A 72,089-nucleotide genomic window follows, 5' to 3' on the forward strand; every position below is an offset into this window, starting at 1 on the left:
AGGGGTAAGGGGTAATTGTCCCAGTTTCTGAGCTCATAGGAAGAACAGTTTCTTTAATACATGGCCCCTCTGTGTAGCTGATTGGGGGTGGGCACCCCTACTACCAGCTCCCTGTCCTCATTTATTTTACAGCCGGTTGCTGTCACCAAGAGTGATGCCCCCAGCCCCCTTGCCACTCCACCACCCCATTCATGCTTATTTTTTTTCCTCAGATTTGCACTTTGCAATTTCCACTCAGGACAGGGCCCTTTACTTCTGGGCATGAATTTTCTTGGAAGTTTTTTTCTACCTGTGACGTCAGGTGAATTCTCTTGTCAGTTCTGATGGGTATGTAATTTATACAGAAATTGGGGTTTGGGATTTTCTCTGTCTCCTAGTTTTGCTAAAGACATAGCTTGTTACCCCCTTCTTTATTGATATATATGGTTTCCAGGGGAAGAGGGAGCTTTTAGCATTAAGATGCCCTGTATTTCTATAAGAACTGCAACTTCCACTGTCATTTGGAAAAACAAACACAACTGTTTGTAACCTCAGTGAAACAAAACACAGACAAAACAGTGTCAATAACATACTAGGTATTAGGGTTATGGGCAAATTGACTTTTGCTCTTTTTACTCCTCTGTAGTTCATGCCATCTAATTTTTAGCAATACAAGAAAAATCAAACATATGTAATTAAGAAAACATTATTTAAATTTAAAAAGTGGGTATAATCGTGGATGGTGGCTTTGCCCAGATTCTGAATGCTTGGGAGATGTGGTGTCTCAGAGTCAATGGTCTAGGCATCTGGAAAGGACAGTGTGGCACCAAGGAGAGCTGTCATTGCGAGCCTGGCAGCATCAGAAACTGAGCAGCGCTGAGGTAACCCATTCCTCAGGTCGCTTGGGATGAATGGCTCTCCCTAGTGACAGCTCTCACTGCACTAGGAAGCTCGATAAAAGAGGCCACTTCCCAGTCTGTTCATTTATCTGTGAAGTGCCTCCTTAAAGGCCCTGTTCATCTTTACAAGTCCATTGATTGTCCTATTTCACGTATTCTGGAAACTGTCTGGCATACTCTGTTTTTGTGTCTTTAATTTTGCAGCCTAAAAAGTGAGGCATACTCGTCCCCCTAAGAGCCACTGACCAACCATAAAGGCAAGAACCAATGATCTATGTTCTTGAACTTGTATGTTTGTGTCATTGTCAGTGGGATGATGTGAGACTTGCAGTAATTTGTTTATGGATTCCTAAGAAAATTGGATCTGCTCAACCAATCATAGATGCATAGTCATTCACTCATGACCTGGTGTTTATTCTTTATTTATATGTTAGCAGATATCAGTATTATGCAGTTGAGTTTATGGGCTTGGAGTGGGTGGCTAATTTTCCTTTCGTACTTGCACAATTAGTGGTAAATAAAACTCCACCAGTGTGCCTCAACTTTCCACTTACAGAGTTACTAAGAACAACACCTTTGAGATAAGGTAAGAATGTCCCCTCAGAAATCAACAAGGATAACAAAAAGTTAAATTTAGAAATATCTGCTTGTAATATCAAAGAGGTAATGTTGAACCATTCTTATCTCAAATGGATTGTATTATAATATTCCATTGTCAGAGTTAAATTGTGATAAGCAATCATCTGTGCCTCTTATAGCTATAGTGAAGTTTATAAAATAATGTAGAATTATATTTGATGAGATTACTGCTTTAAACTTTCTCCATTCTTTGTAAAATGATCCATATCAAATAATATGAAAAAAATACTCTGGAGAAGGCATTTCTGTTTACTCTCTGTCCCTCAGATGAAGTCAGTTCTTGGCCTGAGCTTTTTGGTCTGAACTGTACTTAAATTTCCATGATGGGAGAAACAAAGTCTGCCTTTGAGTCAAGCGTCTGACTTTCACCTGAGGGAGACTTACCCAGTCCTCCTGGCATGGGCCAAACCACCCCAGTCTCAGGAGCCTGCAGTTCCCCACTGCTCTTTGCAGCCACATTCCATGTTTCCTTGATCCTACTGGACACTGCCATAGGCCTTCCAGCACCTAGATCTCCAAATCCAGGTAAAAGTCTTACCAACTCTCCTCCTCTGGATACTGAGAAGGTCACACACACCCCGAAGTGCCCGGGGTCGCTCTGGACTTGACAGTGCATGGGTTTGAGGTATTGCTTCTGTCTCCCCCAGAGTCTGAGGACAGTGGGGGTCCACCTCCCAGAGCCGATCTGGGTGTCTGCATGGTGGACGCAGGGGACCAGAGGGCTGGAGAAACAAAGAGAGCCTGGCCCCTAAGCCTCTGCAGGCAGTGCCTGTTAGGAGAAACAGGCCTGAAGAGGGCAGGCACTTGTCCAAGGTCACTCTGGGTCCTAACAGGTGCTCTTTCCTCACCGAGTAGACAAACGTCCAAGGCTGGCTCAGAATCAAGCAAACAGGGAAATTTGGCACTTAGGTGAGCCGCTGTGAACGTTTCCTGTGAAAGGCACTTGCTCCGCCTGTGTGCGCAGGTTCTGACTGTCACAGGGTCCTCAGATGTCTCACAGAGAACCACCCTGGGCACCTAGCCCTCCATGGCGAGCGAGGGCCTCCTCTCAGTGTGTCTGCCTGCATTTCGTGCCCCCTCTCACTGTGTAGCCCAGCCCTGTGGCTGAGAAAGTGGCATTGGCACCCTTGCCCCAGATTTGGAACTTTGGAGGGTGTACATATTTAAATGACCCTGTCCCTCACTTCTTCTCCTTTATTTTTCCTGTTTCAGGGAATGTTGCTTTACTTGAATTGCACTTTCCAGGAAATCACATTACCTCTCCCACCAACCCAGAGTTTTATGCATTTGGGCCTCTCAGCTGAAGTCTATGAGCAGCAGGAATGCTGTTTGTGAGGAGATGAGATGCTCATTGTAACATTGCTGCAGGTGTGGTTTCCTTTCAATTGTGTTAAATGTTGATGAGAAGAACGGTGTGCAGGAAAGGAAGGAAAACGGTGAGGAGAGACCCGAAAATAGGTCCTTTGGTGTGGCTGATGCTGGAGCCTCAGGCAGTAGGACTCGGGCTGGGAGGGGCTGTCAGCCTGCTCACAGAGACGCCAGTGGTAGGAATGTCTGGGGCGTGAACCTGCAGCCATGATGCTGTGGGGAGCCCTGAATATTTCCCCGACAGGAGCTCTGCCTAGGGCTGGACCTGCCCTTGCAGTTATGATTGCAGGATGCACCTCAGTCCCAACTACAGGCAACTTTGAAAAAACTAGGTATTTCCTCCCTTTTTGTTATTGGCTATTCTAACAGGTGTGAAGTGATATGTCATTGTGGTTTGACTTTCATTTCCTGATCTTTAGAGCATCTTTTCATATACCTATTTTCCACCTATATGTCTTTGGGGTAGCATCTATTCAGATCATTAGCCCATTTTTAATGAGATTTTTTTTTTTTTGCTACTGAGTTGTGTGAGCTCTCTATATATTTTGGATATTAATCCCTTACCTGATATATGATTTACAAATAACCTGTCCCACTCAGTAGATTGCCTTTCATTGTGTTGATGGTTTCCACTGCTCCACTCTTTACTCTGACTTAACTGCACCTGAGCTCCAGGTATATGTGGGAAGTTGTTTGCTGAGAACTGTGCTCCACAAAGACTTTGCTTTAGAAGTGCTGGTTAGGAGCCTGGGGAGGTATCAGAAAGAAGACAAACAGACATCTTAAAGGCCAGAGAAGACAATTCTCCATCCTAGAACATGTGCTCAGATTTCTCTGCCCTTGAGATATGCCTATATAAGAGGGTAAATATTTTAACTGCTACCAAGTTATGGAGATTAACTGTCGGATAAAGAGATCAGATGAAGGAGGCGAGGAAAAACCTAACATATGAAGAGGAATGCTTCCCCTAGATGCAGGCTCCCTAAATCTACATACAGGAGTTACAGCTACAACACAGGAGAACCCCTGCTCAGTCACCGAAGCAATCCCCTGAAGGGGTATCTGGACGGAGCTGAAGAGGCAAGAGGGCCAAGCTCAACACAGGATTCTGCAGGCGTCTTTCTGTTAAGGGGACGCATCGTTGACACAAAAGCCCCTGCGCAGGGGGCTGAGTTTTGGGTACTGGCCGTGGTGCTGAATAGCAGGCGGTGAGGCGTGGCGCTGGCCGTGGTGCTGAACGCGTTCAGGCTCTGTGATGAATACTTCCATGCTCCGTAGGGTTTGCGGTGCAGTTGCTGGCTGGGGACCTGGCGGTGACACATAAGGGGAGACACAAGTACAAGAGCATAAATGGAGTGACGCTTGTCTGTGAATCATGACCGGGGCACACCAGCGCTGCACTTGTGGAGCTCACTTCCCAGAGGAAATGAGGTTAAGATGACAATGTGAAGGATGGTGTATTATTTTTTGCGGAGAAGAAGAGAGGTGCATGATATGAGGAAAGGAGTTCATACCACTTACAGGATTTCATCTCCAGTAATAAATGAAAAGAGAAGAGAACAAATCCAAAAGGACCTGAGAGGTTCACGGGAGGGTGGCTCCAGGCGGCTTAGTACTGGACTCATCAGGGAGTGGAGAGTACCTCCTTATGAAATTCATGCACATTTCTGGTTGGCCGAGGTCTAACTGTATTTATCTCCCAGAGTATAGTCTCTCCAGAGTAAAGTCAGAAAAATGAGTGAGAAAAACAACTGTAGGGTCCGAGAGAGCGGTGCATGTGCTTGGCCACGGCTGAGAAGTGCAGAGTCAACAAATCAGAGAACCCCACCCCCACCCCCGACCCCACCAAAGTGAAAGGATCAAGGTCATGTTTGAGCAGAGGGACTGATGAGGTTGAGGTCCATATAGAGACAGGCTCCTGTGCACCACAGAGGACCTGTGGTGGGCTCCAGCCAGGCAGCTAGCCAGAAGTAAATTACTGAGGCTTTCAGGACTGAATACCTCATGCCCATTTCTGTTGGAAGACCATGCATATGCGAAAGAGGGTAGGTGATTCTGTCAGTGACATGGAGAGATCACTACCAAATATCTTTGCGGGAAGAGCCAGTGAGTCAAAAGAAGTAAAGGACATAATCCCAGAAAAGATGCTCATGCCCTTGGAGGATGGTGAGTATTTTACTTCCTCATTACAGAAGTCTATGCTGCTTGGATTTTAAAAGAAATAGGCAGAAAAACTTGAAGCTATGTTCATTTGGGAGGAATAAAATGAAGAGAAGAGCATTATTGAAGACAAATAATATGTGTAGCTTCTGATGGCCTCCAGGGCTGAGCAGAGGCTATTGGGTCCAGAGTGATGGCTGTTTTAGCAGAGAGATTATAAGGACCTAGAGAAAATGGAAAATGAAAATAAGGTGATGATAATCCTTGCATCAATTGTATCGACCAATAGTAACAAATCCTTTCTTTCTAGTCAAACTATGGAGTAAGAAAGAAACTTCAATCTCTGTGAACTGATTGAAAGATCATGCACACAGCCATGAGTAACCAGACACTGGTGACAGAATTCATCCTGCGCGGTTTCTCAGCAGCGCCACAGCTCCGGGTGCTCTTCTTCATCCTCTTTCTCTCCCTCTACACCATGGCGCTCTGTGGAAATTCCCTCATTGTGGCAGCCATCGCCTTTACCTCCAGGCTCCACACCCCCATGTACTTTTTCTTGGTCAATTTGGCTGTTTTTGATGTTATCTGTGCCTGCACCGTGGTGCCCAAGCTGCTTGAGATCCTGGTGGCAGAGAAGAGAGGCATCTCTTACTGGGGCTGTGTGGTCCAGGTGTACTTCCTGACGTGGTCTCTAGCAGCAGAATTACTGCTCTTCACCACCATGGCTTATGACCGCTACCTGGCCATCTGCCAGCCTCTGCACTATGGATCCATGATGAGCCCCAGGGTGTGTGTGGTGCTGGCTGGGGCTGTTTGGGGCATCAGCGTGCTCGGTGCTGGAGTCAATGCCTGCCTGATTTTACGGTTGACCTTCTGTGGGCCCAACGTGATCGATCACTTCTTCTGTGAAATCCCCCCTCTGCTGCTGCTGTCCTGTTCCTCCACGTACTTGAATGACATCATGTCAATTATGGCTGACATCTTCTTTGCTGTGCTGAATTTCGTACTTACCATGGTGTCCTATGGCTTTATCATCTCCACCATCCTGAAGATGCGTACAGCCAAGGGGAAGAGGCGAGCCTTTTCCACCTGCTCCTCCCACCTCATCGCGGTCAGCATGTACTACTCCACCATCATCTACACCTACCTGAGCCCTGGTTCCAGCTACTCTCCTGGGACTGGCAAGGTGGTGGCTGTGCTTTATTCCACTGTGAGCCCCACATTGAACCCTCTCATTTACACTCTGAGGAACAAGGATGTCAAGGCAGCTCTCAAAAATGTCTTGATGCTCATGGTGGAAAAAGTGTCAATTGGCAGTCTCTAAAGTTTGTGTTCTTTGTTGCTTTCTCACATGATCCTTGTGAGATGTGTCCCACTTGTTATTAATATCTTATTTCTATGGGGTTGCTGCTGACATTTTCAATGCCCCCCATTGTGAAAACATTCCTTCATTGACTCACCATAGCATCTAAATTTGATGTGGAGTTCAACCCCCTTTTACTGAGAGTTTGGGGTTCCTAGAAATGAACACATAGTAACAAAGAACAGATTCATTACATCTCATACAGCTTGGACTTCCCACCAACCTAGAGTCTCTACCTACATCGTATAAACCTCCATTGGGAAGCTGTCAGTTCAATTCCATCAAAAGTGCCCCTGTAGAGCTACCCAAATTTCTGCCCAGGCTAAATGGATCATGGCCCCGAAATGCAGAATAAGTTTCTCCTGTGATGGTTAACTTTATGTATCAACTTGGCTGGTCTAAGGGATGCCCAGACAACTGGTAGAACATTATTTCTGGGTATGTCGGTGAAGGTGTCTCTGGAGAAGAGTAGCATTTGAATAGGTAAACTAGGTAAAGGAGGTTGTCCTCTCCTGTGGGAGTGGGCATCCCCCAAATTGTTGATGGCCTGAATAGAGCAAAAGAGGAAAGAAGGGTGAATTCATTCTCTTTGACATTCAGCTTCAGACTAGTACTTACACCACTGTCCCCAATTATCACACCTTCAGACTTTGACTGAATCACACCATCAGCTCCTCTGGGCCTTCAGCTTGCAGAAGGCAAGTTATGGGTCTTCTTGGCCTCCATGATCACATGAGCCAATTCTGATAATAAATCTCCATATCTATGTATAGATGTTTATGCACATGATATTGTAAAATACAGAATTATACATATAGTATATATACATATAGTATACATATAATTATACATATTGTGTACATATGTGTGCATTATATATGTGTGTATGTATACATATATATATATCAGCCATCACAAGTCTACATGTATGTATAGCTCCTGTTGGTTCTGTCTCTCTGAAGAACCCTGATGAAGACATGTCCCTTCCCATTCAGACTGCCATGGAATCCCTGGTCCAGAGATACACTAGGAACTGCATGACCCAAGACTACACCCTCTTTAAGTCTTGTGTAGACATTACTCCTTCTGTATGGAATGTGCTTTACTTGGTTGACTGACACTTATTTTACATCCTTGCTGCATGTTACATCCTGAATCTTCATTTACCAGACTGAGTTGGGTCCCTCCATCACCTGTTCTCCTAGAGTCTTCTTATTGCCTTCAGAGCTAATCATGCAACTGATTATTTGATTAATATCTCTGTGTTTCATGAGGAGAGGAGCTGCTGTTTCTGTCACCAATACAGCCTCAGCAGAACAGGACCTGGAACACAACAGGCAATGAATCATTGGAAAACAATCCGCCGTACTGTGCTGTTCTGCATATCAGTGCAGGAAGGAGATATACATACTGTACTGTTCAACAGTTTCATTGCTAGCTTTCCTTGTATATGTACACAAGGACACAGTTTCCAAGTTGTTTCTTGCATCTCTTTGTGGAGTAGCAAAAGTGGAAACCACCTACCTGCCAGATAGTGGGAAGTGGATAAGCAAGCCATGAATTCATTGCATGTGACATATCATCCTGAATCCATACACACTAATATGGACATACATTACACATGGAATATCATGTTGCAAGTGTCATATCAATGTGGATATACAGCAAAAGCAGATGTCAGTAGAAAAGCCAACCAAAAATTGATGTGCATAGTTGTAAGCATGTCATATTTATAAAAGCATTGAAAAAATAGGTCATCTTGTTTTATCAAAATAAATGTATACAAACACATATGGAAACAAGGCACTCAGTTTTCAGGATAGCGGTTATGTCAGGAATGCAAGGAGGGAAAAAATTAAAGGAGGAGTTGAGTTGTATCTGTATTTTTAAATTTCTTACTCAGAAGTAAAAAATAAATATGGCAAGACGTCAGCATCTTGACCTTTCACATGATTAAAAGTACTAAAAATAACAAAGGAATCACCTGGAATGCTCATTAAAGCCTGATGAATCAGAGTCTGCATTTTACAGGCTCCAGCTGTAATATGAGCACCCCTCATATTTACCCATATCAATTTACCCATATTACAGGGTAAAAGCAAGACTGTCTGCATCTCCCCCTGTGTACCCTCCATGGGGTCGGATGTGAGTTTTCCCTCAACACAGGGATCCCTCCACAAAATTCCTCTGTTTAGAAGGTAATTTAGGTTTTCACTCATCAGTATAGAATGCACATATCCTGTTTGTTTAAGGAAAAGTTGTCAATATCATATTCTGAGTTTTATTATTTATTATTTATTATTTGTATTATTATTTTTAATGGATTTTTAAATTTTGCTATCATTAATGTACAATTACATGAACAACATTATGTTTACTACTCTCCCCCTATTGTCAAGTCCCCCCCACATACCCCATTATAGTCACTGTCTATCAGCGTAGAAAGATGCTATAGAATCACTACTTGTCTTTTCTGTGTTATACTGCCTTTCACATGCCCTCCCACCCCAACATTATATGTGCGAATTGTAATGCCCCCTTTTCTCCCCTTATCCCTCCCTTCCCACCCATCCTCCTCAGTCCCTTTCCCTTTGGCAACTGTTAGTCCATTCTTGGGTTCTGTGAGTCTGCTGCTGTTTTGTTCCTTCAGTTTTTGCTTTGTTCTTATACTCCACTGATGACTGAAATCATTTGATACTTGTCTTTCTCCACCTGGCTTATTTCACTGAGCATAATACCCTCTAGTTCCATCCATGTTGTTGCAAATGGTAGGATTTATTTTCTTCTTATGACTGAATAGTATTCCATTGTGTATATGTAGCACATCTTGTTTATCTATTCATCTGCTGATGGACACTTAGGTTGCTTCCATTTCTTGGCTATTGTAAATAGTGCTGCGATAAACATAGGGGTGCATATGTCTTTTTCAAACTGGGCTGCTGCATTCTTAGGGTAAACTCCTAGGAGTGGAATTTAAGGGTCAAATGGCATTTCTATTTTTAGTTTTTTTGAGGAACCTCCATACTGCTTTCAACAATGCTTGAACTAGTTTACATTCCCACCAGCAGTGTAGGAGGAGTCCCCTTTCTCCACATCCTCACCAACATTTGTTGTTGTTTGTCTTTTGGATGTTGGCCATCCTAACTGGTGTGAGGTGATATCTCATTGTGGTTTTAATTTGCATTTCTCTGATGGTTAGGGATGTGGAGCATCTTTTCATGTGCCTGTTGGCCATCTGAATTTCTTCTCTGGAGAAGTGTCTGTTCAGCTCCTTTCCCCATTTTTTAATTGGCTTATTTGCCTTTTGTTTGTTGAGGTGCATGAGCTCTTTATATAATTTGGATGACAACCCCTTATCAGATATGTCATTTATGAATATATTCTCCCATACTGTAGGATGTATTTTTGTTCTACTGATGGTGTCCTTTGCTGTACAGAAGCTTTTCAGCTTGATATAGTCCCATTGTTCATTTTTGCTTTTGTTTCCCTTGCCTGGGAAGATATGTTCATGAAGAAGTTGCTCATGTTAATGTCCAAGAGATTTTTGCCTATATTTTTTTCTAAGAGTTTTATGGTTTCATGGCTTACATTCAGGTCTTTAATCCATTTTGAGTTTACTTTTGTGTATGGGGTTAGACAATGATCCAGGTTCATTCTCTTACATGTAGCTGTCCAGTTTTGCCAACACCAGCTGTTGAAGAGGCTGTCATTTCCCCATTGTATATCCATGGCTCCTTTATCGTATATTAATTGACCATATATGCTTGGGTTTATATCAGGGCTCTCTAGTCTGTTCCATTGGTCTATAGGTCTGTTCTTGTGTCAGTACCAAATTGTCTTGATTACTGTGGCTTTGTAGTAGAGCTTGATGTTGGGGAGCATAATCCCCCCAGCTTTCTTCTTCTTTCTCAGAATTGCTTTAGCTATTCGGGGTCTTTTGTGGTTCCATGTGAATTTCAGAATGATTTTCTCTAGTTCGTTGAAGAATGCTATTGGTATTTTGATAGGACTTGCATTGAATCTGTAGATTGCTTTTGGCAGGATGGCCATTTTGACAATATTAATTCTTCCTATCCATGAGCATGGGATGTGTTTCCATTTATTGGTATCTTCTTTAATTTCTCTCGTGAGTGTCTTATAGTTTTCAGGTTGCAGGTCTTTCACTTCCTTGGTTAGGTTTATTCCTATGTATTTTATTCTTTTTGATGCAATTGTGAACAGAATTGTTTTCCTGATATTCTGAGTTTTTAGAAGCACCCTTTTAGCAATTGTGTGAGGTCAACTGCTTAGGGAACCAGAACGCTCCCCCAGATCACCCTACTCTTTATGGTGTAGACAGATGGCAGTGCAAAACCATGTCACCATTGTAGTATTTCCATAGGCAGTTCCCAATGGCTCTGTGAAAGTTAAATTCTCATTATGTGGGAGTGATACCATGCAGCATGTGTCCTGCTGTGACCATCCCGGATGTAGGGTTGGCACATGGCTAAGCCACAGCAAGGTTGTAGAGATTCATCCTCCTTAAAGTTTTCCAAAAAGTAGAAGAGGAGGGAATACTCCCAAACTCATTCTACAAGGCCAACATCACTCTAATACCAAAACCAGGCAAAGGCATCACAAATAAAGAAAACTACAGACCAATAATCCCTGAGGAACATAGATGCAAAAATCTTCAATGAAATATTAGGAAAGAGAATTAAAAAATACATCAAAAAGATCATCCATCATGATCAAGTAGGATTTATTCCAGGCATGCAAGGGTGGTACAATATTGAAAATCCATCAACATCATATAGGACATCAACAAATAGAAGGACAAAAATCACATAATCATCTCCATAGATGCTGAAAAAGCATTCAACAAAATTCAATATCCATTCATGATAAAAACTCTCAACAATGGGTATAGAGGGCAAGTACCTCAACATAATAAAGGTCATGTATGACAAACCCACAGCCAATATCATACTCAACTGAAAAAAAAGCTGAAAGCTTTTTATGTAAGATTTGGAACAAGACAAGGATGCCCACTCTCCCCACTTTTATTCAACATAGTACTGGAGGTCCTATCCATGGCAATCAGACAACACAAAGAAATAAAAGGCATCCATATTGGTAAGGAAGAAGTTAAACTGTCACTATTTGCAGACGACATGATACTGTACATAAAAAACCCTAAAGACTCCACCCCAAAACTACTAGAACTGATATCGGAATACAGCAAAGTTGCAGGATACAAAATCAACACACAGAAATCTGTGGCTTTCCTATATACTAACAATGAACCAACAGAAAGAGAAATCAGGAAAACAACTCCATTCACAATTGCATCAAAAAAAATAAAATACCTAGGAATAAACCTAACCAAAGAAGTGAAAGACTTATACTCTGAAAACTACAAGTCACTCTTAAGAGAAATTAAAGGGGACACTAACAGATGGAAACTCATCCCATGCTCGTGGCTAGGAAGAATTAATATCGTCAAAATGGCCATCCTGCCCAAAGCAATATACAGATTTGATGCAATCCCTATGAAACTACCAGCAACATTCTTCAATGAACTGGAACAAATAATTCAAAAATTCATATGGAAACACCAAAGACCCCGAATAGCCAAAGCAATCCTGAGAAAGAAGAATAAAGTAGGGGGAATCTCACTCCCCAACTTCAAGCTCTATTATAAAGCCATAGTAATCAAGACAATTTGGTACTGGCACAAGAACAGAGCCACAGACCAATGGAACAGACTAGACAATCCAGACATTAGCCCAGACATATATGGTCAATTAATATTTGATAAAGGAGCCATGGACATACAATGGCGAAATGACAGTCTCTTCAACAGGTGGTGCTGGCAAAACTGGACAGCTACATGTAGGAGAATGAAACTGGACCATTGTCTAACCCCATATACAAAAGTAAACTCAAAATGGATCAAAGACCTGAATGTAAGTCACAGAACCATTAAACTCTTGCAAAAAAACATAGGCACAAACCTCTTAGACATAAACATGAGTGACCTCTTCTTGAACATATCTCCCTGGGCAAGGAAAACAACAGCAAAAATGAACAAGTGGGACTATATTAAGCTGAAAAGCTTCTGTACAGCAAAAGACACCATCAATAGAACAAAAAGGAACCCTACAGTATGGGAGAATATATTTGAAAATGACACATCCGATAAAGGCTTGACGTCCAGAATATATAAAGAGCTCACACGCCTCAACAAACAAAAAACAAATAACCCAATTAAGAAATGGGCAGAGGAACTGAACAGACGGTTCTCCAAAAAAGAAATACAGATGGCCAACAGACATGAAAAGATGCTCCACATCGCTAATTATCAGAGAAATGCAAATTAAAACTACAATGAGGTATCACCTCACACCAGTAAGGATGGCCAACATCCAAAAGACAAACAACAACAAATGTTGGCGAGGCTGTGGAGAAAGGGGAACCCTCCTACACTGCTGGTGGGAATGTAAGTTAGTTCAACCATTGTGGAAAGCAGTATGGAGGTACATCAAAATGCTCAAAACAGACTTACCATTTGACCCAGGAATTGCACTCCTAGGAATTTACCCTAAGAATGCAGCAATCAAGAATGAGAAAGATCAGTGCACCCCTATGTTTATCGCAGCACTATTTACAATAGCCAAGAATTGGAAGCAATCTAAATGTCCATCGATAGATGAATGGATAAAGAAGATGTGGTACATATACACAATGGAATACTACTCAGCCATAAGAAAAGGGCAAATCCAATCATTTGCAGCAACATGGATGGAGCTGGAGGGTATTATGCTCAGTGAAACAAGCCAAGCGGAGAAAGAGAAATACCAAATGATTTCACTTATCTGTGGAATATAAGAACAAAGGAAAAACTGAAGGAACAAAACAGCAGCAGAATCACAGAACTCAAGAATGGACTAACAGGTACCAAAGGGAAAGGGACTGGGGAGGATGGGTGGGTAGGGAGGGATAAGGTGGGGGGGAGAAGTAGGAGGGTATTAAGATTAACATACATGGGGGGTAGGAGAAAAGGGAGGGCTGTACAACACAGAGAAGGCAAGTAGTGATTCTACAACATTTTGCTATGCTGATGGACAGTGACTGTAAAGGGGTTTATAGGGGGGACCTGGTATAGGGGAGAGCCTAGTAAACATAATATTCGTCATGTAAGTGTAGATTAGTGATACCAAAAACAAAACAAAACAAAACAAAAAAAAGGGCAGTTCCTGTGTGGTAACCTCCAATGAGTTCTACACAAGGGTATAAAGGGCATATAAAAGTGTAGGCAAAGGGTCTGTTTGTGTTTATACAGAGGATCAAAGCCTAATTGGGCTACCCCGAAAATGAACTAAGATACGATATGAAAGAGAACTTCCAACATCAGCACTCTCTGGAAGACTCATGCCAGAAGATGATCATCAAAAACCCCAACAAAGATCCACGCACTGCTACAGCTGTAGATGCACTCATCCCACCAGCTCCTGGACTTGCCATGGGAATGAAGAAGGAGATATCTAAGCTGGCCTGTGCATACAGTAAAACAACAAATTTGACTGGATCTATACTGTTGGAACTCAACCAAGAATTAGGAGAAGTGCAAATTGTAGCGCTCCAAAATCTTACAACTACAGACTATTTACTGTTAAAAGAACATAAGGGATGTGAACATTCCCCAGGAATGGGTTGTTTTAATTTGTCTGATTTCTCTCAGACTGTTCAAGTTCAGTTGGACAATATCCACCATATCATAGATAAGTTTTCACAAATGCCTAAGGTGCCTAACTGGTTTTCTTGGTTTCACTGGAGATGGCTGGTAATTACAGATATGCTTTGGTTATGTAACTATACTCCTATTATGTTAATGTGTGTGCGCAATTTAAGTAGTAGCTTAAAACCTATACATGCTGAAGTTACTCTACAAGAAGATATGTCAAAGAAGTAATCAATCTTCCCATGTTTTCTTCTGCCTGCTACTTCTATAGCTTTTCTTCCTCCTTCCTAATTACAACCCTTAAATAGAATTCGTGCCTCATATCAAATTTACCAAGTATCATAATTCTTCCACGTGGTAAAGATACCTCAAGACAAATGCTGGGCATAGAAGCTACAGGGCATAACTATGCAAAGAAATAAAAAGCTAACCATTTCAAACAATAAGGCTTCCCTCTCACTTACCAACTTTACATTTCCCTGTATGGCCCCAGAAGATGACTGGTTAGCCAGAGACGGGTAAGATTCCTCAAGGGAGGAACAACCTAAGACAGTAACAGTCGCAGGGGGGCCATCAGGTGAGAAATTGGGGATCAACAGAGGTGAGGCTTAGAACCTCACCCCCCCTGTTCTGAGAGAAATCTTCTGCATACATGGATGTTTTATTGCCCTTGTCTAGCTTGGATTAACACATAGTCTACAGGCACACACCTGATCATCTACATTTGCTCTCTTACAACACTAAACTATGTTTTCTACCTTTGTCCTGTATCTACCTACCACTTCAGCATTTTATTAAAAATAATAATAATAAAGAGAGAAATGTGGTATCCACATATAAATCAAGTATAAAAATCAAATGAATATTCATATTTGAACTGTTTATAGTTCATAATGCATGAGCAAAACCGAAAGCTTCTGTGATGACTGCCCTTGTACTGTTCACCATGTAACTTATTCACTATGTAAGAATTTGTACTCCATGTAAGAACTTGTTCATTATGCTTCAGAAGATTGGAGACTGATGAAAATTAGGCTTGGGGTGGATTAATTAATTGTGCATTGAGCATTGACCCCCCCTATACAGAATATTATTATTGTTAACAACCATTTGATCAATAAATATGAGAGAGGCCCTCACACACAAAAAAAATATATATATATATACACTTCCAATTGTAAAATAAATAAGTAACTGGGATGTAATGTACAGCATAAGGAATATAGTCAAAATATTGTAACAACTTGGTATGGTGATAGCTGGTACCTAGAATTATCATGTACATAAATGTTGAATCACTGTGTTGTACACCTGAAACTAATGTAATACTGTGTGTCAACTACCCTTCAATAAAAAATAATTATCTAAAAAAAAATGAGCATTCTGGGACCACTCAACAAGTCTGCACCCCTAACCCTTTACCCTCATTCCTGAAAATCCTCAACCACGCATAAAACCCCTAGACAATGAGCCAACCACAGACTCTCTTGTCCCCTCCTAGTGTGAGCCGGGAGCTCTGTCCTCTCACTTTATCTCTAAATAAAAGCCTGTACCCTGAAAAAAAAAAAAGATTTGGAACAAGACAAGGATGCCCACTCTCCCCACTTTTATTCAACATAGTACCGGAGGTCCCATGGTAATCAGACAACACAAAGAAATAAAAGGCATTCAGATTGGTAAGGAAGAAGTTAAACTGTCCCTGTTTGCAGATGACATGGTGTTGTACATAAAAAACCCTAAAGAACCCACTCTAAAACTACTAGAACTAATACTGAATTCAGCAAATTTGTAGGATACAAAATTAATGCACAGAAATCTGTTGTATTCCTATATACTAACAATGAACAGGCAGAAAGAGAAATCAAGAAAACAGTTACATTTACAATTGCATCAAAAATAAAATACCTAGGAAGAAACCTAACCAAGGACATGAAAGACCTATATACTGAACACGACAAGATACTCATGAGAGAAATTAAAGAAGACACCAATAAATGGAAATACATCCCATGCTCATGGATAGGAAGAATTAATATTGTAAAAATGGCCATTCAGCCTAAAACAATCTACAGATTTAATGTAATCCCTATCAAAATTCCAAGAGAATTCTTCAACAAACTAGAACAAATAGTTCTAAAATTCATATGGAACCACAGAAGACCCCAAATAGTATAGCCAAAGCAATCCTGAGAAGGAAGAATAAAGCTGGGGGAATTACATTCCTCAACTTCAAGCTCTACTACAAAGCCACAGTAATCAAAACAATTTGGTACTGGCATAAGAACAGACCCACAGATCAATGAAACAGAAAAGAGATTCCTGATATAAACCCCAAAATATATGGCCAATTAATTTACAATAAAGGAGCCGTGGATATACAATGGGGAAAAGGACAGCCTCTTCAACAACTGGTGTTGGCAAAAATGGACAGCTACACATAAGAGAACAAAACTGGAGTGTTGTCTAACTCCATACACAAAAGTAAACTTGAAATGTATCAAAAACCTGAATGTAAGTCATGAAATCTTAATACTCTTAGGAGAAAACACAGGCAAAAATCTCTTGAATATAAACATGAGGAATTTTTTCCTGAACATATCTCCTTGGGCAAAGGAAACAAAAGCAAAAATGAACAAATGGGACTACATCCAACTAAAAAGCTTCTGTACAGCAAAAAACACCATCAGTAGAACAAAAAGGCATCCTATGGTATGGGAGAATATATTTGTAGATGACATATCTGATATGGGGTTAACAGCCAAAATATATAAAGAACTCACATGCCTCAATACCAAAAAAGCAAATAACCCTATTAAAAAATGGGCAGAGGATATGAACAGACACTTCTCCAAAGGAGAAATTCAGATGGCCAACAGGCACATGAAATGATGTTCCACATCTCTAATTATCAGGGAAATGCAAATAAAAACCACAATGAGATATCACCTCACACCAGTTAGGATGGCCAACATCCAAAAGACAAACAACAACAAATGTTGACGAGGATGTGGAGAAAGGGGAATCCTCCTACACTGCTGGTGGGAATGTAAATTAGTTCAACCATTGTGGAAAGCAATATGTAGGCTCCTCAAAAAACTAAAAATAGAAATACCATTTGACCTGGGAATTCCACTCCTAGGAATTCACCCAAAGAAAACAAGTTTTCAGATTCAAAAAGATGTATGCACCCCTATGTTTATTGCAGCACTATTTACAATAGCCAAGATATGGAAGCAGCCTAAGTGTCCATCAGTAGATGAATGGATAAAGAAGATGTGGTACACATACACAATGGAATACTATTCAGTCATAAGAAAGAAACAAATCCTACCATTTGCAACAACATGGATGGAGCTAGAGGGTATTATGCTCAGTGAAATAAGTCAGGCAGAGAAAGACAAATACCAAATGACTTCCCTCATTTGTGGAGTATAACAATGAAGCAAAACAGATGGAACAAAATAGCAGCAGACTCACAGACTCCAAGAAGGGACTAGCAGTTACCAAAGGGGAGGGGTGGGAGAGGGCAGGTGGGGAGGGAGGGAGAAGGGGATTGTGGGTATCATGATTAGTGCACATGGTGTGTGTGTGCGGTCATGGGGAAGACAGTGTAGCACAGAGAAGACAAGTAGGGACTCTGTGGCATCTTACTACACTGATGGACAGTGACTGCAATGGGGCATGGGGAGGGACCCAATAATAAGGGTGATTCCAGTAACCACTTTGTTTTTCTTGTGAAACCTTCATAAGAGTGTGTTTCAATGATACCTTAATAAAAAACAAAACAAAAAAAACCCATAAAAACAAAAAGACATATGCACCCCTATGTTTATTGCAGCACTATTTACAATAGCCAAGGTATGGAAGCAGCCTAAGTGTCCACCAGTAGATGAAGGAATAAAGAAGAGGTGGTACACATACACAATGGAATACTATTCAGTCATAAGAAAGAAACAAATCCTACCATTTGCAACAACAAGGATGGAGCCAGAGGGTATTATGCTCAGCGAATTAAGTCCTGCAGAGGAAGACAAGTACCAAATGATTTCCCTCATTTATGGAGTATAGCAACAAAGCAAAACTGAAGGAAAAAAACAGCAGCAGACTCACAGACTCCAAGAAGGGACTAGCGGTTACCAAAGGGAAGGGGGGTGGGAGGGTGAGTGAAAAGGGAGGGAGAAGGGGACTGAGAGGCATTATGTTCAGCACACATATTGTAGGGGGTCATGAGGAAGGCAGTATAGCAGAGCAGAGAAGACAAGTAGTGACTCTGTATCATCTTACTGTGCTGATGGACAGAGACTGCAATGGGGTGTGTGGGGTATTTGATAATATGGGTGAATGTAATAACCACAATGTTACTCATGCAAAACCTTTATAAGATTGTATATCAATGATACCTTAATAAAGAAAAGAGTAGAAACAATTTCAACAGATCCTTCTTCCTCCCTGAATCCACATCCCACCTACACACACACACCCCTTTCTATCTCCAGGGCAATCCCTACTGGTTATTTCTTTTATATTCTTCCAGAAAGGTTTTATTATGTCTTGTTAAATAAATGTTGGATATCAACATTTTTATAGATCTCTATAAATTTTTATTGTGTTAAGTCATTTTATTTAGCTCGGTATCTATCAATGGAGATTTAGATTATTTCATTTTTCTGTTATAAAAATGCTACATGGAATAGTCTTATAAATATTGGAGCACTCTGAATACTTATGCAGAAATAGTCTGGGAAGCGGGATTGATGACAGAAAGGATACATATGACAACAGCCAAATTTTGTACATTTTTTCACAAAATGCAAACAGTGTACAAATGTGTTAATTTCCTCATATCTTCACTAAAATTTCCAGTCTGAAAGTGAAACTTTTATTTCGTTGTTGTAATTTGCACTTCCCTGAATGCCAGTGATATTCCTTCCTTTTTAGGAATTCATTCATTCCTCTTCTATGTGTTTGACCAGCTGTATGATTTATAGACTTCCCATATTCAGTTGAGAGTCCAGAGGGCTATATATTGGGTGTGAGGCAGTTATACCCATAGAACAAAGGCCATTCTAGATAACCCTAAAGGCACCTAAATAACTTTCGAAGCAACAAACAAATCAGCAAATTGATTTCCTGCCAGAAAGAGCCAAACATTCTGTAAAGAGGAACTCCAGAAGCAAGCGGTGAGCAATGTAACATCACCACGTCAGTATCCAGGAAGTACCAGGCAAGTGAAAGAAGCAGAAAAGAGGTGGAGACATACGGGGGAGAAAGTCAGTCACCAGAAACAGGCTCAGAACTGACACAGATGATGAAACTAGTGAATAATGCCATGAAACAGCTATTGTGAATAAGTTCCATATGCTAAAGAAAAACATGAATATAATTGAGGAGAGAAACCAAAGACTTAATCAAGAATCAAATGGAATTCCTAGAAATGAAAAATGCTGTATCTAAAATGAAAAGTTCACCAAGTAACAACAGTTGGGAAGCTATGAAGGAAGAGGTCAGTGAATTTGAAGACTTAGCAATAGAATCTACTTAAAATTAAGCAAAGTATAATAGACTGAAAAGTGAACATCTCTAGTGATCTGAGACTATTAAGCAATCTAACATATTTGTAATTGGACCCCAAAAAGGGCTGGGGGTTAGAAACAAAAAAACTTTTGTTTAAAAAAATACAAAATTTTTCTACATATAAGAATCTCACACCCAAGCAGCATAAACATGCCCAAACCACATAAAGTTCATTATTATGGAATTTTTGACAATGAATAGAGGATCTTAAGAGAAATTTAAGGAGAGGGAAACTTAAGCATCAAGGAACAAAGAAAAAGAATTACAGCAGATTTCTCATCAGAAATTACTAAACCAGAAGACAAGAAAGTATCTTTAAAATACTAGAAGAAAAATATCTGCCTAGAAGTCGATATCTAGCTGCACTGTGGTCATGTAAGAGAATCTCCCTATCAGGAATCACACTAGCCACTGAGATAAGGCAGGTGTGCATGGAGGGTCTGGGAGTAAGGAGAGGGCTGTGGTGTACTTGACCTACCCTCAGTGGCTCCGAAGAAGATGAGTTGTGTGTGTGCATGCTCTCTACCAAACATTTAAGGAAGGGATGATACTAAGTCTATGAAACATCTTCCAGGGAAGGGAAAGACTAAAGAGCTCCTGAGTTATTTGACAAGGTTAGAGTTACCCTGACTCCCAAAACAGATGAAAAAGGCATTATCAGGAAAGAAAGCAACATATCAGAGCAAAATATTGCAAGTTTAACCTGATAGTATATAAAGGGTAGGCATCATGCCAATTGAAGCATACTCTAGGAATGCAAGTCTGGTTAAATATTTTAAAATTAATCAGTATGGTTCACATTACCAACAGACTTTAAAAAGCATATATTTACATCATGAGATGTAAAAAAATCATGTGACGAAACTCAACATGCATCAGTAATAAACTTCCCAGGGAAAATAAGAATTAAAGAAAACTGCCTTAAACTGACAAGGGGTATCTACAAAAACCCACAGCTCACACTATATTTTACAGTGAAAGATGGAATGCTTTCTCTCTTAGATCATAAGCAAAGCAAAAGCATCCAACCTCATCATTCCTATTTAACATCACACTGGAAGCAACAGCAAGGGAGATAAAGGCAAAGAAAGATAATAGTCAGCCAGGCATGCAGATCTGTGAGCAAGGAATAAACTATTTCACTGCACACACAGCATGATTGTCTAGGTAGGAAAACCCAGAGTCTACAAAAAGTCACTAAAATCAATAAGTTAGTTTAACAAGGTCACAGAATACAAGGTTACTATACAAAAATATCAAATATTTTTCTGTTAACAAGCAATGAAACGATTAGAAATTAAAAATTTTGAAGTGCCATTTCAATAGCATCAAAAAATAGGAATACTTACTTATAACTAAATATGTGCAAAATTTGTATGCTGAAAACTAAAACTTTGATAAAATAGAAAATGACCTAATAAAAGGACAAATATACTAGGTTAATGGAATGGAAAACTTGACAGGGAAAAGTAATCACAAAATACATTTCTGATAAAGGATTTGTGTCCAGACTATAGGAAGAACTTTCAAGATTCAACAACATAAAATAGACCCAGTGTTAAAAGTAACAGTGGACACTGTACCAGTGATGAAATACAGATGGCAAACAAACACATAAAAGCATGTCAACAACACTACTCACCAGGAAACTTCAAATCAAAACCTACTAGGGTGTCCAAAATTGGAAAGACCGGCAATAGCACGTGTAATGAAGATGTAGAGGAAGTGGGACTCCAGCACTGCCAACCAGAACATAAAATAGTGAAATAGTTTGGGAGGTTCTTACAAAGTTAGATATACACCTTCCATATGATTTGGCCATTTCATTCCTAGGTATTTACACAAGAGAAATGAAGACATATAACCATATGAAGACTTGTACACAAGTGTTCATAACAGCTTTATTTGTAATAGCTCCAAGATGAAAATAATCCAGTGGCCACCAACAGGCGAGTGCATAGACAAACCGTGATGCTGGTGCAGCCATACAATGCAGTCCTTCTTGTCATTAAAAGGGATAATTGATACATGGTACAATACAGATGGATCTCAAATTATTATACTGAGTGAAATAAGCCAGACCTAAAAGGAGTCTCTACTATTGGACTCCATTTTTATAAAATTATGAAAAGCAGACTCATCTATAGTGATAGAAAGCAGATCCATGGACTCTTGGGGCTGATGTGAGTGTCGCAGAGGGACAGGAGAAAGCCACAAGGAGCCATGAGGAGATCTGGGACTGATAGGCACATTCACCATCTGGACTACAGTTCACGGGATTATATTTATGTCAAGACTTGTCAAATGGCACACCTTAACTTTGTGCAATTCATTCAATGTTAGTTATGTCTCAACACAGCCATTTCAAAAAGAGATACTGGATCTCAACCATGGCCTGAAATTATAAATTTATACAATTTATAGAGAAAATTGTCACAATCTTGAGGTAAGCACAGATTTCTTAAGGCACAAAAAGCTCTTTCAAAAGTAATTTTCTAATTTTGTAAAAATTACAAAGGAGAAAATATAAAAGATAAATTGGATTCCATCACACTACCTGATTTCAAACTTACTACAAGGCTATTTAGAGTAAATATTGTGGTAATGGCATAGGATGGACACACCAATGGAATAGAATTAAGAGTCCATAGAAACTCATAAATATTTGATCAATTGATGCCTGACAAGGGTGTTAAGACAATTTAATAGAGGAAATAACAGTATCTTCAACAAATGGTGCTGGGACAACTGTATATTCACATGCAAAATAACTAAATTATAAGCCCTACCTCACACCATATACAAATATTAACGCAAAATGGATCAATGACCTAAAAATAAGTGCTAAAATCATAAAACTTTTAGAAGAAAACAGATAAATCTTCATACCTTGGATTTGATGATGGATTCTTAGATATGACCCCAAAGGCATGTAAAAATACAGAATAATTTAATTGAATATCATCAAAATTAAAAAATCTCTAATGAAGACCTAATACTCATCCTCCTTAAAGTTTTCCAAAAAGTAGAAGAGGAGGGAATACTCCCAAACTCATTATACAAGGTCAACATCACTCTAATACCAAAACCAGGCAGACACCACAAAGAAGAAAATTACAGACCAATATCCCTGATGAACATAGATGCAAGAATACTCAACAAAATATTAGCAAACTGAATACAAAAATACATCAAAAAGATCATCCATCATGATCAAGTGAGATTCATCCCAGGGATGCAAGGATGGTACAACATTGGAAAATCCATCAACATCATCCACTACATCAACCAAAAGAAGGACAAAATCCACATGATCATCTCCATAGATGCTGAAAAAGCATTCAACAAAATTCAACATTCATTCATGATAAAAACTCTAAACAAAATAGGTATAGAGGGCAAGTACCTCAACATAATAAAGGCCATGTATGACAAACCCACAGCCAACATTCTACTTAACAGCGAGTAGCTGAAAGCTTTTCCTTTAAGATCAAGAACAAGACAAGGATGCCCACTCTCCCCACTTCTATTCAACTTAGTTCTGGAGGTCCTCACCACGGCAATCAGACAACACAAAGAAATACAAGGCATCCAGATTGGCAAGGAAGAAGTCAAACTGTCCCTGTCTGCAGATGACATGTTACTGTACATAAATTACCCTAAAGAGTCCACTCCAAAACTACTAGATTTATATCTGAATTCAGCAAAGTTGCAGGGTACAAAATTAATACACAGAAATCTGTTGCTTTCCTATACACTAACAATGAACTAGCAGAAAGAGAAATCAGGAAAACAATTCCATCCACAATTGCATCAAAAAGAATAAAATACCTAGGAATAAACCTAACCAAGGAAGTGAAAGGCCTATATCACGAAAACTACAAGACATTCCTAAGAGAAATTAAAGAGGACACTAACAAATGGAAATTCATCCCATGCTCTTGGATAGGAAGAATTAATATTGTCAAAATTTCCATCCTGCCTAAAGCAATCTACAGATTCAATAAAATCCCTATCAAAATACCTACAACATTCTTCAATGAACTAGAGTAAATAGTTCTAAAATTCATATGGAACCATGAAAGACCCCAAATAGCCAAATCAATCCTGAGAAGGAAGAATAAAGCAGGGGGAATTACACTACCTGACTTCAAGCTCTACTACAAAGCCACAGTAATCAAGACAATTTGGTACTGGCACAAGAACAGAGCCACAGACCAGTGGAACAGAATAGAGAGCCCAGATATAAACACAAGCATATATGGTCAATTAATATATAATAAAGGAGCCATGGATATGCAGTGGGGAAATGACAGCCTCTTCAACAGCTGGTGTTGGCAAAACTGGACAGCTACATGTAAGAGAATGAAACTGGATCATTGTCTAACCCCATACACAAAAGTAAACTCAAAATGGATCAAAGACCTGAATGTAAGTCATGAAACCATAAAACTCTTAGAAAAAACATAGGCAAAAATCTCTTGGACATAAACATGAGCAACTTCTTCATGAATACATCTCCCCGGGCAAGGGAAACAAAAGCAAAAATGAACAAGTGGGACTATGTCAAGCTGAAAACCTTCTGTACAGCAAAGGACACCATCGGTAGAACAAAAAGACATCCTACAGTATGGGAGAATATATTCATAAATGACAGATCCAATAAGGGACTGACGTCCAAATTATATAAAGAGCTCATGCACCTCAACAAACAAAAAGCAAGTAAGCCAATTAAAAAATGGGCAGAGAAGCTGAACAGATATTTCTCCAAAGAAGAAATTTAGATGGCCAACAGACACGTGAAGAGATGCTTCACACCACTAATCATCAGAGAAATGCAAATTAAAACCACAATGAGATATCACCTCACACCAGTTAGGATGGCCAACATCCAAAAGACAAACAACAACAAATGTTGGTGAGGATGTGCAGAAAGGGGAACCCTCCTACACTGCTGGTGGGAATGTAAACTAGTTCAAGCATTGTTGAAAGCAGTATGGAGGTTCCTCAAAAAACTAAAAATAGAAATGCCATTTGACCCTTAAATTCCACTCCTAGGAATTTACCCTAAGAATGCAGAAGCTCATTTTGAAAAAGACATATGCACCCCTATGTTTATCGCAGCACTATTTACAATAGCCAAGAAATGGAAGCAACCTAAGCGTCCATCAGTAAATAAATGGATAAAGAAGATGTGGTACATATACACAATGGAATATTATTCAGCCATAAGAAGAAAACAAATCCTACCATTTGTTAACAACATGGATGGAGCTAGAAGGTATTATGCTCAGTGAAATAAGCCAGGTGTAGAAAGACAAGTACCAAATGATTTCATTCATCTGTGGAGTATAAGAACAAAGCAAAAACTGAAGGAACAACACAGCGGCAGAATCACAGAACCCAAGAATGGACTAACAGTTACCAAAGGGAAAGGGACTGGGGAGGATGGGTGGGAAGGGAGGGATAAGGGGGAAAAAGGGACATTACAGTTAGCACACATAATGTAGCAGTTGGGGGAGACACGGGAAAGGCAGTATATACAGAGAGGACAAGTAATGATTCTATAGCTTCTTACTATGCTGATGGACAGTGACTGTAATGGGATATGTGGGGGGACTTGATAATAGGGGGAGTCTAGTAACCATAATGTTGTTCAAGTAATTTTACACTAATGATACCAAAATTAAAAAAATAAAAACTAAATAAAAATTAAAAATTTTAAATTAAAATATTTTTTAAAAATTAAAAATTCTCATGCATCAAAGAATAGTACCAAGGGAGTGAAAAGCCAATTTAGAGGGTGAGTGAAAGTGTCTACAAATCAAATATCTGATAAGGGCCAGAACATATAAAGAGCTCTGACAACTTACCAAGAAAAATACAAACAACCCAACTTAAAAATTGGCAAAGCTTTGAATAGATATTTCTCAAACAAGGTATGCAAATGACCAACAAGTGCATAAAAAGATGTTCAACATCATTAACTGAGGGAAATGCAAATCAAATCCACACTGAATTAACACTTCACACTCAGTAGGATGGCTATAATAATTTTAAAAACAAAGGAAAATGACAAGTCCTATTTAATATGTGAGTAAATTGAGGTCTTCATATATTGCTGGTAAGAATACAAATTTGTTCAGCAACTGGAAAATAGTTTAGCAGCCCCTCAAAAAGTTCAACATTGAATTATCATAATATCCAACAATCCCACACCCAGTATAATTTGCAACAGGTGCTCAAACAAGCACATGTACATTCATACTCACAGCAGCAATATTTACAATAACTAAAAGGTGGAACCAGTGCAAATATCAAGCAATGGATGAATGAATAAACATTTGTGGTATATATAAAAATAGTACTCAGCCATAAAAAGGGATTAAGTATTGATACATGCTGCAGCATGGATGAACTTCAAACATCATGCTAAATATAAAATCCACAGAGACAAAATACATATTGTTGTGTGACAGGGGCTAGAGGGAGGGGAGAATTGAGGAGAAATTGCTTAATGATTAAGGAAGGAAGTGTTTTGGAATCAGAATTCATAATACTGTGATGTATTAAATGTAACTAATTATCAAAAGTGGCTAACTTTATGTTATGTGAATTTCACCTCAGCACATAAAAAAATTCTACGTAATCATGCAGGCAATACCTTCCAATTGATTCTTATATGCTTTTGAAATATATGTCTGCATGTATACATACACACACACACACACACACACACACACACACATATATATATATATATAAAACTATGGTGCTATTTAAAAAACTCAGGTTGTATCTTGACTTATGAAAACTAGAATAAAAGATCTTTGATGGCCAGAAAAAAGGTTAATTGGATTCCATGAAATACAAAAAATTCTGCTCTTCAAAAAAGCTTTTAAGAAAATGAAACTCAAAACATGCTCTTGGAGAAGCAGAAAGTGTGCCTGTAAGTGTACAATGTCTTCCCACAACCATGTTTGACAAAGAGTTTCTTTCTACATTTTAATAAAAGGCAAATGGCCTCCTTGGAAAAAATATCAGTTGAACAGACACTTCATAGGAGAAAATACATGCACAATCAGTGAGCACAGGGAAAGTATGCATCATCAGATCCTCATCAGAGAAAAGCAGTGGATAGGGCAATTGGTTTGGAAACAGCAGATCACCATCTTAGGAGACAGCTATGCTCTTTCTAAGAATTACCCAAGCTAAATGAAAACATCTATGAACACCAATAAAATAGTGCCAAAAACATTCACAGCGAATTCACTTCTGCAAGATTTGAAACTGGAAGACATCCAAATGTTGGCTGACAGGTAAATGAATCTTTGGAAAACTATTAAAAATTATTTTATATGTTTCTACAGTGAAAATGTTTGTCTTTCACTGAATGAAAGTACAATGAAATACTACTGGCAAGATAAGAGAACACATTATGAATATGTACAGAAGCAGGGATAAATCTCACAGATATTTTATACAGAAAGAAAGCTGGACACTAAAGAGCATAACAACATGATTCTATTTACATGGTCCCAGAAGAGACAAAACCAATAGAGGAATTTAGAAATCAATGCAGTGTGCAGGCCAGGAAGTGAGGACTGGGGAGACTGAGTGCCAAGACACAGGAACGCGGTGGTGGTCACACTGTGGACATGACTGTCACCGTTATGACCAGGGAGTTTAAATGTCAAGTATATCTCATAAAGTTGATATAAAAATCCTCATCACAAGGAAAGAACACTGGATAGAATGCACATTTTTTCAAAATGCATTCACACTGATGGCAATTATGGAATCTGGGGTACAATCCAGCAAGGATAAAAGCTAGGAATTTATCTACAGAGTATCTAGACTGTACAATGGAAGTGCTGGAGCAACACTTTCAAGACAATTCAAGCAATTTACTGAATCGCTTAAGCTTAGGAAAAGTGAAAAGGCACATAAAAGGGTACTGAAATACCTGAAGGATAGATCCATATTACGGTAAGATTGACATGACGTGTTATTAGCAGCATGTAAAATTAGGCCAAAGGAGGCTCAGTAGAATTGGTTTGAGCCTAGTGAACCCGCCACATGGGACATTGGGCCTTGTGGTGGTGATGCACAGAAGTAGTGTGGGGAGGGCTGGACCAAGGGGCTTCAGGGAGGGGCTGTGCTTGCCCCCACAGCGGGAGCTCTGGCTGCCCAGCTCTCTCCTGGAGGCCTAATTGGTAGAGATATGTGGTCATAAACCCTGCAGCCACATTTAATTGGCCCTGAGGGCTTTCTCTTCAGGTTGGCCTCCCCAGGGTCTCCAGGACAACACCTGCCCCTGGCCTTGGAAAAACAGAGGGGAACTCGAAGGCAGCTGAACTTCAGCCCAAAGAGCCAGCCAGGAGCGCAGTGGAGACCTGCTTCATGCAGGACAGAGGGTGTCAGCGGTCACCGAAGGGCCTACTGTGGCTGGAGTCGCCTCCTAGAAGAGCCCAGAGGCCGCTGTAAGCAGACAAAGGTGAGTGAAGCGTGGCTGAGCAGCCCTCTGGATGGGCAGGAGAGCAAGATTCACTTGACACTGCACATGGAATGCCTTCATGGTCCCGAGAACCCGGGTGGAGTCACGGCAACACACTCTAAGTGAATTAGCATGTCTTCAAGTTTCATTGAAGGTGTTGATCAAAGAAAAGGATATGGTAGAAAAGTTTTGGTTTTATGCTCTATTACATAAACAGCATAAATCACACTTTTTTCATGACCAGTGAGTTTCTTCAAACCTGTTCCTTTCACCCTTTGTGCAAACCCTGGATTTCTCACTCACCTGCCCAGCCAGTGACTCTGCTTCTGAAAGGACACAAATGGTCTGTGAACAACTAAGGTCAAGTCTGTGACCAGGCAACACTCGGGGTCCTCTCACTCAGCCAGGCCCCTAGGCAGAGCCCTGAGGCCCTGTACCACAGGCCAGCCTCTGAGGCAGGAGTGACTTTCCTTCTTCCAGTGAAAGGGCAATATTTACCTGGTTGCATCAGTGCTGGCCGTGCCCTCAGTGCTGGCATGACTGGAGGCCACCCAGAGAAAGTACTGCTGCCACTTGACCTTGGCATCAGTTGGGAGAAGTCCAGAGAAAAAGTACAGAGTGGCCAGAACATGTGGCACCTGGGCTGTGGCTGTAGGGTGGTGGCTCCTAGAATATGTTCATTGTGACCAAAGCTCCCAGGTGGGGCTTGTGGGGGGCCAGAGGCATCTCAGCCTGTGACCTGACATGCAGCCCATGTTCTGGCTATGTCTCAGCCCTCACAGGTGTGCAAGCCAGCCCTGCCGAGATTGTTTTTCTACTTGCTGCTGTGGGGCTCCCAGCCCATGTGAAGACACTGCAAAAGTCCTCTTGTGCCTGGGACAGCCTCAAGAGCTTGACCTGTGAGCCTTCTCTCCATGGGCATTTCAGAGCCTAAGCTCTGTTCTCAAAGACCAGCCTGGACGAGATGACAGGGCCCTCCGTGCCATCCAGCCAACCCTACTCCTAGCCGTGGGGGCGGGAAAGGGGGCACACTATCTCTCCCTCTGGACATCAGTTCCCATATCTGAAATAGAGGGATAAAAACACCTGCCTCTCCAGCCAGCAGGGAAGAAAGGCCTCCGAAAGTCTTTTCTCAGGCCAGTTGGCAGGAATCTGATCAAGTATTGATTGATTGCTCTTTGGAAAGGGCCATTCTAATCCTCCAGCTGCATATGTAAAGTGTCACACAGAGAATATGTGAATTTTGAGAGGTGGGTCACCCGGGGAGTGGCTGCCTCAGGAGGCCGGTGTCCATTGGGTGATGTCCCCAGTCCGCCCCTTCTGTCTGAGGTGTAGCTTCTGCGGGAAGCCTGGCAAATCTGAGGCCCGCTCCTCATGCTTCAGGGCTCGGTCTGCGCACAGCCAGCAGCATCAGCTATTAGGGCTTCGCCAGGCAATCAGTGAGAGGTTACTATGTTTCCTCTGTAATTAGTAAAGAACTTGAGGGGATACTTCTGACCACCTGAAAGTCTTGTGTCTGATCAAGGTCTTACTCATCCCCAAACCCAGCAATGCTGGCTGTGAGTGATTTCCTCTTTCCTACTGGATCCATTAAGTCGCACTGACTTCAGGAACAAGCTTTCCTCCAACGGCTGAAGCTGGAGGGTCTTCTCAGTCCTTTTGTTCTCAGCTATTGCTTTCAGCTTGTTTCCTGGATTCCAGTACAGCACACACACACACACACACACACACACACACACACACACACACACACACACACACACACACACACACACACACCACTTATGATAGAGCTAAGTGCGCACAGATCAGAAATGATGGCCGAAGACCAGCAGTGAGGAATCACACACATTGTAAGGGAGGGGAGGAAAGGTCCCATCCCAAAAGTGCTCAGAAGGAGCAGTGACTGAAACCCTGACACCATCTCACTGTCCACCAGAGACACGGAGCCAAAGGAGGGAGCTCTTGAGGTTGAAGAGGGTCACAGCCCTGTTGCCACAGCAACTGGAGCACAGGGCATGGATTGGAGATGAGGGGAGAGAAAGAGCAGCTCCCAGGCAGGGATGCTCCATGTGGCCCACCTGTGGGGAAGGTCAGGATGAGGTCGGTGCCCCACAGAACACAGATCTAGAGGAGAAGTTTTCTCAAGGTGAAAAATGAAAGGAAAAGTAATTGAAGGCTGTGTGTCTTTCAGAGGAGTGTTGGCTGGAGGTCAAGGAACATGGGCTCCCGTAAAGAATTCAAGGCCACCCCTTCCCTCTCTGGGGGTAGGCCAAGTCAGGAGGTGGTCACCCGTGAGAACCAGTCTGATGTGAGTTTTGTGGGATCTCTCCTCAGGGAACTGAACACACATGAGGCAGGGCCTGGGGGCTGCTCCTGGGCCAGCATCAAGGCCCAACTGGACGCTGGTGACAGAGTTTGTGCTGCAGGGCTTCTCCGAGCACCCTGGGCTGTGGCTGCCCCTTCTCGCCTGCCTCCTCTGCCTTTACACCATGGCACTTGTGGGCAACACCATGATCATCTCCGTGGTCAGCTGCAGCACTAGCCTCCACAGCCCCATGTACTTTTTCCTGTGCAACCTGGCCACCATGGACATTGTCTGCACCTCATGTGTGCTGCCCAAGGCACTAGTGGGCCTGGTGTCTGAGGAGAACACCATCTCCTTCCTGGGATGCATGGCCCAGCTCTTCTTCCTTGTCTGGTCTGCATCTTCCGAGCTGTTGCTGCTCACAGTCATGGCCTATGACCGCTGTGTGGCCATCTGCCACCCACTGCACTACAGCTCCAGGATGAGCCCATGGCTGTGCAGGGCACTGGCCATGGCCGTGTGGGTCGTCTGTGCTGTCAACGCTTTGGTGAACACTGGGCTGATGATGCGGCTGCCCTTCTGTGGTCCGAACATCATCACACACTTCTTCTGTGAGATCCCCCCGCTCCTGCTGCTCTCCTGCAGCTCCACGCGTGTGAACAGCATCATGACTGTCTTGGCCGATGTCTTCTATGGGGTCATTAACTTCCTGCTCACCCTGCTGTCATACGGCTTCATCATCGCCAGCATCCTGCGTATCCGCTCGGCAGAGGGCAAGCGGAGGGCCTTCTCCACCTGCTCCTCCCACCTCGTGGTGGTCTCTGTGTACTATTCAGCTGTGTTCTGTGCCTACATCAGCCCTGCCTCCAGCTACAGCCCTGAGAGAAGTAAGGTGTCCGGCATGCTGTACACAGCACTCAGCCCCACCCTGAACCCCCTCATTTACTCTCTGAGGAACACGGAGGTCAAGCATGCCCTGGGAAGACTTGTCCCCCTCTTCAGGGTTAGGGTGATGCACAGGCCCTTCGTCCAGCCTGGGAGCCCTGCACCTACCTCCCTGAGACCAGGCATGTAGAAGTAGGACCTGGCTATCACCCTCTCTGTGCAATTTCTCTTGGGTGTGGGTGTGGCTTTGCCCAAGCTGTGCATCCCTAGGTGCCCAATAAAGGCCTTGGTCCTGGCAGGTGCTCCTCATGCCTCCCAGTGAATTGTCATCACCCCGGGTGACTCTCATAGACCTTACCTTAAGATTTCCCCAGGCCTTTCTCCACCCAGCTCTTCCTCAGCTGTTAGGGAGCTCCCATGCACCCCTGGCTCCAGCTGACAGGGCCACCAGTGTGTGCGTACCTCACCAACCCCACAACACTCACCTGGGGTGATTTGTGCCCACAGCCCCTCCCTCAGACCTAGAACCACCTGTCATTCAAGCAGCTCACATCCACTTTCCTCACAGGCCTCCTTCATATTCCAGCCAAAATAACTCCTCCTCTGCCTCCTGCAGCTGGTTACCCAGGCCTCACATGGCCTCTCCTCCATCCACCTGGGCCTCATTCAGATTCGAAGTATCAATCCACATGAGAACTTGTCTCTGCCCCACATCACTTCCTGCTCCTGCCATCCTTGTCCCACACTGGTGCTCCACAGAGTGTAATGGGCCCTAGTTACTGTTTGTCTCTCCTCCTAGAGATGTTGGGAGGGGCATGGGAGCCATCACCACTGTCTGCGGTCTTATACCCCATGAGCGGGCCAAACTCGCAGGTCTATCTGCTCTGGCTGGCTTGGCAGGGCAGTGTCTGCGGTGTCACTCTGGGTGTTGGAGTGGGCCAGAGTCAGAACTGCTTCAGGGAACCCCACTGGCTTTCATGGGCGGCGTGTCTTCCCCATCATGGGCTGTCCTTCACCAAGGTCAGACGCCAAGAGTGACCACGATCCTGTTTCAGCATCATCATCAGACTCCAAGTCCTGTGTTCCTCACTCAGTGGGGAGTGCCCAGGAGACCCTCATCTGGGCTGTACCTGTCCCGCAACTTCCAAGGGGAAAGCATCATTGTCCTGAAATGGCCTTCCACCTACTTACTCATCTGAGAACTTGCCCAGAGTCCCTCAGGCACAGATGCTCAGCTTGTCCTCAGGGCTGCACAGAAATGTCCCAATTGCACACATTGGAATTGCCTCCCTTTAGACCAAAGATCAATGCAGCCCTTGGCTTCAGGAGTGCTTGTTTCTTCAGGAACCACTCAAGATGTTTCTTACCCATAGATGCGGGTTGAAGTGTGTACCCTGAAAAGGTATGTTGAATCTTACCCAGGAGTCTTTGAATGTGGCCTGCTGTGGGGACAGTTGTTGTGTATGTGGCCATCTCAGGTGAGGTCCTTCCGGAGTTGGGAGGGTCCTGGCCCATGTATCTGGTGTCCTGTGATGCAGAGGAAGGAGCCATGTGAGGATGGAAGCAGAGGTTGGACTGGTGTGTCTACCAGTCAGGGAATATGCCAGAATCGCCCACTGCACCAGACCTTGCAAGAGGCGCCCGCGGATCCCCACAGGCTGCAGGTGGTGATGGCTGAATGACACACCGACTCTGGTATTGAACCTCCACAATGGTAGCATAATAAGTTTCTGTTGTTTTAAGCAATCCAGTGTGTGGCACTTTCTTCAGGCAAGCCTAGGAGTCTAATTCACATTTCACATAGGTGGCACTTCTGGGCATGGGCTGTGGCCTCTGGTCCAGTGGTCATTCTGATTAGGTTGGAACACATCTGGGTAAATGCTACATTCAGTCAGACCATGGGAATGGGTCTAGTCTGCGTTCTTTGTGGAGGTATGTAGGCTGGGTTTGTAGGCCACAACCAATGAAATAGGTAGGGGACAATGTCTGAGTTGATCTCAGGGAGCAGGATGGGTCCCACAGGGGTACAGGTTGGGGGTTGCATTACTGGATCTTGGAGGAAGGTTTTAGGCTGCACGCCAGTTGCTGGGTGTTGTTTTCTCTATACAAAACAGCATTAAAGCAGGGGGAATTATGCTACCTGACTTCAAGCTCTACTGCAAAGCCACAGTAATCAAGACAATTTGGTACTGGCACAAGAACAGACCCATAGACCAGAGGAACAGAATAGAGAGCCCAGATATAAACCCAAGCATATATGGTCAATTAACAAAGGAGCCATGGATATACAATGGGGAAATGACAGCCTTTTCAACAGCTGGTGTTGGCAAAACTGGACAGCTACATGTAAGAGAATGAAACTGGATCATTGTCTAACCCCATACACAAAAGTAAACTCAAAATGGATCAAAGACCTGAATGTAAGTCATGAAACCATAAAACCCTTAGAAAAAAACATAGGCAAAAATCTCTTGGACATAAACACAAGCGACTTCTTCATGAACATACCTCCCCAGGCAAGGGAAACAAAAGCAAAAATGAACAAGTGGGACTATATCAAGCTGAAAAGCTTCTGTACAGCAAAGGACACCATCAGTAGAACAAAAAGACATCCTACAGTATGGGAGAATATATTCATAAATGACAGATCCGATAAAGGGTTGACATCCAAATTATATAAAGAGCTCATGCACCTCAACAAACAAAAAGCAAAAAATCCAATTAAAAAATGGACAGAGGAGATGAACAGACACTTCTCCAGATAAGAAATTCAGATGGCCAACAGGCACATGAAAAGATGCTCCACATCCCTAATCATCAGAGAAATACAAATTAAAACCACAATGAGATATCACCTCACACCAGTTAGGATGGCCAACATCCAAAAGACAAACAACAACAAATGTTGACTAGGATGTGCAGAAAGGGGAACCCTCCTACACTGCTGGTGGGAATGTAAATTAGTTCAACTGTTGTGGAAAGCAGTATGGAGGTTCATCAAAAAACTCAAAATAGAAATACCATTTGACCCAGGAATTCCACTTCTAGGAATTTACCCTAGGAATGCAGAGTCCCAGTTTGAAAAAGACATTTGCATCCCTATGTTTATCACAGCACTATTTACAATAGCCAAGAAATGGAAACAACCTAAGTGTCCATCAGTAGATGAATGGGTAAAGAAGAGGTGGTACATGTACACAGTGGAATATTACTCAGCCATAAGAAGAATACAAATCCTACCATTTGTAACAACATGTACAGAGATTGAGGGTATTGTGCTCAGTTAAATAAGCCAAGCAGAGAAAGACAAGTACCAAATGATTTCACTCATCTGTGGAATATAACAACAAAGCAAAAACTGAAGAAACAACACAGCGGCAGACTCACAGAACCCAAGAATGGACTAACAGTTACCAAAGGGAAAGGGACTGAGGAGGATGGGTGGGAAGGGAGGGATAAGGGGGAAAAAGGGACATTACAGTTAGCACACATAATGTAGTGGTGGTGGGGAATACAGGGAAGGCAGTATATACAAAGAAGACAAGTAGTGATTCTATAGCATCTTACTACGGTGATGGACAGTGACAGTAGGTATGTGGTGGGGACTTGATAATGGGGGAGTCTAGTAACCATAATGTTGCTCATGTAATTGTACATTAATGATACCAAAAAATACCCCAAATCAACACTTAAAAGGAAAAACATTTAAAGGAGAGATAATATCCATCCTCCTTAAAGTATTTCATTAAGTAGAATAGGAGGGAATACTTCCAAACTCATTCTATGAGGCCAACTTCACTCTAATACCAAAACCAGACAAAGACACCACACAAAAAAGAAAATTACAGACCAATAGCCCTGATGAACATAGAGACAAAAGTAGTCAACAAAATAGTAGCAAGCTGATTTAAAAAATACATCAAGAAGATCATCCATCATGACCAAGTGGGATTTATTCCAGGGATGCAAGGATGGTACAATATTCATAAATGAATCAATATCATACACCACATCAACAAAAAGAACAGACCCATAGATCTGGCACAAGAATAGACCCATAGATCAATGGAACAGAATAGACAGCCCTGATATAAACCCAAACATATATAGCTAATTAATGTATGATAAAGGAGCCATGAATACACAATGGGGAAAAGACAGTCTCTTCAACAAATGGTGTTGGCAAACTGGATCACTACAAATAATAGAATGAAACGGGATTATTATCTAACTCCATACACAAAAGTAAACTCAAAATGGATCAAAGACCTGAGTATAAGTCATGAAACCATAAAACTCTTAGAAGACACAGGCAAAAATCTCTTGAATATAAGCATGAGCAATTTTTTCCTGGACACATCTCCTCAGGCAAAGGAAACAAAAGCAAAAATGAACCAGTGGGACTACATCAAACTAAAAAGCTTCTGTACAGCAAAGGACACCAACAGCAGAACAAAAAGGCATTCTACAGTATGGGAGAATATATTCGTAAATGACTTGTCTGATAAGGGATTAACATCCAAAATATACAAAGAACTCCTACAACTCAACACCCAAAAAACAATAACCCAATTAAGAAATGGGTAGACGATATGAACAGACTTCTCCAAGAAAGAAATATAAGTGGTCAACAGGCATAAGAAAAGATGCTCCACATCACTAATCAACAGGGAAATACAAATTAAAACCCCAGTGAGATAATCTCACACCAGTTAGAATGTTAAAAACAAGAAATAACAAATGCTGGCGAGAATGTGGAGAAAGGGGAACCCTCCTACACTGCTGGTGGGAATGTAAATTAGTTCAACCATTGTGGAAAACAATATGGAGGATCCTCAAAAAATTGAAAATAGAAATACCATTTGACCCAGGAATTCCACTCCTAGGAATTTACCTGAAGACAACAAAATCCCTGATTCAAAAAGACATATGCACCCCTATGTTTACTGCTGCACTATTTACAATAGCCAAGATATGGAAGCAACCTAAGTGTCCGTCAATAGATGAATGGACAAAGAAGATGTGGTACGTATACACAATGGAATACTATTCAGCTATAAAAAGAAAAGAAATCCTCCCCTTAGCAACAACATGGATGGATCTAGAGGCTACTATGCTTAGTGAAATAAACAAGGTGGAGAAATACATACCAAATGATTTCACTCATTTGTAGAGTATAACAACAAAGCAAAATGGAAGGAACAAACAGCAGCAGACTCACAGACACGGAGAAAGGACTAGTGGTTACCAAGGGGGAGGGTGTGGGGTGTGGGGGAAGAGGATAAAAGGGAACAATAATTTGCAATCACAATATAAGCTGGCCACAAGGATGGTAGTACACCATGGAGAATACAGTTAATGATTCTGTAACATCTTACTACGTTGATAGACAGTGACTGCACTAGAGGGGGTGAGGATTTAATAATATGGGTAACTGTTACTGTTGAGCCACTGTGTTGTATATTTGAAATCAACATGAGATTGTATATCAATGATACTTTAATTAAAAAAAGCAGAAGCAGGCCCACGTGATAAAAAGTCTTATAATAATTCTTTACTGTGTAATACACACCAACAGCTAGAATTTCTCCAAGCGCGGTTTTCTCCAGGTGCTTAACTGAGCCCCTGTTTCAGCTGAAGCAGGCACCTGATTAAACCAGACAAGAATACTAATACTGATCGTCTATTCAACAGGTATTTATCAGGTGCCTGCTCTGGGACAAACACTGTCCTAGCCAAAAGGGAGGTACTCAGGGCACAGAGCAGTGTGTGGCCCCCAGGAATCTCCATTCTGTGCTCTGTTGGCTATGGGGATGGTGTTATGAGCTTTTCTCATCCTGTCCTCCATCCCATGAAGCTGAATCAAATATGTTGTCCAGGAAAAATGGCCCTGCCCTTCTCCCTGGGTCCATGCAGTCTCAGGAGCCCACTCTTGATGGGCTGACTTCTCCCCAAAGACACCAGGCAGTAGCAGGGAGCGTTGTTGTCCCTGGGCTCCTGGGAGGGGTGGATTCTGTAGCTTCGTGAGCACTATTTATGTGGACTTTTACCAGAAGGTTAGAGACAGGAAAATCAGGTGCTTCCCTCCCTTCCCTGCCCTAAATGAAGCACTGAAGACATCACTGCGTGATGTACACACCGGCCTCTGTGGGCGGGAGTTGTTTAGGAACTGCCCTGTGACAAATCTCAAGGTGAACACAGGACCTTGTGTGTGGTCTGGGGTCCCTGTGTCGTCTGACCTCCTTCCTCATTCCTTCTTTTGCCCTGTAATGTGCGATGTTATTGTATGTTTTGCCTTGTAAAATAACTTAAATAAATCTTTTTTGAAACAAGTTTATTTTTCACTCTGCAACACTATTCACTGCTTTTAGTCTTTTATTCCTGCTGAAAAAAAATCAGTGGCATAGAGGCCACATGGAACTTCAAAAAGAGTTATGTGTTTCTGTGTTTGGGACCCTAGCAGCATGGTATAACCTGCTTTTGCAGATGGGAATGAACTGTGGGAGTCTCTCCTCTGCTACAGCCATTGTCGCTTGAGCTGTGCTAGAGGATTGTCCTCTCGGATCAGGTACTTTGTCAAGACAAGTGTGCCTCTTAAGTAAATATTTGCAACAGCAGTTTTGGACTTTGAGAAGTGTTGCAAACTTGGGGCTGAAAGCACTGATTTGTATGTGGAAAGAGTCAAAAGTTACTGAAATAAATCCAGCAAGCATTGATTGGAGGCTCACTAAAAGCAGGCCATGTGAGAGAGGCTGCAGGGAAGCACATGGAGTGACCATGGTTCCTTCTGCAGCCCGGGCAGAATGAGCCAAAGGTGGCCTTTAGGGGACTTGCACCCAGCTTGGAAGATGGGAGGCAATTCCAGAGCAAGACCAACATCAATACCTTTCTGCCTAAAGGACACAGTGAGTCCCTACTTTGTGACCTGGCTTTCACCTGATCCTAGAACGTGCTGCTCTGCCAGCAACCGTCTTGCACGAGGTCATTCACACGACTGGACAGTTACTCTCAAGGCCTCCCATCTGGAGAGCTGCTGCTGGTGATGGTCAGCTTATCCACTTTCCCTCCTTCCACAAAGCTGAGGCAAACTCGAGTGGTGTCGACTCCTGTCAGAGAGGAGGAGTCCCTGCCCCAGATATGGGAGCATGCCAGGATCACACGCAGCCTGCAGAGGACACTGTAATGATCTTATCCACGGCTGTTTATAAGCCAGCTAGGGCTTAGGGGCTGTAGGGATGGAATGGATGCATTCTGCACATGGGAAGAACATGAATTTGGGGGCCAGGGTAGAATGCAGTAGACTGGATATGTCCTCCTGGATTCCTGTGGTGAAACCCTAATCCCAGTGTGAGTGAACTGGGAGGTGGGGCCTTCGAGGGGCCATTAACTTATGAGGGTGGTGCATCCATGATGGGATTAGTGCCCCTGTCAGGAGAGACAGGAGAGCGAGCTAGCTTGCTTTCCGCCACATGAAGACTCAGCAACAAGGTGCTGTCTGCCGCCTGAGAGAGGCTTTTGCCAGAAGCCCACTGTGCTGGGGCCCTGCTCTCGGACTTCCAGCCTCCAGACTCGGAGAAACGTATTTTGGTTGTTGATAAGCCACAGCTGCTGGAACCGACAGGACTGGCCGCGGCCCTCTCCCTTTGTCCACCCTGCTTCCACCAACCCTCTCTTCCCATTTTGCTAAATGGGGCTCAGATCAGAACGGGGCTTCTTAAGCCAGGACTGACTTTCCAAGGTGCTCTTACCCCTGGCTAGTGCTCACCTGGAGGAGACAGCAGGACCCACAGTGGCTGAGCACAGCTTTGGACTCTGTCAGCGGGGAGGCCACCTGAGACTCCAAGTCGCCAAACACCACTGCCTGGCCAGGTGGCCACGCTCGCAGCCCCAGGCTCCCTCTCAGCCTTTTACCATTCCTTTGGGCACTTCAGGATTCTCCTAGACTGTTCTTCAGACTGAAATCCCCAAAGCAGGTGAACAGACGTTTTCCTCGGTTTTTCTGCTGTGTGGGTGTGATGTGGCTCAGGGAGGGGGAGGCGTCCTCCTCCCCCATTTATTGGCTTGTTAGTGTTGGTTTCTGACTGTGCCCCATGGAGGACTGGGCGGGAAGGCAAGGCGAGCCAGAAAGTGTGCCCAGGGACATGCACCTCCTGATCACAGAGTCTGTGATATGTTGTCTCACACAGGGATGGTCCCTGAGACAGGGACATTGCCCTGGGTCACCAGGTGGGTCCCATGTCATCAAGGGTCCTCACAGGGGTGGCAGGATGGTCAGTGCAGAGATTGGGGGAGGTGCACTCCTGGCTGTGAGACATTACTCATTGTGTTCAGGACAGTTAAAACTTTCAGAGCAAACACATTCATCATGTAGATTGGGATAACAGACCCAAAATGGGCAGGGAATGGAGACTAGAGGCAGAGAAGTGTGAGCACCCAGGTAGCTGGAGAGCACATGTGCTGAGAATGAGGTGCCACTCTCTGGACCACGTATCATGTGTGTTAAAGCATAAGACTTTCCCCTGATAATGTACTGGCTGACCCTTTCTGCCTTTTGACAAGGTGGAGGTAAAACAGACAGCTGCATTTGACAAGAATAGAGATCATGAGAGTGTCTCCAGTGTGAGGACACACCGCATTCCCCAGGATGTGGCTGAAGATCGATCACATGCCTGTGGGACTGCACCCCCGATGCAGTCAGCTGCCTCTGTGGGTCGCACTCAGTCTAGAATGCCACCAAGGCAGGAATCGCTGTCATGCTGGGCCACATGCTCCCCAGCTCTCCATCACACCTGCCACATGCCAGGTTTGAATGTTCTGAAGTTGTTATATGTATGATTCAATTGTAAGCATCCCATTTATCAGCAGGCAGCCATGCAGATCAGCCACTGCAGGTCACACCGGCAGTGGGGCATCTCAGATATCTCACCCAGCAGACGTCCACACAGCACCTGCTGTTCCTCAGTCAGTGGACTGACCTGAGCCCTGACCCCCGTGGACACCCACTTGTGAACTGGCCTGCCATCATTACCCTCAGCCTGTGGTGTCCCTGTGAGAGGCCGGGGGCACCTGCCACCCCAGAGGACCCCTGGTTTAAAACTGGCCTGATGGGAGGCTAACAGGCTGGTCTCGGCCTGCCTTCCCTGCAATGGGGGCCTGGCTCCAGTTTTGGTGTTTCCTACTTATAAGCCTAACTCAGCCCCGTCCATCTGCCCCACACTTGGACAAGCTGATAAGAAGTCCTGGAGGCTCCCACCATGGCACCCATGGCAGAGTCAAGCCCCACAAGCCCCTGCCTGCGTGGAGGAACCCTCATCTGCCCCATAACCTGGCAACAGTGGCCCCGAGCCATGCCCCTTCCTGGCTCTCACCAGACCACCAGACATGGAGTCCGTGGTGCCTCAGTTTCAGGCATCCTTCCTCCAAGGCTGTGGCGAGTAAACGTCTGTTGTTGATAAGACCCCAGTCTGTGGTCTGTTTAGCAACCTGAGTGTATTAAGGCAACATCTGAACCAAATATTGGGTGGGGGTCCTCCTTTGCAGGGCGAGCACACTCTGTGACCATTGTAAACTGAACATGTGTTTCAGAATGAAGGGCCTCAGCCAAGACCGGCCCTGACAAGGCCTCCAGGAGGTGAGAATGCCTCCCTGCTTGCAGCACTTCCCTCCTGCCAGAGAGTGGAGCAGAGCCTGGATTAATGGGGCTTGGACAACTCCACAAGGCTCATAGGACAGAGAGCTGCCCACCTCCCCTCTGTTTGCACCCAGACACCCTCCATCCCATGGAGGCTGCAGTGAGCTCTGCCTGCGAGGGAAGTGTCAGCTTCTAGGAGAGCCAAGGAGGAGTCAGAGTGGGTCCCACACCAGGCACCTTCTGCCTCTTGTGCCAGGTGGTAGAAATAGGAGTAAGAGGCAGACAAGTGTGCCAGGCTCCTACCAACCCCATGATGGATGCCAACCAGCCAGGCACGGCTGACCCCAGTCAACTTCTGGGAAAAAGAAAAAGAGATGCAGGGCAAGCCTGAGCCATGAGCACTGAACCTTCAGTCCACAAGGAAGCATGATCCAATGTGGGTCTGTAAGGGACAGGATGTCAAGCATGGAACAGAAGACAAACATGACTCAGGAGACGCCCAGGGAAGCTGGATGGTCATGCACTGAACATGCTGGTATAACTGACAGGGAGTCAGGGAGCCAGGGAAAAACTCTCCAACTTGAGGGAAGTGGAAACAATGCAGCCAGGATCCACTACACCAACAGAAAGCTGGGTGAGAGAAGGGAAGAGAGGGGCAATCCCCTCCCTTCCACAGACCAGCACTGGGCACATCGTAAAATTGCAGCCGCCTTTGCTTGACTTGGAGCTAACTTGCACAATGTTGGGGTTTTTTTGTTCTTTTTTTTTTTTGCTTTCATTAATGTACAATTACATGAACAACATTATGATTACTAGACTCCCCATATTATCAAGTCCCAACCACATACCCCATTACAGTCACTGTCCATCAGTGTAGTAAGATGCTATCGAATCACCACTTCTCTTCTCTGTATATACTGCCTTCCCTGTGTCCACCCCCCTACACTATGTGTGCTAATCGTAATGCCCCTCTTTTCCCCTTATCCCTCCCTTCCCACCCATCCTCCCCAATCCCTTACTCTTTGGTAACTGTTAGTCCATTCTTGGGTTCTGTGAGTCTGCTGCTGTTTTGCTCCTTCAGTTTTTCCTTTGTTCTTATACTCCACATATGAGTGAAATCATTTGATACTTGTCTTTCTCCACCTGGCTTATTTCACTGAGCATAATACCCTCTAGCTCCATCCATGTTGTTGGAAATGGTAGGATTTGTTTTCTTCTTATGGATGAATAATATTCCACTGTGTACATGTACCGCATCTTCTTTATCCATTCATCTACTGATGGACACTTAGGTTGTTTCCATTTCTTGGCTATTGTAAATAGTGCTGCGATAAACATAGGAGTGCAAATGTCTTTTTCAAACTGGGACTCTGCATTCTTAGGGTAAATTCCTAGAAGTGGAATTCCTGGGTCAAATGGTATTTCTATTTTGAGTTTTTTGATGAACCTCCATACTGCTTTCCACAACAGTTGAACTAATTTACATTCCCACCAGCAGTGTAGGAGGGTTCCCCTTTCTGCACATCCTCACCAACATTTGTTGTTGTTTGTCTTTTGGATGTTGGCCATCCTAACTGGTGTGAGGTGATATCTCATTGTGGTTTTAATTTGTATTTCTCTGATGATTAGGGATGTGGAGCATCTTTTCATGTGCCTGTTGGCCATCTGAATTTCTTATCTGGAGAAGTGTCTGTTCATCTCCTCTGCCCATTTTTTAATTGGATTTTTTGCTTTTTGTTTGTTGAGGTATATGAGCTCTTTATATAATTTGGATGTCAACCCTTTATCGGATCTGTCATTTATGAATATATTCTCCCATACTGTAGGGTACCATTTTGTTCTACTGATGGTGTCCTTTGCTGTGCAGAAGCTTTTCAGCTTGATATAGTCCCACTTGTTCATTTTTGCTTTTGTTTCCCTTGCCTGGGGAGGTATGTTCATGAAGAAGTCACTCATGTTTATGTCCAAGAGATTTTTGCCTATGTTTTTTTCTAAGGGTTTTATGGTTTCATAATTTACATTCAAGTCTTTGATAGATTTTGAGTTTACTTTTGTGTTTGGGTTTAGACAATAATCCAGGTTCATTCTCTTGCATGTAGCTGTCCAGTTTTGCCAACACCATCTGTTGAAGAGGCTGTCGTTTCCACATTGTGTATATCCATGGCTCCTTCATCGTATATTAATTGACCATATATGCTTGGGTTTATATCTGGGCTCTCTATTTTGTTCCACTGGTCTGTGGCTCTGTTCTTGTGCCAGTACCAATTGTCTTGATTACTGCGGCTTTGTAGTAGAGCTTGAAATTATCAAGCAAGATACTCCCTGCTTTATTCTTCCTTCTCAGGATTGCTTTGGCTTTTTGGGGTCTTTTGTGGCTCCATATTAATTTTAGAACTATTTGTTCCAGTTTGTTGAAGAATGCCATTGGTATTTTGATAGGGATTGTGTTGAATTTGTAGATTGCTTTACGTAGTAGGATGGCCACTTTGACAGTATTAATTCTTCCTAGCCAAGAGCATGGGATGAGTTTCCATCTGTTAGTGTCCTCTTTAATTTCTCTTAAGAGTGTCTTGTAGTTTTCAGGTATAGGTCTTTCACTTCCTTGGTTAGGTTTATTCCTAGGTATTTTATTCTTTTTGATGCAATTCTGAATGGAATTGTTTTCCTGATTTCTCTTTCTGCTAGTTCATTGTTAGTGTATAGGAAAGCAACAGATTTCTGTGCATTAATTTTGTATCCTGTAACTTTGCTGAATTCAGATATTAGTTCTAATAGTTTTGAAGTGGAGTCTTTAGGGTTTTTTATGTACAATATCATGTCACCTGCAAATATTGAATTTGACTTCTTTACCAATCTGGTTGCCTTGTATTTCTTTGTTTTGTCTGATTGCTGTGGCTAGGACTTCCAGTACTATGCTGAATAACAGTGGGGAGAGTGGGTATCCCTGTCTTGTTCCCGATCTTAGAGAAAAGCTTTCAGCTTCTCGCTTTTCAGTATGATGTTGAGCCACTTGTCATTTACAAGCTCATTCTTGAGATGTTTCTTTGTGTTTATGTTCATGACAACAAACATGATTAAGAAATATGAAATACATCATATTTCATGCAGATGAAAATACATATGAAATTGTGCTCACTCCTGAAGTGCCACACAGACTCAGCTGTGATAAGGGTCATGGGGAAGTTCACTCCTCTAGACTGATCTGGGAGTCCCAGACAGGCTCCCTGATGGACTGGGCAGCTCCCCGGACTGGGAACTGGTGGGGCAGAAAGAGGAGCACCAACCACTGGGAAACCCCTTTGCTCTGCTCCCTTCCTGAGCGGCGGCCCTGGGCCTCAGCCTGTGGGCTCCTCCCTGGTTCCAGGACCTCCTGGATTGCATCTGGTGGGTGTCATCACACCTTCCTATTCTGGTTCTGACTGCACCTCCCAGCCTGGGCCTCAGGTCTGTGTGCCTGCAGTGACTCAGCTCTCCCTCCTGCCGCCAGGCTCATCTGCCTTGAACCCTGGCCCACTGCCCCCACAGGAACAGTCCCCAGCCCGCTAAGCAGATCACCCTCCTTGAATCTGAGGTTGGGCTCCATTTCAGGGCTGAGACCCACTGAGGAAGAAGCTAACATGCAGGGCAGCAATCTAGGGGATGCAGAGGGGTTAGAGGAAGAGTCTGTTCCATGCAGAGGGAAAAGGATGGTAGGTCTGGGGGGAGAGGAGCAGGGGGTGAGACTGGACATCCAGGCCAGGATGGAACATGTGGATACTTTGAGGCCTCACTCTAGACACTAAACTTCATATTACTGAAGAGCTGCAGCAGGGATGTGGCACACATCGCTTGTTGGAGATTATTACCCTGTGTGAGGAGGGGTGAGGTGGACACCACGCTGTGATGAATCTCAGGGTGTCCATGGGGACGTGGCCCTGGGCCAGGCAGCAGGATGGAGAGGCTGTGAGCGCTCCTGCCTACTTCTCTGAGGGGAGCCTGTGAGTTGGTGACACCTGAGTCTAATGAAGTAAGAAACTATTTAAATTCTGGGAGATTCTGACATATGAAAGCATCCTGACCTACCTATACAGACCATTAACCTCAAACTCTTTTTCAGATCAGCTGCTGAGGAAGAGAGACTCTGAATAGACTAGTCAATGGCCATGAGTGACCAGATGCAGTGACAGAGTTCACTCTGCACGGTTTCTCAGCAGCGCCACAGCTCCGGGTGCTCTTCTTCGTCCCCTTTCCCTCTCTCTACACCATGGCACTCTCTGTAAATTACCTCATTGTGGCAGCCATTGCCTTTACCTCCAGGCTCCACACCCTCATGTACTTGTTCTTGGTCGACTTGGCTGTTTGTGATGACGTCTGTGCCTGCACTGTGGTGCCCAAGATGCTTGAGATCCTGGTGGCAGAGAAGAGAGGCATCTCTTACTGGGGCTGCGTGGCCCAGGTGTACTTCCTGACGTGGTCTCTAGCAGCAGAATTACTGCCCTTCACCACCATGGCTTATGACCGCTACCTGGCCATCTGCCAGCCTCTGCACTATGGATCCATGATGAGCCCCAGGGTGTGTGTGGTGCTGGCTGGGGCTGTGTGGGGCATCAGCGTGCTCGGTGCTGGAGTCAATGCCTGCCTGATTTTACGGTTGACCTTCTGTGGGTCCAACGTGATCGATCACTTCTTCTGTGAGATTCCCCCCTCTGCTGCTGCTGTCCTGTTCCTCCACGTACTTGAATGTCATCATGTCAATTATGGCTGACATCTTCTTTGCTGTGTTTTATTTCCTACTTACCATGGTGTCCTGTGGCTTCATCATCTCCAACATGCTGAAGATGCGTACAGCCAAGGGGAAGAGGCGAGCCTTTTCCACCTGCTCCTCCCCCCTCATCGCGGTCAGCATGTACTACTCCACCACCATCTACACCTACCTGAGCCCCGGCTCTAGCTACTCCCCCGGGATGGGCAAGGTGGTGGCTGTGCTTTATTCCACTGTGAGCCCCACCCTGAACCCTCTCATGGACACTCTGAGGAACAAGGATGTCAAGGAAGCTCTCAATAAAGTTTTTACACTTTTAGCAGAAAAACTGTAATTATTTTGTTTACAGGTAAGGGCTGGCTCAGGGCAGCTGAAAGTTCCAAGTCCTCACAAGCAGAATGTGTTCATTAGGTCCCATCCTGTATTGGGAACCCAAACTAGATTGACACGCAGTGTCTCCTGTTACAAATATAGGCTCTAGACATTCTTGAATCTACGCCAATACAGATAGAGCCCCTGGAAGTCTGCTTGATATCTAACAAGTGTAGAGCTTTAATAAATGGATGTTTGCAGGAACTATTGGTAATAAGATGTGCACTTTGAGTCAAAGAGGAAAACATGGCACAAACATGATCCGACTGTGGGGACAGTCTCCCAAATCCCCAGCACCATAAAAGCCTCTGCACACAGCACTTTGCTGTAACACTTTCCCAGATGCCCCTGCCAGTCTGTGAGGCTCTTGGGAGACAGTGGCCGTGTCCAAAAGTTCAGGGATGCAGGTTGAGGTGAAAGGAAACATGGAGGATGAAGGGGCCATGGTGCTCAGGGGAGGGCAGAGAAGGGGCTGGGCATTAGAAATGGGGGCAGATGCACCTGTGGGTTGCAGGTGACACAGGGAACTAGTTGTGTCCCCTACCAAGGGGCCCAGCCAATGCTCCTGCCCAGAGGAGAACAGTGGTGACCTAAAGGACCACCAGGGATTTTAATGTGCCCTGCAGGATGTGCACCCCTGTACAGATGACTTCCATAGGAATTGTTTCCACCGAAAGCCAGTGCAGCCCCTGGCCTCTCCCTGCTCCACAGAATGGTGCACACAAGGCAGCCACTCACAGTGCAGGGTCCCCCTCTGCAGGGGATGGAGCAGAGGGACCTGGGCAAGGTGCCAGGCCACATGTGGCAGCTGAGGAGCGCGGCCTCTTTCCCTGTGGTCCTGCAGGAAACACTGTGAGGAGTTGCTGCAAGGGGAGGCCAGTGAGGGGCAAGGGACAAACAGCGCCACACGGGAGTGGAAGGACTCCCCCTTGGCCAGAGGTCTTGCCCAGTTATTTACAGAAAAGAAATTAGTGTCAGTTCCATGGTGGGAATTCTCAGTGCTTGTCAGTGTGTCTGTGTGTGCATGTGTGCAGCACATTTGGGGTCACTCAGTGTTCAGTGACTCTAAATTCACTTTATGTTCACAGTTCATCATGTGGATAATCACAAGTCAACATTTGGTGGGTATAGTGACATTCCAAATTAAAAATCCCTTGCTGATATAGTTAAGTTTAAGTTGCCTGAAGCAAGGAACTCACCCTGATGTGTACTGTAGACACCTGATGGATGGATGAGTGGATGGATGGATAGATGGACATATGAATGGATGGATGCAGGGATGGAGGGATGGAGCGATGGATGGAGGGATGGATGGAAGGGTGGGTGAGTGGATGGAAGGATGTGTGGATGGATGGATGGATGGATGGATGGACGGATGGACAGACAGATGGACAGATGGATGGGTGGATGGATGGATGGGTAGGTAGATGTAGACATATGGAGGGATGGAGGGGGGATGGATGGATGGGTGGGTGGGTGGGTAAGTGGATGAGGGGTGAATGAATGGAATGGAACAGGAAAGTATGTGGGAGGGCTGGTGGACGGTGGGTGGGCTAAGGGAAGGTGGTAGGACAGATGGAGGCATTCACAGAGTGGCTGAATACTTGAGTGTGTACCACTTCCCAGAACACAAACCACTCTCTCGAAGAGAAGATGCCCATCACATTGCCAGTTCTTGCCACAATGAACCATTTGTGATGGGCTGGAAGTTGAGCACAGTAGCAATTGTCAATTGTCAGTATGGTGTTCACAGAAGCTTAAGCATGTTCTTACAGGTTCTGATGAAATTTTGAAGATGGACTTCCTGTGGCCGTGTAGAAGAACCACAGTCAGCTGCCTCTTTCTGAGGTGCCGCCAGCATGGCATTGGCTGTGCGTTCAGAGACAGGGCAGACTCGACCTGTGTGTCCTGAGCTTTCCTCTCCCACGTTTTGTCCAAAGGTTGTGAGGATCCCGCTCACCAGCCCTTAACTCCACAACACGTACACGTGCTCAGACCTCCAGGCACACATCAGACTCACATGAGTCACCTCTTGTCAAGAGCCCCGGAGCACTGATAGAATCTAAAGCAGAGGAGAAGGACTAGAAAGAGATATCGGAGGACTGGAGGCATCCAGGCAGCCATGTGGCCCGAATCCCCACAATATACTTTTGCAGGTGGTGTTGAAGTGCCCACCTGGAGTCCCCTGAGTGTCACCTCTGGTCTGCATGATGGCTTTTCTCTGATCTGCGGTCCTTCTTCCTTTGGATTCACTCCCTATAGTCTCCACGCACCCTCGTTCACCTGATGTTTCAAAGAGAACTAGGTACTAGACTTTTAAAATGTGCAGCATTGGTCAGTGGGGAGGAAAACAGCAAAGGGGGCAAGGACAGAGGAGACCTGCTCCCAGGCAGACAGGAGCCTCCACACCTGGCCGTGTGCCCCCGTCCTGACTGTGGCCTCCAGCCCTGGGCACCCACACCTCCTCCCTCCCACCCTGGTCTCAGCCTTTTGCATCATCAGCACATGCAGCAAGGACACAAGTGTGCCAGCACCTGAGTGTGCCCAACACCGTGAGGGAGGAAGCACTCATTCACACCAGGAGGCCCACACCCTGAAACAGCCGTGGGCCATCACCGGGACCCCACTTCTCCAAAGCACAGGAAGGGCCCTGACAAGCCACATTTTAGACAAGGAGAGGAGCAGGTTCGTGGGATGGCACTTCTCCCCGTTCTCTGAGAGTCTGCGGGCTTCCACCCATCAGCCTGTAGCTGCCCATGGCCCAACATTCTCACTGAAGCACAGACGCAAGGGCCTCCACGCCACGGAAGCAAGGTGTCGTCAGCATGACTGTGTGTGACACTAGTGCATGAACTGCTGTGCAGATGCCAGTCCCATTCCAAACAAACACTCATGTCCTTCATTCATTCCATAGACATTTCTTGAGTGACACTGTGTGGCCACTCTTGTCCTGGGCTGAGGGCTCCAGGGGACATGGCCCCAGGATTTGGCACAGTGCCCATCATGGCTTAGCTAACAACTGACCAATGGGGCGAGGGAAAAGGAGCCTTCAGTTCCACAGGCTTGCACTTGTTTTCAGATGTGAGCTGAGCGTAAAACTACCAGACACGGCCTGGTGTGTTCCCAGCGGGTTAACAGAAGCACCTGCTGTGCCAGGGGGACCAAGTCTGGGTGACCTAGGAAGGTGACTTGGGTGACTCGTCAGCCTAGCTTATGATTCCTAACAATGGGCAAAACCAAGTTTCTATCCTGGATATTTCAAGGAATTGCAATTCATTGCTGTAGGTTCTATGTTTCCACTTCAGAAATACCTTAGCACTTAAACAGCGAATTGGTCATTGATAAGTGAATAACATATTTATCTCCCTACTAATTAATTTTAAGAATCCAAATAGGGGATGATGAAGTATAGGTTTCCAGCGAAATACTTAGCAGTTACTCGGGTTCGTGGATGCTCTCTGAGGAGGGTGAAGGTGGGGAGGACCTGGGGGTGGCACAGTGACAGGGTGTCTCAGGTCTCCCACCCCCACTGAGAGGATCCAGGCTCAGGGCTCCTTGGGGAATGCCTGACCCCAGGGCTGGGCAGGGAAATGCCGATGAGCCTGGAGCAACTTGTATCCCGGAACACAAGCTTGGAGGAAGAAGGGAAGGATGAGTCAAGGTTAGAGAAGCTGGCCTGAAAGAGTTTCTGACTGTGAAAACAGGAATATTTCGAGCAAAGAATAAATAATGATCGTGTTGAATCATATCCCAAAGAATAAAACAAACATTGTGAGTCCACACTGTTGTAGGAGCACAAATAAGTGGGCGAAGAGGCAACACTTCTTCACAGAAGAATTCCAATCGATGCATGCAGGAGGAATGAGGGAAACAGAACATCGCCACTAGAGAGTGATGGCCACGTGAGACCCACCAGTGGTGCTGAGATTTGTGAGAAGCAGTTGAAGGATGCAGAGCATGTGGGCACAGTCTCCCAGTCTCTCCTGCAAGACTTTTGTGATTTCAAAGTGAAAATATTAGCTTCCTGGTGGGGATCCTGCAGCCGTGGTCATGGCCAAAATCTTCAGAGGAGACACATGGACGTCGTGCCCCAGCACAAAGCAGGGAGAAGGGCACGTGGCCTGGGGAGCCCTTCCCAGTGACGCAGAACCTCCACCCAAGCACAAGATGGCATCATGCAAACCAGCCAGAGTCATTCTGCAAAAGAAGTCATCAGTAAATATCTCAAACTCATGAAAGTAAACGAACGGCAGTGAGCCCAAGGAGGCGTGACAGCGGATGGGAAGAGGGGCCCTGGACTGCAAAGGGGCGTTTATTGGAAAGGGGTGAGGCTCAGATAAGTTCTGTGACATAGTTAGATAATCTCGTAGCGAGGTTAGTATCCTAATGCTGACACACATCCAGATGTTACAAGGTAATGTAAGAGCTTAGCAAAACGGGAAGGTAGCAGAAGGTAACTGTGCTGTTTTTTCACCTCTCGTGTAAATCTAAAATCATCTCAAAATTAAAAATGATCCTCTCTCACTATTTTGTTTCCACTCCCAACAGTTTTGCTTTGCTAACAGCATTTGCACAACCTGAAATCTTTGTCTTGGGGGAGGAATTACGAGACCAGAACTTGCTGGATCCGTCAAGTCCACTCTAGAAAACATGACATGTCAGTTTCCTGGGGCCCCTGTGGTCCGGACTTGGGAAAGGCAGCCTAGACTACTACCACCAGGACCCCAGAGCCCTGCGGGCGGTCCTGGCACAAAGCACAGAAGCCTGAGTCCAGGGCTGCCTGGCCGGGCTCTCCCACCTGTAGGGTCTGGAGAGGAGCAATCTCAGCTCCTTCACCAGGCACAACACCTCAGCTAGCCTGTTCCCTTGCTCTCAGCGTTTGCCACCAAACATGGCTATCCTTCCTTTGGAAGGACGTGAGGCTGGAGGAAGTTGGATCCATTCCCTCTGAACGGCACCAGGAAGAGCGCCCTTGTCCCAACCCTCCCCTGGGTGCGTCTCCAGTGGAACCTGGGTGCTGAGAAAGGTCAGGCCTGGGTACCTGGTTGCCAGCACGTGCGGCTGCTGGACAATTCAGTCTAGGCTTTTCACACTGCCGTGGAGAGAAGCCCACCCACCCTGCTCCAACAAGGGCCCTAAGGAACTGCTCGCAGAGGACGTTTGGGGACATTATCTTTGGCAACCAGTCACAGCCAAGTGCTGGCGCCATGTCAGCCAAGGGACTTGGAGCTGGACTCCCAAGGGACAGCAGCTTTCCTCAGTTACATCATACAGATCAGGCTGTCCCCATTTAAACTGGGGTTACTGATGCCAGCAGCCACCTCTGGACGCTGAGCAGCAACACTGTGGCCACGCTGGAGCCTGCATGGTGTGGTGAGCGTCCCGGGAAACCTCTGCCTCCTGCTAATGGCTGGATGCTTGTGCAATGCTCAGGCAACTGCCATCCGGGTGTCAGAGTCCATCTGTTTAGGGATGTACCTGGAATATTTCAGTAGTTAAAGAAAAGCCTTTGAAAATGTTTCCCACTTTAAAAATGATGGTGAACCTTTGTTTCTACCTTTCCAGTTGTTAAAGAAGACACTCATTTCCCGGCGTCTGTGGGAGCCCCGAGACCCTGGGACCCTCCTGTGTCGGAGGGACGTTGGTGAGTGTCCGGGAGCACTTCTGAGGTCAGGGAGGGGCTTACTTGGCTCTCACAGTGTGTGAACCCCACGAATGAGGGAGGCCTGGTCCTTCCATCCAGCAGGGTCTGCAGCTCAGGCCCGGGGAGTGGGGGACAGGGCCACAGGCTCCATTTCTCTGTGTCAGGTTCCTCCCCAGGATCTCTGCAGGAAGCCAGCCTGCAGTGCCTAGGGAGGCACACGTAGGGGCATGATGTTTACATTGCTTGTTCTAATCTTTTAGAAAGTGGGCATTTTGTTTGTGACAAGAGTGAGTGTAAAGTCTTTCTCATGATTTCACAGAAACAGCAGTGACAGATTGCAGAAGTCATTCCCATTCCAGCCATGCAATCTGGAGCAGAGTAAGGGAGGGATCACTTTCCAGCTGCTTCTCAGAGGCTGACACCCCCACGCCCTGGTGCCTGACCAATCTCTCCGGCCCTCTTACTGAGTCACCTGTGCCTGCATCTGCCTCTGTCCTGTGGATGGCAAGTGAGTCTGGGAAGGCAGACCCTGCACGTCCCTGCTGACCTTGGTGGAGGCACCCTCTTGCTGCTCACAGCTGCTGCCCCTGTTAGACCCTAGGCTGCTGCTTTGGGGGTGTGAGGCACTCCCATGGCCCAGGGCACTCTGTCTGGGTCCCTGCAGCTGGGTACTGGTAGCTGGGGCACTGGGTGTGAGCCTGGGCTCTGGATGGGACACGGGTCTCAAGTCGGACTCCAGGGGTGGGTCTCTGCCCCGCACCGAACCTCTGAGCTAGGCATTCCTCTGGTTGCTTCTGGCCTTGGTCGAGTCTGCACTAGGGCTGCCAGAGGAAATACCGGTGCCAAGTTAAGTTTGAATTTTGATCAATAAATAATGCTCACTATAAGAATTTCCCATGCAGTACTTCAGTCATACACTAATAATTAACTCACTGTTCGTTTTAAATTCAAACTTAACTGAGTGCTCAGTATTTTTGTCTGCTACTTGGCTTCCCCGATCTGGGCATACATGGGGCTCAGGGGCTGCAAATAAATGACTTGGCCTCTGACCAGTAACCTAGCTGAGATCTGTGTGGGGACAAATTGCCTGTTTGTTGCGGGCAGTCTGCACGGCCTCTGTGGGAGCAGAAGGCAACTGGCCTGCGGCCCCTGCGGGCTTGGCAGGTGGAAAACAACTGAATGAAGGAGCCATTTCTGGAAGAGGTGCCAGTGTGGGCTGGACCTGGCTGCTTGTTTCTTCTGTCACACTTTGCTTTGTGCTTTGAGATGAGAGAGGAGAGATGCAGAATGGCACGCTGAGGTTACAGTTGCACAATTATTTATTCGCAGCTCTTATGGAGAGGGAGCAACAGAGGAGGTTGAAGTGGTGTCTGAAGTCTGTTTATTTTGGGGGTGTTTCTTCTTCCACATGCCCCGACCCAGGATGTCCCCGTTTTGATGGGGTGAATGTGGGAAGGCTGCTGGGAGCTCATGCGTGTGTTCCAAATGCCCCCTGCCCCAGGGCAGTGAACCGTTCTGCCACTCTCTGGCATCTGGGAGCAACCCTGTAGGAAGCAACCAGTGACTGCTTTCTCTACGCAGCCACTGCTGTCATGGTCACCTGGTGGTGAGTGAATTCACATTCACCAACTTCTGTTGTGCATCCCCCGTGTGACAGGTGAGGACCTCGTTGCTCTCATAGTGAGGGTGGGCATCACCCACCTGGCCCCTCTTACTAAGTCAGAGGACTTCCCACCAGGCGTGCACACCCGCTTGGCTGCAGCTGCAATCCCCGAGGCAGGCTGCCGGGACTCACCTGTCTATTTAAGTGGCCTGTGCTGAATGCATTCATTCTGGGATGAGGCTCCCTGAGGCTGGGTTCTGCAGAGAACAGGGTGCTCAGCTAGCCAGGGACCCTCTCCCAGCGTGCAGGTCTGTCTGCCCTGTAGGCATTGTGGACAGTGCCTGGTAGTCTGGTCTGGATGTCTGCCCACCTGCCCTGGGGCATCTCCTGACAAGGGCTTGTCCTTGGTGGGGTTGAGAATGGTGAGAGCAGAGCCCCAGGGAGCTCGTATGGCTCTGGGGTCTGTGCCAGCTCCGTGTCCCAACAGTCCAAGGAGACCCCAGTCTGCAAACAAGCTCAGCACCTCTTACCTTCAGGATGGAAATTCCTCCTAAACCCCTGCTGGCCCTGGAAGTGGGTCTCGCCGTGTATTTCTGGAGCCTGGGACTGCCTCTCATATGAGTTCATCTTACGACCGTGGTACCATCTCTCTGTGTCCCCCTCAAGCTGTGCCCATTGCAGGACAATCTTCCCGACACAAACGAGCCGGGCATTGCCTTTCTCTGCCCCTTGTGTAGGGTATGTGGAGGCTCCCGACCTGGGCCTGTTCACCTTGGGGTCTGGACTTACCTGGACACCCTGCTGGTCCAGAGCCTGTAACCTGGGGTTAAAATAAAAATACCTTACAGGGCTCAGGAGCATGAACCCCTCAATGGCAGCTCCTTACCTTCCTGCCCTTTTCTTATGTTTTTTTTGGGGGGTTCTTAGAAACATCAATTTTATCAGTGTCCTAAGATGCTTCCATGTATACGTTGTGGGCAGGCTGTGATTCCTTTCACTGAAGCCTCTGCACAGGAACAGACATCATCACCAAAATGTAAAGGTAGCCTGCAGGATGGGAGAGTAATTATCAAACATATATCTGACAAGGGGATAATATATAAAATATATAACGAACTCACACAACACAATAGCAAAACCTCCCAAATGTTCCAATTTTAAAATGGGCAAAGGACCTGAAAATACATTTTCTCAGAGAAGTTCTACAGGTGGCCATAATGCAAAGTGCTCCACATCACTAGTCATCAGGGAAATGCAGATGAAAGCCACAAGGAGATACCGCCTCACGCCTGTTAGAACAGGACAAGAGGTCATAAGTGTTGGCGTGCATGTGGAGGATACGGGGCCCTCGTGAGCTGCTGGTGGGCATATAAAGTGGTGCAGCCAGTTTGGTAAACAGTCTGGAGGTTGCTGTTTCTTTAAGTCAATGAGCCAAGAACATTTTACTATAAATTAAAACATTAACGTCATTGTTTTCCTTTCCAGAGTGAATGCTCATTAAATGTAATCAATTATTTTTAATTTTTCAGTTAAAAATAAAAACCACCCATTCCTTACAAGGAAGAAGGGGGCCCCAGCAGACGTAATCAGCTGTTCCCCATGGCATCTGGGAACCAGACCGCTGTGACCCTCTTCATCCTGCAGAGCTTCACCGACGACCCCTGGCTCCGGGCTGCCCTCTTCTGCCTCTTCTTGGCCCTGTTTGCCGTGGCCCTAGCTGGCAATGGGCTGATTATTGCTGCCATCCGCTGCAGCCCCAACCTCCACACCCCCATGTACTTCTTCCTGGTCAACCTGGCCATGCTGGACATGATCTGCACCCTGTCCATCCTCCCCAAGGTCCTGCAGAGCCTGGTCGGTGAGAGCACCATCACCTTCTGGGGCTGCTTCAGCCAGATGTTCTTTTTCACCTGGTCGCTGAGCTCAGAGCTGCTTCTCTTCACCGCCATGGCCTACGACCGCTACCTGGCCATCTGCCGCCCTCTGCATTATGGCACCCTGATGAGCGGGAAGGTCTGCCTCACCCTGGCCGTCTTTGTGTGGTCCACAGGGACACTCACTGCCTTCGTGCTCACGGGCCTGGTGCTGCGTCTGTCCTTCTGTGGCCCCCAGCTAATTGCACACTTCTTCTGTGAGATACCACCAGTGCTGCTGCTCTCCTGCAGCCCAACTTTCATCATTGATGTAATTACCATCACCACTGACATGTTCCTCTCCGGGATGAACTTCCTGCTCACCATGACTTCCTATGGCTTCATCATTGCCAGCATCCTGCGTATCCGCTCAGCAGAGGGCAAGCGGAGGGCCTTCTCCACCTGCTCCTCCCACCTCGTGGTGGTCTCTGTGTACTACTCCACCGTGCTCTACACCTACATCCGCCCGGGCCTGGGGTCTGCTGGGCTCCTGGACAAGGCTGTTGCCGTTCTGTATACCATTGTGACTCCCACTCTCAACCCCCTTATTTACACCCTGAGAAACAAGGAATTCAAAGCATCCCTTAGAAAACTCTTGCTGTTCTTCACCAAGTGACTCGTGAAGAGGATGCAAAAGGTCTGAACTTCAGAAGCAATGGGACCACAGCCTGAGAAATCCCCCTCATCTTTGTCCAAATGGCTCTGTATGTAGAAGGTGGTCACTCTTTGTACTTTACTTAAGAGTGATTCATTAGCCTTAAATGTTTGCTGAGCCTTGAAGCAATGCTTGCACAGTAATAGAATAACCATTCGCACATTCAGTTCTCTTCACCACTAAAATATTTCTTAGACTCATTTAATCAAATCCCACTGTTTGCTAAAGCACAAATACAGGTGCATTTAAATGTATGTCTGTTTAAATGTCTCAGGCCACACAAGCAATAAAACATGGGCAAATTGTCACAGTGATGACACACATGCTACACCATACTTGAACCTGCTGTAAGATTCTTGGTGTCATAGGTATGGTTGCCTTTTCATCTTTTCCATTTTATTTCATATTTATCAGGGGCTTCATTCACTGCGTAGTCCTGAAAAGGAAAACTACCCTTAGCAACCAGAAGTGTCGCCAGTCTGAGCTTCCCACCCTCTGATTTTTTGGACCCAGGTCTGATGGCAATGCCCAGGATGTTCAGGCCCAAGCAACCAGCCTCTTCCTAGGGCTGCTTCTTGCCAGGGGCTCGCTGTCTTCCTGGCTTTGGCAGGAGGTTTTGTGCTCCATGACTGTCCTGTGTGACAAGCTACATGTGATATGTGATGTCAGCACAACTCCTGCCCCCATCAGGTCTGGACGCCTTGGCCTCACTGCAGACACGTAGACATAGTGTGGGTCACATTAGCTTTCTGGGTCTCTCTTTGGCACATCTGGCTGTGGAAAACTCTTGTATATCTAAATCCCTATGAAATAAAACTACCTTAAAAGTCACACTTGTCTCGTTTCAGCCACCATTTTGTACCATAACAACCTTTTGCTTGCTGAATATGACGTTTTGTTTCTTGAGTCTCATTATGAATATGAAAGGATTTCTGTAGGCTGCATTTGTCCCAACACATTAAAGTTGAGATTCTTTCTGATATTCAAATGGTCACGGTTTTGCCAGCAAATCCAGCACTATAGTGGGAACTGTCACGTGAGTTTTAGAATCACTTGTCAGTTTCTCCCAAAAAGCTTCCCAGGCATTTAGCCAGAGAGACCATGGGGCTCATGTCTTATTCTCTGCCAGATCTCAGGTTCACTGTCTCAAAAATGTAAGAAAAAATACAGAATCAAGACAAAAATATACTAGTGTGCTCAGTGCCTCACAAAACTGCTATTAGGCATTCAATCATTCACTTTTTCTGTGTTTAAAAAGAAGGCATGCTGGCTTCTAGTTAAAATGGAGTACTAGGAAATAGATTTACTCCACAGCCTTAAATAACAACACAAGTAGACAATATACATGAAAAAAACATGTTTTCCAGATCTACTGAGGATGTCAAATGCACCATCAAGAGCAGACCATGAGAGGCTCCTAGTGGCAAAGAGCAGCTCAGACACTGTTGAGCTGTCCAAGTTGCTGGTTCAGGCATCTACGTAGGTGGCTGAGGAGAGCCGTTCTGGAGGGGGCTGCACCCAGTGTGGCTGAGGTGCAGGTGGGCACCACATTCTGGGCTAGAACCAGCTTTCCCATCAAACCTTGTGAGGTACATTCCCACAAAGCTGAAGGCTGGGACCTCTTTCTTCTGTCTGTTCTTCCTCTCCTCTTCTAGTGTCCCATTGTGCATACACTGATATGTTTAATGCTGTTGGTTCCATATGTCTCTGGGGATCTGTTCATTTTTTGTCATTCTTTTTCTCTCTGTTCTTCAGATTGCATAATTTCTATCAGTCTGTGTGTAAGTTCACTAGTTGTTTCTCCTCTGGTTCATTTATATGGTTCAGTCCTATTGCCTTTCACATTTCAGTTATTATATTTCTAATTACAATATTTCCATTTAGTTCTTTTAAAAATAATTTTTGTCTTTGATCTTCTGTATCTAATGTGACCTTGTCATGCCTTCTTTAATTCTTCCTACATGGTTTCCTTTTATTCTCTGAACATATTTATGCAGCTTCTTTGAAGTGTTTGTCTGCTAAGCCCAACAGCAGGACCTGCACAGTTTCTATTGTGTGCTTTTTTTTCTGTGCATGGATCACATTTTCCTGATCATGGGAGAACTGACAAGAGGAAGCTGCTTTAGTAATGTCGTGGTAATTAGTGGTCTTTGCCCAAACAGGTCCAGTGGAGGGAAGGTGCAAGGCAGACCACAGTTGACTAAGGAAGACATGCAAGTGTGGAAACTGACAGAGCCCAGCTGGACTCCTCCTTCCCCAGGTCTTGGGAATAAAACAAAAGGAAGCGCTGGGGAATACATTTAACTGTCAAATATGCCACAATCAGTATAGCAGCTACCTACTCTTTGTATATATGTGCATATAAAGAGAGAGGGGTCTCACTGACATGTGAACTGAGAACACTCACCACCTCCACCAACAGGTAAATGATGTAGTAAAGGAAAGAATACTCACATACCAGCAACCTTTTTCTGTTGCACTTCACTGTATTGCACTTTGGGGATACTTCACTTTTTACAAATTGAAGGTTTTTTTCACAGTGGTAGGTGGAGCAAGTCTATTAGTGTCCCTTTTCCAAGAGCATTTGCTCATTTCATGTCTCTGTGTCACATTTTGGTAATTCTCACAATATTTCAAACTTTTTCATTGTTATAGTACTTTTCATGGTGATCGGTGATCATGCGATCCTTGATCTTACTACTGTAATTGTTTGGGGTGCCATGAACCCTGCCATATAAACCAGCAAACTTAATCAATAAATATTGGGTTTGTTCTGACTGCTCCACTGACTATCCATTCCCCATCTCTCTTCTTCTCCTCAGGCCTCTCTGAGACACAACAATACTGAAATTAGGCCACTTAATAGCACTGCAACAGCCTCTATGTGTCCACAGGAAAAGAAGAATCCCATTTCTCTCACTTTAAATCAAAATCTAGAAATGCCTAGGCTTATCAAGGAAGGCATGCTGAAAGCCAAGACAGGCCAAAAGCCAGGCCTTTTGCACTAAAGTTAGCCAAGTTGTGGATACAAAGGAAAAGCTCCTGATGGAAATTTAAAAGTGCTCCTCCAGTGAACACATGAATGATAAGAAAGTGAAACAACCTCGTGGCTGATAAGGAGAAAGTTTTGGTGGTCTGGATAGAAGATCAGGCCAGCCCTACATTTCCTTGAACCAAAGTCTCATCCAGAGCAAGGCCCTGATTCTCTTCAGTTCCCTGAAGGCCGACAGAGGTGACAAGGCTGCAGAAGAAAAGTTGGAAGCTAGCAGAAGCTGGTTCATGAGGTTTAAGGAAAGAAGCCATTTTATACAACATCAAAGTGCCGGGTGACTAGTGAGCACTGATGTAGAAGCCACAGCAAGTTATCCAGATGATCTGAGATCATTAATGAAGGTGGCTACACTAAACAACAGACTTTTTAAATTTTGTTGTCATTAATCTACAATTACATGAAGAACATTATGTTTACTTGGGTTCCCCCTTCACCAAGTCCCCCACACAAACCCCATTACAGTCACTGTCCATCAGCATAGTAAGATGCTGTAGAATCACTACTTATCTTCTCTGTGTTGCACAGCCCTCCCCATGCCTCCCCCCTACATTATACATGCTAATCGTAATGCCCCCTTTCTTCTTCCCCACCTTTATCCCTCCCTTCCCTCCCATGCTCCCGAGTCCCTTTCCCTTTGGTACCTGTTAGTCCATTCTTGGGTTCTGTGAATCTGCTGATGTTTTGTTCCTTCAGTTTTTCTTTGCTCTTATACTCCACATATGAGTGAAATCATTTGGTGTTTGTCTTTCTCCGCCTGGCTTATTTCACTGGGCACAATACCCTCTAGCTCTGTCCATGTTGTTGCAAATGGTAGGGTTTGTTTTCTTCTTATGGCTGAATAATATTCCATTGTGTATATGCGCCACATCTTCTTTATCCATTCATCTACTGATGGACACTTAGGGTGCTTTCATTTCTTGGCTATTGTAAATTGTGGCTTTTGGATGTAGAGTTCTATAGATGTCTATGAGGTCCATCTGTTTTAGTGTGTTGTTCAGTGCCTCTGTGTCCTTACTTATTTTCTGTCTGGTGGATCTATCCTTTGGAGTGAGTGGTGTGTTGAAGTCTCCTAAAATGAATGCATTGCATTCTAGTTCCTCCTTTAGTTCTGTTAGTATTTGTTTCACATATGTTGGTGCTCCTGTGTTGGGTGCATATATATTTATAATAGTTATATCCTCTTGTTGGACTGAGCCCTTTATCATTATGTAATGTCCTTCTTTATCTCGTTACTTTATTTGTTTTGAAGTCTGTTTTGTCTGATACTAGTACTGCAACACCTGCTTTTCTCTCCCTGTTGTTTGCATGAAATACCTTTTTCCATCCCTTGACTTTTAGTCTATGGATGTCTTTGGGTTTGAAGTGAGTCTCTTGTAAGCAGCATATAGATGGGTCTTGCTTTTTTATCCATTCTGTTACTCTGTGTCTTTTGATTGGTGCATTCAGTCCATTTACATTTAGAGTGTTTATTGAAAGATATGTACTTATTGCCATTTCAGGCTTTAGGTTCGTGGTTACCAAAGGTTCAAGGTTAGCTTCTTTACTACCTTACTGTCTAACTTAACTCACTTATTGAGCTATTATAAACACTGTCTGGTGATTCTTTATTTCTCTCCCTTCTTATTCCTCCTCCTCTATTCTTTATACATTGGTTGTTTTATTATGTGCTCTTTTGTGTTTCCTTTAACTGCTTTTGTGGGTAGTTGATTTTATTTTGTGCCTTTAGTTAGTATTTGGTTGGTCTGCTTTCTTTGCTGTGATTTTATTTTCTCTGGTGACATCTATTTAGTCTTAGGAGTGCTCCCATCTAGAGCAGTCCCTCTAAAATACACTGTAGGGGTGGTTTGTGGGAGGCAAATTCCCTCAACTTTTGCTTGTCTGGGAATTGTTTAATCCCTCCTTCATATTTAAATGATAATCATCCTGGATACAGTATTCTTGGTTCAAGGCCCTTCTGTTTCATTGCATTAAATATATCATGCCATTTCTCTTCTGGCCTGTAATGTTTCTTTTGAGAAGTCTGATGACAGCCTGATCGGTTTTTCATTGTAGGTGACCTTTTTCCTCTCTCTAGCTGCCTTTGACACTCTGTCCTTGTCCTTGATCTTTGCCATTTTAATTACTATGTGTCTTGGTGTTGTCCTCCTTAGGTCCCTTCTGTTGGGAGTTATGTGTACTTCTGTGGTCTAATCGATTATTTTTTCCCCCAGTTTGGGTAAGTTTATTTGAAGAAATAATTGCTGTACACTTTCTATCCCTTTTCCTCTCTCTTCTTCTTCTGGGACCCCTATAATGTGGATATTGTTCCTTTTGGATTGGTCACACAGTTCTAATAATCTTTCATTCCTGGAGATCCTTTTCTCTCTCTCTCTCTCTGTCAGCTTCTATGCGTTCCTGTTCTCTGGTTTCTATTCCATCAATGGCCTCTTGCATCCTATCCATTCTGCTTATAAACCCTTCCAGAGATTGTTTCACTTCTGTAATCTCCTTCTGGACATCATCCCTTAGCTCTTGCATATTTCTCTGCAGTTCCATCAGCATGGTTATGACCTTCATTTTTAATTCTTTTTTAGGGAGATTGGTTAGGTCTATCTCCCCAGATTCCTTCTCAGGGGAGGATATCTGGGTTAGTCTGGTTTGTATTAAATTCTTCTGCCTTTTCATGGTGATAGAGGTAGTTGTGGGGAGCTGGCATGTGTGTCGGCTGGGAGAATGTCCCTTCTTGCTGGTTTGTGGCCCTCCTCTCCTGGGAGAACAGCGACTCCTAGTGGCTTGTGCTGGGCAGCTGTGCACAGATGGGGTCTCTGATTCTTGCCCGGCCGCTGTGGAGCTCTGCAGTTGCTGTGGGCATGGCCAGCCTCAGGCTGCTGCTGTGCTCTGGCGGGGCCACATCAGAGGGGAAATGGGTGGGAGGCTGTTTATCACTGTGAGGGGCCTCCGAGCTGTGCTGCCGCCCAGGGGGTTAGGGCACCCGGAGTTCCCTGGGATTCCAACTGCTGGGCTTACTGTCCCATGATGCTTCTGTCCAGCTGTGGGGTCCCTGTCCCTTTAAGACTTTCAAAAAGCACTCGCTTTTCTTTGTCCCAGGGGTGCTGGCTGCAAGGACCTGCTCACAGGTCTTAGTGTCCTGTTTCCCTAGTATCCAGCACACCACACACTGTGTGTCTGCACTCCGGTGCGGATGGCTAGGCCTGGGTGTTTAGAAGTCCTGGGCTCCCTCTCCCTCCCTGCTCCGACTCCTCTCTTCCCACCGGGAATGGGGTGAGGGGCACTCGGGTTCCGCTGGGTCGCAGCTTGTATCTTACCCCCTTGGTGAGGCCGCTGGGTTCTCGCAGGTGTAGATGTAGTCTGGCTGTTGTCCTGAATCTTCTGGTCTCTCTTTTATGAATAGTTGTATTTGTTGTATTTTCAAAAATATGTATGGTTTTGGGAGGAGATTTCTGCTGCTCTACTCATGCCGCCATCTTGGCTCCCCTCCTAAACAACAGATTTTTAATGTAGATGAAACAGCCTTTTATTGGAAGAAGATGCCATCTAGGACTTTCATAACTAGAGAGGGGAAGTCAGTTCTGGCTTCAAGGCTTCAAAGGATGAGCCAACTCTCTTGTCAGGGCAAATGCAGCTGTTGAATTTCAGTTGAAGGCAATGGTCACTGACCATTCTGGAAATCCTAGGGCCCTTCAGAGTTGTGCTAAATGTACTCTGCCTGTGCTATATAAATGGAACCACAAAGCCTGGATGACAGCACATCCATTTATAACTTGTTTTACTAGATATTTTAAGCCCACTGTTAAGACCTGTTCAGAAAAAATGTTCCTTTGGAAATATTACTGCTCATTGACAAGGCACCTGGTCACCCAGGAGCTCTGATGGAGATGTGTAATGAAATGAATGTTGTGTTCACACCTAACTTAATATCCACTCAACAGCCCATGGATCAAGAAGTCACTTTGACTTTAAAGTCAAGCTATTTAGGAAATACCTTTAATAAGGCTGTAGCTGCCATAGATGGTGGTTCCTCTGGTCTGGGAAAAGGAAACTGAAAACCTCCTGGAAATAATTCACCATTCTGTATGCCATGAAGATCATTCATAATTTATGGGAAGAGGTCAAAATATAGACATGAACAAGCATTTAGAAGAAATTGATTCCAATTGACTTTGATGGGTTCAAGACTTCAGAGGGGGGACATGACCGCAGATGTGGTGGAAACAGCAAGAGAACTAGATTTAGAAGTGGAGCCTGAAGATGGGACTGAAGGGCTGCATCTCATAGTAAAACAGATAAGCAGCTGCCTCTTACGGACGAGCAAAGAAAGTGGTTTCTTGAGATGGAGTCTGTTCCTGGTGAAGATGCTATGAGGATCATTGAAATGACCACAAAGGATTTAGAATTTTCATAAACTTAGTTGATAAAGCAGTGGCAGGGTCTTAGAGGGCTGCCTCTAATTTTGAAAGAAGTTCTACTGTGGGTAAAATGCTGTCAAATCGCATCACATGCTACTGAGAAATTATTTATGAAAGGAAGAGCCAATCTGTGCAGCAAACTTTATGGTTGTCTTATTTTAAGAATTGCCACAGCCACCCCAATATTCAGTGCCCACCACTATGATCAGTCAGCAGCTATCAATTTCAAGGGCTAGATGCTCAATCAGCAAAAAAGATTATGATTCATTGAAAGCTCAGTTTATGGTTAATATTTTTTAGCAATAAAAGACTTTAAAATTAAGGTATGTACATTGTTTTTTAGACATGCTATAGCACACTTAATAGACTACACATAATGTTAATGTAACTTTTACATGCACTTGGGAAACAAAAACTGTCATTTGACTCACTCTATGTGGCATTCACTTTATTGCAGAGGTCTGAAACCAAACTGGCAATGTCTCCAAGGTGTGCCTTTATGTAGATCACCTCCCATATTTCAGTAGCATAGGTACACATCTTCTATCTTCACAGCTTTGTATAGTATACATTCTTATTTCCAATTCAGAAATGGGAAACATGAAATCCCAAGAGCAGCTTTCTCCCCTGAGAACTTTTCATCTTTTGTGAAGACACCGGTCAGTGAGCAAGTATTGTATAAGAGGTGAAATACAAATACCTAATAAATGATGCTGAGAAGAAATTATCTCTCCAGCCAATATTAATTCACCATTAGTAGCCAATAAATGAGGGACAACAGAGAATTGACTCCTAAGGCCTCAGAAATATCTGCTCTCAGTACCAAATTTACAAATGGATCAAATTTGTTTATAGTGGAAGACTCACTCCCAGGGCTGTGTGATTAAGCTGCCACGGGATTCAAGGCATCTGCTTTGAAAACAAAGTGAGACTTACTTATATGGGGATACGTCTCAGAGGAAAAGGTCACACTGCAAATCCCAATATATTCAAGAGTGGGGAAAGGCCTGGTCCAACGACTCCTCAATCCAGCACTCTGGGAGGCAGAGGTTGGGTGTGAGAAATACTTTGTTCATCTAACACATTGTTTATGAAATTGTGGCAGCATGGATTCTGAGGAGCTTGATGAAGTGATGGTTTTAATTGAAATAGGATAGGAGAGAAAAGAAAATACCAGAGCATTATTACAATTAGTAAAAATAAGTGTTGCTTTGTGAAATTTTTGTTTCAATTGTTTGAGGATATATAAATGTTTACTGAGTTGGAATACAAAATGTATTTCTTACTATGGGTTGAATTGAAAAAAGTCTGAAAACCACGAGTTACTCATCTTGCCCCGAAAGTGTTCACAAAGTTGTCTCTTGTGTATAATTTAGCTACCATACCCATCTGTGTACTTGAAGGAAAGGTGGTTCTAATTTGTCTCATTAAGTGGCTATGTGTATGTGCCTTGATAGTGTCTTGTGTATCATGTAATACAATTGCCCGCCTCTCCATGATCCCAGGACTGGAGTAAAGCACTCTGTCCACCTGCACCTGCACACAATCTTCAAGTAGAAATTGAGGAGTGAGGTTTCCATGAGTAAATTTTGACAATGAGGTGAAGGCAAGTAGAGCCTCAGGTGCCTGGGAGCGCAGGGGCCACTAGGACCAATTAAGATATCCCACAAAAACACTAGCTTCACCTTTTCAGCACTTCCTAGTCTCTCCTTTCCAGAACTTTCTCCTACCACCCTCACCCCAACTCCCCACAAAACCTAAACCCTTCTTCACTCTGTCTTGTCCTTGTGTATGTGTTTTAAATGAATTGAGGTTCCAGGAATTCCAGGCTATGACAGAAGCCCCTTCAAAGGCTTCCCTTGCCCCATTGCTGTCTCTTCCTCTTCTCTCTTGGTTCTGGTTCCTCTCCTCCCTGTCTTATTCACAGATGAGCTACTCCAACTCCTCTTCATGATGCTCAGGCTGGTGCATGGAGAAAGGACTCAAAATCATCGACAGCAGAGTAGAGGGGTTACCAACCGGTAAGAAAGAAATGGTGATAAAGCAGAGACTGGAATTGCCCCCTTTTCAAGTTTGGAGCAGGCACTTTTCTGGAAAAGCGTGCATGTATGTCTAAGAAAAGTGCTTTGCCGTCACTTTGAAAACATAGTATTTATGCATTTTCTCCCATGGGTCTTCCTTTGTTTAGTAAAATGGACTGCTCGCTTGCTTTGGGAATACAGACGTGTCCTCTGTGGCTGTGTCCGTCCAAAGTGTCCACTGGTCCCCACATGTTCTACTTCACTATCGTCAGGAAGGGCCGGTAGGCTAGTTTCCGCCAACGCATCTCCCAAGGACCCGCACAGAAGCCTCGGCGTCGCTCCCGGAACGCGGTGCAGGGGCGCTCCACCCTCGCCTGGGCTGCGCTGGGCATGGGCGGGAGGGAAACACAACCCCCAGCTCGGCTGGGCCTACAGGTCGCCAGTCTTCTGGGCCAGGAAGGGGTTGTGCGGACGCGCAGTGGCCAGTGTTCCGAGGGGGAAGCGCGGGCGCGGCGGACGGTACACGCAGGGACGGTCCGGACGCCACCACGGCCGGGCCATCGCGATAGCGAGGCACCCTGCCTCCGCCGGCCTGCCTCCCGGCGCGGCGCGCGGGCCACACTAGGCCCTCTCAGTCCCTCTGCCCCTCCCCGCCTGCACTCGGCCGTCTCCGCGGAGCTCCGGCAGGGCTTTGCGACCACGTCCTCTCGAGTTCCCAAGGAGGAAAGTGGGGCGCTCTCCTGTCTTCTCAGCCTCTCGGCTCTTCTCTGGCGCCTGCTCCAGTCTGCAGCCCCGTGTCCCCTTCTTCATTTTTTGTTGGAGGCTTCTCAGTGTTTCTGTGCGTAGAGCTGCCTTTTCCCAAATCCTGGCAAACACTTCATGTGAGAGAAGCTCACTGAGGATGTCCAGGCTCAAACCCTGTCGGGGTGAAGGGGCTTCCTGCCGGGGATCCCACATCCTCTGTGGTTTGTCTGCCTTCTTATTTGTTGGGGCTTCGTTAACACACAGAAAACATGACCATGTGACCGGAGGGCAGGGCCTAATGTGGCCACAAGCCAACGAGTGCCGGCAGCACCTGATTCTGAAGAGGGCAAGAAATGGATTTTCCCTAGAGCCCATGGAGGGAGCACACTGGCCGGTCTTTGATTTCAGCCCAGTGACACTGATCTTGAATCGCTGACCACCAGAAGTATAAGAGAAAATTTTTTTGTTGTTTTGGGACATTATTATTGTGGCAATTTCTTACAATAGCAGCAGGAAAACAAACTCCCTTGCAGTTTAGATCCTGTATGTGACTCAGGTTTTATCAAGCAAATGTACCCAGCATTAACTGGTAGCTTTCAGTGAAGCAATCGGATCTCCTGAAAAACACAATAGAAGTACTACTGACTGCCGGTGGTGATACTGATTCTGCTGGGTGATTGGGTTGGGATTGCTGGTTTGAGAACCTGTCCACTCCTTAATGCTGGGGGCCAGGGCATTAGTTTTTTTTTTGACTGGAGCTCCTATATTTTCTTTGACTTGGTCAGAGTATGGGTTGTAGTTTTGTATTACCCCAAAAGAGAACTGAGACATGAACTTGTGTAAGCAGTTTATTTGGGAAGTGATCACAGAAAACAACAATGAGGGAGTGTAGAAAATGAGACAGGAGAGGAGGAAAACCCAGTTAAGAGTGTACTGAGCTGGTGACCACTGTGGACAAGCTGACATCTGTCCTGTTGTGGGCTGTGTAAGGAGCTGGATCACTGAGGTATGGGAAGCTGAGAACATTACCTGTGGCTTGACGGTTAGCTACTAACTCCCTGAATACAAGAATGAGGTGAGTGAACTCCCTTAGCTTTGGAAAATTTCTTTTATTAGTTTATCTCCTTGTTCTCAGCGATTTTATTTTCTTCTTCATGGAATATAACCATGAGACCTGTTTATACAGGGCACAATTGTTTCCATGGCCAGAGTCGGAAGTACCTAGGCATTATGCATGAATCTCCTCTCCCTGGGTCTGAGGACTTTAGATTCATTGTTGCAGGAAAGAGGTTGCATTCTTGGCTTGCCTATTATTAGAGGCAGGCTAACAAATCTAAATTTGTGTCACTTTCTCTGTTTTTATGGATGATGCTAGAGAGACAAAATGACATTCCATATCCTAGAGGGATGAGTGTCAGCATTGATTTTTCTCCTCACATCCCTGCCAATCATTCTGTATTTCAAGTATTTCAAATATCACACCAGTAAGTGGGTAAGAGAGGAGTGGGTAAAAAGTAAGTGGGGTAAGAGAAAAAAATTTTCTCTTATACTTCTGGTGGTCAGGCCAGGGGACTGAGCAAGGGAGATAGTCCACAGTCTCAAAGAAGTCTCAAAGAAGTCTCAAAGAAGAAGTGAATGGGAGGGTAAAGGCTGAAGTCCCTGGATCTGCATAATGCAGCCACTGAGGGGCAATTGCAGGATCAGAAAAGATACATGCATTTCAATATAGGAGATCATACTGTAGGAAAAGGAAAAACCAGAGATAGGTCAGATAGGTCATGAGACAGATAGTCAATCCCCACCCCTCCCACTGAAGCCCGTGTCACAAAGCCTGTTCTACCACTGTTTGTAGAGTGCAACAGTGGCAGTGGGAACGTTTGAGAAAGCCGTGTGGTGAACTTATTTCATGTGGGACAGAAACCAAAGAAGAGGAGCCTATGAGTTCAAGTCCATCTATCAGAAAAATAACTAAGTAAAGATTTTCATAAGGAAATTTGTGAATGTAATGATCTTTGGAGTTTATGGGCAAGAAATTACCATATACAGGAAGTGTAAATTTGTACGATTTTGGAGTGCACCCACCCTATGACCTATTTTTTTCCTGTATATACACTAGAGTAGGTTTTCCAACAATGGAGTATCATCCATTCAAGATGACACCTCTGACATGGCATCAGGGGGCCTGCAGGAGGAACTCTCATGCCTACCACTCCTCATCAATTGCAGATCCCACCAGAAAAGGGACACCTGTTTAATTTACTTTCTAACCCAGCAGAAGGACGGAAGATTACCTTCTTTCCCAGCAGCAGCGCAGCGGTGAGAAGCTACACAGTGGAACTCCCAGTTTACTTCAGTGGACTTTTTGGGGGAACAGATCGATCTGTAGTTTTGCCATAGCTTGTTTGTCCCCGGTTGTAATTTTCTGCTGTTTCAGAATAAAATCATTTTTGCTGGTAAAACAACTGAGTTTATTTTTAAGCTTAACAATGGTTTAGAAATTATATTACTGGATGAGAACTAGCAACTTTTTAATGGGTTTAAAGAGAGCTGCTATCCAGAATTTGGATAAATTACTCTGCTTCTGCTCCTGCGTCTATTCTGCGCGGCCAACGGACCCCCGGACACCCTCGCAAATAAACACAACCGCAAACGCCGGGCGCCCTGCGTGTCGCGTTCCCACTGGATTCTGGGAAGTTTTCCGGGTTCCTTCTGCGCACGAGTGGCTCTGCCCCTTCCGCCGGAAGTGCCGGGCTCTGCGGGCCCCGTGTTGCTGTTGCGCCGAGAGCTCGGGTACCTGCAGGCTTTGTTCTGCGCCCTTGGGGGTTGGCGCGGTGGCGGGGCGCGGGATGTCGCTCCACCTGCTTCGAGCGGAAAGGGCGGTGGTTGTCTGCCTGCGGGACCCGCCTTGCGCGGGCGAGCCGCGGACCTGGGCCGGGCGGGAGGCGGTCGTAGCCTCGGGCCGCTTGGGTCCGGGCTGGGAAGGGCCGGCTTGGGCTGCGCCTTCAGGGGTCACTTCGTCAGAAGCAGGCGCTGCGGAAGGCCGGGCGAACCGAAGTTAACAGCGAGGCCGGGGGTGGGTGGTGGGCAGCGTGGGGTCTGCGCTCGGCGTGCAGTTCCCAGCTCTGCCACGGGAGCCTCCTGAGCGGTGTTATTAAGCCTTGTGACATTCAGTTTGTTCATCGGTAACGTGAGCGTATGCGTGACTAGTGAAATGTCCCCGTTCCGGGAGAAATCACCGTGAAGTGTGTGCGGACCGAATCTCCCCGGGTAGCAGTTGTATTTGTGGTGTATCTTGGAGTCTCTTCAGCAGTTGAAATGTCAGGTCCCCTTCTGCACTGTGTAGCTTGCCCACCACTCACTCCTCGTTTGCTTTTCCAGTTTATACAAGACCTAGTTTCCAGGGACTCTTGAGTTGTGGGAGGGATGTTTGGGTTGTGGATGACGGTCTCGTTTTCATTGGAACAAAGTAGAGGTCTGGAAGCACGAAAGGGAGGCGATAGGAATTCCACCTGAATTGATGGTGAATTCAAGAAAGACAACCCCTGTGACCTGAACCCTTTAGCGCTTCAGAGCAGAGACGAGTCACAGAAAGGAGATAATAGCTTTGCGTGGCCAAGCAGCTATTGCTTCTGCCAAGAGTGAAAAAGATAAGAGTGGTACCTCGTCCTCCAGAAGTTATCAAATACTGGAAGGTTTGGATAGATTTTGAGAAGGATTGGGGCAGGTGAAAGCCTAGGAAATGTTTATTGGTGCGATCCTGGGGGTGTGGTCTGAGGGGGAGGGATAACCTGTCACAGCCGAGAGCACCTGTCTACAGTGCTTTTTGAACACCCCCATTCCTTCACTCTCCCCTCGTTTCTGTTGTCTGAACTCTCCCAAACCTGTTGTTTGGAGATACAGTGATGTTCTTTCTGTCTTGTTCTTCCTGGTAGCTCAGGAACAGTTCAGGATATCTCTGCCTTACAAGAAAGATGGGGAGAACATGGATTTGAGGACGTAAGTGATTTTCTAAGCTCACATGACTTGTATGCATCAGGTATGCTGATTTTTGGCTAGTGTTTTCAACTTTGCTGCAGTGAAGCCAAAAAATGTTTGTTTTGACGTCACTTTTGGGAAACTTAGTGTTTTCAACTTAATGTCAGTAATCTGTTCTTGAAAATAATAAATTCTGCAACACAATAATAGGAGCCTGTTTTCCGTTGAAAGTTTTATATTATAGTGGAGACATTAATCTATATATTGCTAAGTCGGTAGGAAATAAACATTTTCAGTAACCTAATGATAAATTTTATGTTTAATCTCTACCAATTATGGATTTTGTGTGTTTCTTTACAGGGGCTTTCCTGCCCCTTCTCAAGCTGTAAAATACTGTTCTCATACAGGAAGGCTTTTTTTACCCTGGTCTTTTCTGGCTAATGTGTAGAGAGTTTGGGGCTGGAATATACAGTAGCAAGCCTCACCGTTCCCTTCATGACTCAAGTCTAGTACCCCGTTTTCCCTGTTATCCTTCCAGAGTCTTCTGCGCATTTCCAAGAACAACAGAAAATTAATGAATGTGTGGTGAGTCTTTTATTTATTTATTTATTTATTCCTCAGTTTGTTTTGCATTGTATTTTATGAGGTTTATGAGGGTTCATGAATTAAAATGGAGAAGTAGAAATAAGTAAAATTCAGCTTCAGGGAAATACACCTAAACAAGATAAAGGTGGCATGTAAACATTGGCCAGTTATATGACCTGAGAGTCATCCAAGGTGAGTGCAGATTGGTCCCTAGTCTTTGTGAGGCTATGTCAAAGAGACAGACACATTTGTTACCTGATCAGAATGGGCTCTTAGGAGGAAGTGTGCTGCATTCTCATGGGACAGGGAAACCCGCAGGCACAGAATTCGGAAACAGTGTCCTCACTGGCCCCACAGACAATGTAGTGGACCGTGTTTTACTACCAACCTGGAAATAAACTTTCATCATTTCATGGTGGTGATGGTCACCTAGTGCTAAAGCACAACTTATGTAAAAAGGTTTTTCTGGAGTTGCTAAAATAGTGTGGTCCCAGACAGCCTTTGGAGGGCCCTGCCTGGTGCACGGATAAACAGGGGATGTCTGAAGGACTGAGTCGACTGCAGATCCTTTAAGCAACTCTCAGCTAGTCTGCATGCGGGGTGCTCATCAGACTGTTGAAAGTTATATTTTCTGTAAATAGTTCCAGAGCTTCTCTGCACTTTAACCTATTCCATGTGTCTTAACTCGCATCTTCTAAAGTGATAGCCTAAATTATAGTTAGATTTAATGACTGTGCTGTAGTCTTTGCCTTACTTGATTCTTCTGCCATATTGAAACTACTGTCCAGGAACTTCTGCTCATTCCTGTCTGTTAGCTTCTGTCATGGCCTCTCTGATGATTTCTTGTCTGTTTCCATGAATTCTTCTGCTTCTGATCATAGCTTGTCCAAGTGTTCCAGTCCAGGTCCCATTCTTCACACTCTGCAGTTGGCCTTGACCTGTTTGGCCCTCTGTGGTTTGGCAGTCTTAATGGTTCTCTCCAGCTTGGGCCTCTTCCCCAGAATTTAGATCGTAGGTTCAGTTACTTTTCGGAGGCCTCTTTATAGCTATCCAGAAGGCACCTGAAGCTTTAACAAATGCAGAATGGAAACCACATCCTTTCTTCCCTTTTATATAATATTACTTCCATCCACCTAGTGACTCAAACCACCAAAAGGAGATTTATTCTGGACTCCTTCCTTTCTCTCACATTTAATCTTATCTGGTATCAAGACCTGCTCCTTTTTTTCTTCCTTCCCTTGATTTTATTCTTATCCTTCTAAACCCTGTTAAAGACTAATTCTTCTATTTTATCTAATCACTTAAAAACGAGTAGGGAAAACATCAATGCATCAACCATAAGTATAATTTTG

General features: G+C 44.7%; 3 protein-coding genes and 1 pseudogene across 5 annotated transcripts; all 4 read left to right on the top strand.

The window, feature by feature from the left end:
- Positions 1–1,836: 1,836 nt before the first annotated feature.
- LOC118934304 (olfactory receptor 13A1-like) lies at positions 1,837–7,133 on the top strand. The gene is made up of 2 exons (XM_036929695.2): positions 1,837–2,042; positions 5,356–7,133. Exon 2 carries the CDS (start codon positions 5,410–5,412, stop codon positions 6,367–6,369), a length of 960 nt encoding a protein of 319 aa, XP_036785590.2. The 5' UTR covers positions 1,837–2,042; positions 5,356–5,409; the 3' UTR covers positions 6,370–7,133.
- Positions 7,134–28,919: 21,786 nt separating this feature from the next.
- Positions 28,920–32,278, top strand: LOC118934298 (olfactory receptor 13A1-like). Its single transcript, XM_057506555.1, has 2 exons — positions 28,920–29,101; positions 30,540–32,278. Exon 2 carries the CDS (start codon positions 30,554–30,556, stop codon positions 31,583–31,585), a length of 1,032 nt encoding a protein of 343 aa, XP_057362538.1. The 5' UTR covers positions 28,920–29,101; positions 30,540–30,553; the 3' UTR covers positions 31,586–32,278.
- Positions 32,279–44,696: 12,418 nt separating this feature from the next.
- On the top strand, positions 44,697–46,109 carry LOC118934271 (olfactory receptor 13A1-like; annotated as a pseudogene).
- A 6,007-nt stretch (positions 46,110–52,116) lies between these two features.
- On the top strand, positions 52,117–56,779 carry LOC118934295 (olfactory receptor 13A1-like). 3 transcript variants are annotated; one of them, XM_036929676.2, is made up of 2 exons: positions 52,117–52,291; positions 54,947–56,779. In XM_036929676.2, the coding sequence occupies exon 2, from the start codon at positions 54,986–54,988 to the stop codon at positions 55,913–55,915; it is 930 nt and encodes a 309-aa protein (XP_036785571.2). In that variant the 5' UTR covers positions 52,117–52,291; positions 54,947–54,985; the 3' UTR covers positions 55,916–56,779. The 3 variants fall into 3 exon arrangements, with proteins under 3 accessions (XP_036785571.2, XP_036785570.2, XP_036785572.2); XM_036929675.2 differs by lacking the exon at positions 52,117–52,291 and adding an exon at positions 52,976–53,440; XM_036929677.2 differs by lacking the exon at positions 52,117–52,291 and adding an exon at positions 52,976–53,389.
- The last annotated feature ends 15,310 nt before the right edge of the window (positions 56,780–72,089 follow it).

Source organism: Manis pentadactyla, chromosome 8 (assembly GCF_030020395.1).
Source record: "Manis pentadactyla isolate mManPen7 chromosome 8, mManPen7.hap1, whole genome shotgun sequence".
NCBI classification, from domain to species: domain Eukaryota; kingdom Metazoa; phylum Chordata; class Mammalia; order Pholidota; family Manidae; genus Manis; species Manis pentadactyla.

What these genes read in the sequence shown, in the direction of transcription:
- LOC118934304 (XM_036929695.2), top strand. Translation starts at nt 5,410, where the DNA reads ATGCACACAGCCATGAGTAACCAGACACTGGTGACAGAATTCATCCTG.
- LOC118934298 (XM_057506555.1), top strand. Translation starts at nt 30,554, where the DNA reads ATGAGGCAGGGCCTGGGGGCTGCTCCTGGGCCAGCATCAAGGCCCAAC.
- LOC118934295 (XM_036929676.2), top strand. Translation starts at nt 54,986, where the DNA reads ATGGCATCTGGGAACCAGACCGCTGTGACCCTCTTCATCCTGCAGAGC.